The 72,089-nt window shown below is 35.9% G+C and overlaps 1 protein-coding gene across 3 annotated transcripts; it reads right to left on the bottom strand.

Moving 5' to 3' along the window:
- Window positions 1-13,865: 13,865 nt before the first annotated feature.
- On the bottom strand, window positions 13,866-71,786 carry MMRN1 (multimerin 1). 3 transcript variants are annotated; one of them, XM_044388081.3, is made up of 8 exons: window positions 70,978-71,786; window positions 50,346-50,465; window positions 46,894-47,000; window positions 36,229-36,351; window positions 34,685-34,858; window positions 27,497-29,485; window positions 16,203-16,379; window positions 13,866-14,731 (listed from the first exon to the last, which is right to left on the bottom strand). In XM_044388081.3, the coding sequence occupies exons 1-8, from the start codon at window positions 71,550-71,552 to the stop codon at window positions 14,310-14,312; spliced, it is 3,687 nt and encodes a 1,228-aa protein (XP_044244016.2). In that variant the 5' UTR covers window positions 71,553-71,786; the 3' UTR covers window positions 13,866-14,309. The 3 variants fall into 3 exon arrangements, with proteins under 3 accessions (XP_044244016.2, XP_026365506.2, XP_057165705.1); XM_026509721.4 differs by having other exon boundaries at window positions 16,203-16,355; XM_057309722.1 differs by lacking the exon at window positions 70,978-71,786 and adding an exon at window positions 56,191-56,304.
- Window positions 71,787-72,089: the final 303 nt, after the last annotated feature.

Genomic DNA, 72,089 nt, shown 5'->3' with positions numbered 1-72,089 from the left:
ATTCCATATTCTCTGTGGACAACAACTAGGTAGCCTACAACTTAATTCAATTCTGCCACTGGCTACTCAGGGTTAGTGCAGACCTGCAGGTTAAGGGCTGAGTCCCACAAGACTGCCTCCCCACCTTTAGATGTCAATCACAAGTAATAGGTCCCTAGATTACCCACGTTTCTGTCCAACTTGGCTACAAACTGGGGGCCCCCATGACCTCTTCCTCAGGCTTGATAATTTTGTATTGTGGCTCACAGAACTCAGGAGAAAAACTCTACTTACGATTACCAGTTTATTATAAAGGATCTAGAAACAGTCAGATTCTGGTACATAGGGTGAGGACTGGAAGGGTCCCAAATGCAAGAGCTTCTGTTTCCATCAAGTTTGGGGTATACCACACTCCCACATTCAGATGTGTTCATCACCCCAGAAGCTCTTTGAACCCCTTTGTTTAAGGTTTTAATGGAGGTTTCCATTATTGAGACACGATTGATTTAATCATTGATCTTTAATGAATAACTCAAACCGCAGCCCCTCTTCCTTCCTGCAGGTCCAGCAGGTGGAGGTGAAAATTTCAACTCTTTAATCACATGGTTGGTTCTTCTGGCAACCAGCCCTCATCCTGAAGCTTTGTAGGTTCCAGCCATCAGTCATCTAATTAATATAAACTCAGGTGTGGTTGAATGGGGCTTATGAATAACAAAAGACACTCCTCTCAACCATATCACTCCAGAAATGACAAGGGTTTTAGGAACTCTGTGCCAGGAACCTGGGATAAAGACCAAATATACATTTCTTATTATATCACCCACATCACAAGTGGATTGAACCACTCTGTGAAATAGCTAATCAGAACATTTCTGACCCTCTGCTTGAGTGACAGACAACTAAATCCATGCAGGAAGCCATGTGGATTAAGTTTGAAATCTGTGATTTACCTCTGCGGTAGGAGAGGAACTTCATCATGTAAAAAAGCTTTAGCAGGGCCACAGAGATAGAAGGAAATCATGAGTGGGAAATTCATTTTCATATCTGAATGTTTCTGTTCTACACTGGCTTACTCAAGAGATTCCTTATAAAATATTTTCTATAGCTTTGTCCTTATATTTGTTTCAGGCAAGATTTGGAGAATCTCAAAATATTTGCTTCAAGTGAAATCTCTTGAAATTAGGGACAAATATTTTGTTGGGTAATAAATTGAGATAGACAACCCCGAGCAACACGATACTGACACCCAAAACGTTCGTATCACGTTTTCTGGACTTCGAGGTTGTTAATTGTTGCCATCATTTCCTAAGTGAAGAATTCCAGAAACACTACTAGTGAATGAATACTCCAAGAGTACTGCTTATGTACCAATTACCATTCTAAATGTTGCATATTCATTAATTCAATCCCTGCACTAACCCTCTGAGTTACCTATTATGATTACTAATTATTTTACAGAAGATAAAACTGAGACTCAGAGAGACTAAGTTACTAACTAAAGGTCACACCGCGAGTAAGTGGCAGAGCCAGGTTTTGAGCTAAGCAACCTTGAGTGACCATTAGGCAGTCTGCCTCTTAATTAAAACCTTTTAGTTAATCTGCTTTCCTTTTTTTGCCTTTTCCAGTGTGCTAGAGAGGGGGATGAATATTTTTATCCAATTTGAAAATTCTTACTTTAGATAGTTCAATCAAGAAAGTTCAGTGAAGCACTTTACTAATACTGAACCAAACCATTTTTAGCAATATAAAATGATTTCCTTAATTTTCATACAATTTTGATGCATTAGAACAGCTTGTGAAGTTCCATAGCTTTAACTTCTACCTGTTCTGTGTGATTTGTTATTTTGACATTTATGATTCATATAATACCTAAAATAAAATTTACTTATGTGGAAAATTCTTTATCTTGGCAATGATTTTTTTTTCATATTCTTTTGTAACTAACCATTTTGGGGTTTTTTGGGGGTTTTTTGTTTTTTTTTTTTTTACATCCCTGCAAGGTTAAAACATGTCACTAAATGTAAAGAAAAATGATGAATTAGCATAGCACCTGGAGTCCAATGAATAATTTTCTTCTTCATATGCCTTCATTTCCGATGTCTTTTCCCTAAACACTGATGTGTTAGTTCAAGCTGAGGTAATAGGCTATTTCATTTCGGAATTATAACTGGGGCCCAAGAGTGCAGGAACACCTGGCTCCGGGGGTCCCAAACAGATCACGTTCACTACTCACTGCTGACAAAACCCAAAGGCAAAGAGAGCAGCGGTGGTAAAACAAGAAAGGAATTTAGTTCCGTGAGACAAACACTGGAAGACAGCAGACTAACGTCTCAGACGGTCAAGTGCTGAAAGTACTTCTAGGTTTATATAAAGAAAACATGGGACAAAGGTTGGTGGGTGTGTGCAGGTGGGCAGTGAAGGTCAAATCGATCCTTGTCTTGGGGTCAATTGCGTGGGGGCTTGCTGATGTCAGGGAAGTCCCTGTTGCTTGAGGGGGTAATTTCAGTTTCGGTCACAGGATGCTTTGCCTGCCGGGTCTTTTGCCTGAGTTAAGAGATAAGCTGGAAAGAAGAACTTAATCAGAAAGTACAGACTAATGTCAACATGGAGGGAATGTCCACTTTCAGATGTATGCAATCCAGGGTGTGCGACTATCTTTTCATCCATTTTTCCCCTTCAGTTTTTTTTTAATCTGTCGCACGATGCTTGTGCAAGATTTTTTCTGGTGACATGGTATCTTTTGCCCTATTCATTTTCATGAGCTTTCTCACTCTACTAATTCTGTTCATTTTGTTGCTTTTCTTTTTCTTTGTTAAAATTCGAATCCAACAAGAAGCAGTTATTGAGAGCTTGCTAATCATCTCTTCTGGGCATCCCTCTTTCCCCTTCACAATCTTCTTTCTAACATGACAGTGCTAGCCGGCCATAGATCTGCTAAGTGCTAGTCATTGTGTTTAATGCTTTACATGCATTGTCATCCACAAAAGAATCCTAATAATAAGTAGGAACTAATTTTTATGTCTATTTACAGATGAAGAAAATGAGGCACAGGAATGCCAAAGTCAAATGGCCTAAGACCGGAGTTTGAATACAGTCAATCCTTGCCCATCAGATCCCCCATCCTTTATAGACTGCCTCTCACATAAACTATGTGTGACCTTTGGGTTTGACCAACTGACAGCTGATTTTGATGCAGGCAGCCAGCTCCAGGAACCCAGAGGGGGCCCTGCACGACCAGCCAAGAGGGTCCATGGCTTTGCACAGGATGGAAGTCAAACACAAGCTGAGAGGAAGTGGGTGCAGAGTTCATTAAAGATGTAGAGAGAGTGTAGATACAAACAGAGTGTCTGGGAGACTCAGAAAGGAAAGAAGAGTGAGTCTCTTCTTTGTTTGGGACCTGGGGTTTTTATTGAGGACGGTGACCTGGTGCAACTGTCATTTCAGGCATCCAGGAACAAAGACAAGTGTTTAGGTGTTCTCCTTAAGTCACTTATGCCCTGGAGCCAGGGGTCCTGGTGAGTCAGTGGTCTTGGAAACCGTTCAGGCTGACTCTGCCCAGTCACTCCTTAGATGTTATCTATTGTTCTGGAAGACTCCAAAGAAATTATTAAATCTTTGACCTTTACAAGGAGAACATACATTATTTATTGTATAAGGTGTGTATGAGGCAGGCGTGTAGGACCTAGCAAGAATAGAAGCAGGAAAAGGAGGGGGAAAAAAGTGGATTTTCAGGGGGTCCCTTTAGTTTCCCTGTTCCAATTTCTGGCCTTGGTAAGAAAGGAACACCTGATTTTCTTGGCACCTAAATCTGTGATGAATTCTGGTCAGAAAATTATGAAATAATTATGAAAAATAATGAAATAAAAACTTTTAGCAACATGCAAATAGTCAAACTGTAGTTTATAAATGATCCTTATAGCCTTCTATTTGGATTTGATCCAGTTCCACAGATTTAATTTAATGGTTATACTGAACAGACAGATTACAGGCAACTGCAGTTATAGGGGAAAGATAGTTTTTATAAACATTTGCTATGACTTTTACTATTTCATACACCTGCACATATAAATTAAGCAATTTTTATGGCATCCTTCTGTCGAAGTTACTTTCTAAGGAAACATGATATACTTGTGCACAACAAAAACATATGTCCTATGAACACTTACTCATACATTTATTTCTCAAGTCAAGCATTCAGTAAACAAACACTAACTAAATGCCTGCTATACGTTGGCCATTGGGCTGGACCTTGTGGATATTGCAAACATCAACAAAAACAATATTAAAGCCTTATGAAATGGCTTTAATAAAAATAACAAATAAGTATGTATTGCAGATTTGGGATTCTTTTTCTTCCCTCACTCCCTTTTTTAAAAAATTTCTCCAATAGCTATGCCAAATATAAATACTAAATACGAGTGTTTCTTTGTCATGAAAAGCAATATGTATAGGGTTTCAGAAATCTTTTCTTTTTTAAAATTTCAATCATTTGCAAAGTAGGTTTGATTATTTAGAGAGGTCTATAAATTATCCTTTATTCAAAATGTCTATAATTTTAATCATGTTATTTTAATTGCAATAGGTTGTAAATTTGCAATAAAATAACAAGAAGGGAGGCTGTAACAGATGTTCTGTCAGCACATGTGATTTCATCGGAGACAATCAAGCATTCATCACGCTTAATCTTCATCAATTGAAATGTACTGATTTTCAATAATGTGAGCGCTGTACACTCAAAAGGCTTCTGATACTTAGGAGCAAATTTTTTGACTGAGACCTTTTTTTTGTATGGTGGCTAATTTACCCCAAGGACTTCTTCATCCACTATTCTAAATAATTTTATTTAGGGGCACCTGGGTGTCTCAGTTAGTTAAGTGTCAGGCACTTGGTTTCTGGCTCAGATCATGATCTCAGGGTCCTGAGATCTAGCCCCAAGTCAAGTGGGGCTCCCAGCTCAGTGGGGAGTTGTTTTTCCCCTTTCTCTCCTCTGCCCCTCCCCCCCACTTGGGCACTCTCTCTCTCTTTCTCTAAAATGAATAAATAAATCTTTAAAAATAAATAAATAAATAATCTTATTTAGTTGTGTATTTTGTTCATATTACTTGACTATAAAGGTAGCTATTGTTTTTTACAGATACGGTCTTTTTTTCTTTTATCATCTATGCTTAAATTGGATGCAATTTGTAAATAATGATGTTAAATTATTTCTTTGAAATATACTGCTCAGATGGCAGTTTAATTTATTTAGATAGCCATAGAAGCCTATGCACATTAGCAGTAATAGTTTCATAAAGAAAATACAGTTAGGGCCTGCTTCAGTACTGTACACAATGAAAATAAATTTCATTGAAAACATAATACTTCCTAGGGAGTATTTTGAATTATTATTGGACCTTAGAAAATATGGAGTAAAAATAAACATGACAAAATGATCATCAGGGTTTTATGATCTGACCGCTCTTTAGATGATGCTTTATGGGAAATTGTGTAAGAAATTCAGAGTGGGAAGGAGAAAGGACAGGAGGGAGCAGAAGAGGAATAGGGGATAAGCAGAGAGAACACAGACAGTTAGATCAACAAGAAAAACAAGGAAAAAGAGGAGGAAGATGGGTGGGGGAAGGACAAGGGGGGAGGAGAAAGAGGAGACAGGAGTTACAAAAGAAGCAGGATCATGAAAGTTAAAGACCAAAGCTTTCCCTTCCGCTAGCAAGGCCAGACATTCTCTGCGGCCTTTCAGGGGCTCACGTAGAGAATCAAGCTGTTGGGTAATGGGAAGGTGATCTCCTGCCTTGAGGCTTGCTTTCATAGAAAAGGAGTGGATATGGGGGGAGAAATGAATAAAATTCCTGCCAATGGGACCTGGAGAGAGGCAATTGGGTCTTGGCTAGTTCTCAGGTACTGCAAATGCCATTCGTCTGCACCTGGAAGCTTCCTGATCACTGGGTAAATGACAGTGGTTTGAGAGGCTCCTGAGGAAACCTGGGGACGGAGAGTGAATCTAGAGGTCAAAGTAATATGTAAAGTGGGCAGAAAAGGAACAGAATTACTCATATTTCTTTGCCTTTTCCAACCAAAGCCTTGGAAAACAAAATAGGGTCACTTCCAGAGTATCTTTCCATTCATTCTGAAAAGCTGTCGTTTTAATCTTGGATGGCGTTCTCTCAGGAAGGGAAAATCAGAAGAATGTGCCTCTGATATCTGTCCTGAGATTTTACAAAAATCTCCTCTCCCAAGCTCCACCCCCACAGTTATTTACTTATATGTTTATTTACCAGTATTCTCTCCTTTTCCAAAAGAGATGCAGGTGAAATCAATGAAATTTTATTTCAGATGGAAATTGTCTCTTCTCTTTTAAGAGCTGTTTTGGAGAGAGAGAAGTACATGTTATTACAATCATTTTCTGCTCAATTTTTATGCAGAACCTGCTTTATATTAAGGGCAGCCTGAATTCAGAGCAGATTCATTTTAAAGCCACTATTCTGGGGCACCTGGGTGGCACAGCGGTTAAGCGCCTGCCTTCGGCTCAGGGCGTGATCCCGCCGTTATGGGATCGAGCCCCACATCAGGCTCCTCCGCTATGAGCCTGCTTCTTCCTCTCCCACTCCCCCTGCTTGTGTTCCCTCTCTCGCTGGCTGTTTCTATCTCTGTCAAATAAATAAATAAAATCTTTAAAAAATAAATAAATAAAATAAAGCCACTATTCTAAGAAATTTTTTAAAAAATCTATAGCATTTTTTTCACTTTCAGAGCTCAGAAAACAGAGAAAGTCTAAATTTGCTAACTTCCTACATTAATTCAGCGGCAATACCTGTGTAGAAACTTAGCAATTCCATTACCGGAGCTTAAGCTCCATTTAGTAAAAAAAAAAGTGCCCACTTTCCCCATCCATGACTTGTATTTTAATTTACAGAGCTGCTTCATAGGACTTCAAGAAGTACGCTGAACACACTGGTGATCGTGTTATTAGGAAACTATTTTGGGATTCTACTAAAAGATGTGTGGAGTGTTACGTTTCTCTCTTGTTAGACAATTTGTCTGACAGCTTGCTGTGTTTTAAGAAACAAGAGAAGAAAAAATAAGAACACATTAACCACAAAGAATTTTGGGAGATAGGGAGTAATTTGTGTTCCTTTCCTTCCGAGTTTGTGAGGCTAGTGTTACAATTACTCAAAGAATAGCATTCCACAAAGTCCAAAGGGCAATATATATCTTAAAAATTTTTTAAGACAAATTCACGGGTTTTCAAAATGGCGGCTGGGGATAAATAGAGACAGTAATTTCCCTATCATAAATTTCCTCTGGGGGAGCCTGGTGGCTCAGTCAGTTGAGCACCAGACTCTTGGTTTCAGCTCATGGGTTGTGGGATGGAGCCCCATTTCAGGCGCCGAGCTCTGTGGGAAGTCTGCTTGAGATTCTCTCTCTCTGCTCCTCTCCCCACTCATTTGCTCACTCTCTCTCTCTTTCTCAAATAAATAAATAAATAACTTAAAAAAAATAAAAATAAATTTCCTCTGCTAGTTTTTATATTATCTGGGCTAGAGAGAAGTTGATGAAGTGGTATCAGTATCTTACAACTCAGTTGGTTTTCACTCATCCTCTCTCTCTCATTCTGTGTCTGTTCATACTCTCACCACTGACCAACTGGGCTCTCGTTTTTTCTCCTTCTCCTTCTTCCTGCCTTCCTCCTCTCATTGACACCCACCTCCTCCCACCCTTCTTCCTCTTCTTCCTCCTTATTTCTGATTTGCTCTTTTTTCTTGTTCTTCTTCCTCACGTCTCTGCTATTTTCTGACACATAGCCACCAGAAGCAATAGGGAAAGAAAATATACAGGAGTTTTCTCCCTCAAGTTTGTGTTGCTTTTGACTTTCTAATTGTAGGGGGAAATGATGTTATAACTTTTAAACTATAGTGATATAAGGGAGATTAGTACCTTGGGGTCCTGCGTACTTCAGAAAAAGAATGGCAGACCAAATTCTGCCTAATTCTTTACTCTTGAAAGTGATCATTTTCCCTGAGGTGGTAACTGGCCCCACTGCAAATAGTTTTCTCACAAGGTCACTTGCCAAAATAATGTCTCCACTGGTGTGAAAAAGATGTATCTTGTTGACAAAACTGCATGAATATATTAAGGTTATATCTAGGGCATGTAGTAGCTATTTGTTACAGCCCAGAATGAGAGCATTTTAAGACAATTTGAAGTCTTCATCATAGACCTAAGACCTCTGTCTAACAAAGATAACATTAGCCAAATACAGATGTCACCTTTTAATTTCCTAGATTAAAAAAAGAAGAAAAATTGGAATAGTTTTGCGATTGATGATTACAAATTCAAGTACCTCTCCATTAGTCTGAGTAAAATGAATTTTCCTAGAAAATTTTCTGAATTTCTAAAATTTAATTAATGAATTTAAGACATTTAATTCTTTCCACACTCCCAGCATGTTCTGTGCATTTACTAATATCAATGACCTTCTACCAGCTGTAGTGCCAAGAACATTATCAAGAGGCCTCATGGAATTCTCAGACGCCATAGAGGCATCTTAGCGTCTGTCCATTTTTCAGAACAGACTGCAGAATCAGTTTTCATATACCAGTATTGCTCCATGATATCTACAATGTATTTCTTAATTTTTTTGTGGTACTCAAGAGTGCCTTTAGGGTATATAGGTGTTGTTGTTTTCTCAAACATGTTCTACTTTGAGTATATACATGGAAAAAGAGAAGCCAAAATGATACAGAAATACCATGATAGTCTGATTATTGCTTCCATTCATTGCCGGGGGTTGAGTTCAGTGTTTGCTGTTAAAGTAGAGGAAGCTGTGTGAGAGACTAAAACTCACTGATGACCTCTTAGTGTGCTGACCATTTAAAGGTAATAGAATTAGAGTGTACGAAACAGAATTCTGATTCAAAAGATTTAACGACAAAATTTGGAAAGGGCAATGAAAGTCACATTAAGAAGACATGAGATCTCTGGAGGGTCTTTTAAATTTCATCTACAGAATAATTTCCACACTATTTAGCTGGCTCCTCAGCAGGATTAAAGAGATCTAAATATGTACGTTAAATAGCAAATCTACAATGATGGGAGAGGGAGTGAGGGACAGTAGGGAATTGAAAGAGGATTTGAGACTGTGGGAGGCATCTCTGTGGGATATTCTCTGCTAACAGCAAGATAACTCTGTGATACATCACGAAAATCAGTGCCTGTGAATATATCTAAGAAATTCGAATTAAAAAGTATGTGTTCTTGACATACATTTGTTTATAAGTGGCCACTATCTTTGTCAAAATTTAATATTTCTCTTATCATATATTATCCATCTAGCAACCTCAAATCTGGCTAGGTAATATAAATAAATGAATTTTTCCTACAAGTTTTCTGACAAATTACTGTCATCCTGATCTACAGATTTCATAGAGATAAAGGAATACACATGTGGTCTTCTTTATACAAATTATGCACAATCACATGCTTTAGTGGTAATGATGGTGGTGGCAAAGATAAGTGAGGGGAAGTAAATTACAAAAAAAAACGTTTAGAAACTATCTGTAATCATATCCTAGTAAGAAGAATATAGTGAGTCATTGTTTTCATTAGTAAGCAAAGTAGGGTATTTATAAAAACACCCACCCTTTGGTTGTGTGATGTAGCATTCTCGCTCTTAACTTGAATGAATTTGATACAGTGTTTATTTTAATCTAAAAAATAGGAAATTCAAATAAGTGTTTGAATCCAAATTTTTGGATTTAGATTCAGATACACTGAAAAGACACTGAAAATTAAAAAAAAAAAAACAACAACCCACTAATTCCTAGATTATGTCATGGAGCATTTTCACTATGATCTTCAGTGGGCGCGATATAAGTATTTATTTGAATCTAATAGGAAATCACATTTCAACCAGGATCTGCTATAGACTGATATTTTTGAAGCTAAGAAGATAACATTTTAAAATATTCTAAATATTACTACATTCAACACTTGGTAACTCTAAAATGTTTTGACTAAAGCTTTTAACAATTCATGAACCAATCCATGAAAAAAAAGTAATGAAAACTCCAAAATTTGGACTTTTTCCAGAGTTTGGGATTGTTTAATTAGGATGTCAGCCCAGAGAAATGAACACTACTTTGTTGTTGTTTTCTCTAAGCACAAACACAGTATAGCTCATTGAAGATTCTCACTGAGCTGTGGTAAAAGCTCTCAAGGGAAGGGGCTTTATAACACTCCTCGGCTTGTTGATGAAACCCTGGATTTGAAACCCCGGGGGCAGCAAACGTCTTTGCCTCTGACAGGGGAGATCCACCCAACTAAATGTACAGTCTAAGAAGGCCAGGCTTATCATTCCTGCTTGAACGGGTCCTGCATGTGCCTTGCAAGGATAGAGGAATGGGTTTAAACAATAAGAAAAATTTTGTTACATTAAAGACTGCTTTTGAGGAAGATGAAGAATATTACTCAACTAGGTTCTAATATGAAAAAGTTGACTGTAACAGCAATTTTTTTTAAAAAAAGGTGCAAGTTTGTGTATACATTTTCTTTAGACTTGAATGAAAATATGTGATCAAAATCTTAAGTTTTATAAATATGTATTATAAATTATATATTAGAAAATGATATATATTTATATTATATATTAGATCAATGAAAATTTTAAGTTACATAGCTGCATGCATATATAATATTAACATAAATATATAATATACAACTAACATATTTATATATAATGTAACTGAATTTCTACAAATTAGAAATTCATTTGGTTCAGTAAATTTAAATTTTGAAACAGATGAACAATGACAAAAGATCCCCTCTAAGGAGATTAACTAGGCTAGTCAACTGAAAATCAACATGGCTTATTTTAATACATTTAAATTGTCATTTCTTAATGCTCAAATGATATTACTCATTCTTCCAAAATAAGAGTTTTGACTGATGGAAGAGAGTCAGGAAGAACAATTTAGGCACACCTGGCTTTAAATATGAACTTCTTCAATTCCTGCAGTGATCCCAAGGAGGTAATGGAAGCTTGGTCAGAGGTGCAGAAAAAGGAGGGGATGGTTAGTAAGCACACATTTCCCATCCTTACAGAGCTACTCGGGATTTCTGTGGTAACAAATGTCAGCATGAGTCTGGATAATGTATTTCAAATGCAGCATCCGTCTGTACTGATTTATTTGATATTTATTTTTATATTATTTAAAATATGATTTATCCTGCCTGTCACAAAGTAGGTATTTATTCAATAATTGATGAATGAATGGATATGAGATTGTCATCAGTAACTAGGGTCCTTCTCTACTTCGGGAGCTTGCTGGGCAGGAAGGTCTGGCAACAGAGAAGGGTTCTGGAATTCAACTACAAAATAATATCCATGAAAGTCACTGTCTCACTAGGAGAAATCGAGAAAACCCCAGTGCTGGAGTTTTTACACCTGGGTATGTTTGGTCATGACAAATAGAAAAATATGACTAAATTAATTGTCTTACATTATTTTGGGTGGATTTAAAAAAAAATAGCCAAACAAATCACAGCAACTTAAGAGTTGCTACAATGCCTCTTTGCTATTCATAGTAATTTGTCATTTATGTATTTCTAAAATATGTACAACGATAAAGAATTATATTAATAATTAAAATTCCAAACAACAAAGCACCATTTAATGCTAAATGTTCTTAATTATCTAATTACAAAATCGATTAACTAAATTGTGCATGGCAATGACAAATAATGTCAAATGGTTTACTTCCTTCTGTTCTAATATTTTAAGATTTTATTTATTTATTTGAGAGAGAAAGAGAGCGCACGAGAGCAGCGAGGGGCAGGGAGAGAATTTTCAAGCCGACTCCCCACTGAGTGCAGAGCCCAAAGCAGGGTTTGATCCCACGACCCTGAGATCATGACTGACGTGAGCTGAAACCAAGAGTCAGATGTTGAACCAACTGAGCCACCCAGGCGTCCCTGTTCTGCTAATATTTAAGTACAGTGAAGTCATTGGAATCTATGTATGTTTGTAAGACAGAAATTCTGTTTAATCTATGAGTACTTGAAATAATAAAATGAAAAACATTATAAATTGTGATGCAATTTTAGGCAGAGACTAAAGAAACTATCAAAACTTTCCAAATATTTTCAAAAATGACACATTTACACAGAATAGAAGTTGTGAGTCACCAAGCCTCCACTTGTCAGTATCTAGCTCACACAATTCCCTGGTAGCCTGAGTCTATGACTGCGTGAGGCTCTGTGAGCTATTTGGGCTCAACATGTGACATTCTGATGGGCAATACTAACGTTAATGATACTAAATTGTATACTTGGAAGTTGCTGGGAGAGTAATTCTTAAAAGTTCTCATCACTAAAAAACAATGTATTATAGCTATGTGAGGTGATAAATGTTAACTAAACATTCAACTATATCTCAATTAAAAAAATTCACTCCATACTTTTCTGCAGGGTTGGTCAAGTTTTATCAGGCTATAGTTTGAAATCTTCTCTTACCTGATTATTATGAGTTTCCTACATGTTCTTGCATGTTAATTCCTTTTTACAACTTGGCAGTCTACTGAATGTGTATACTAGAGTTTGCTTAACCATTCATCTCTTGCTGGACGTTTAGGTGATACCCAGTTTTTGGCTATCGCAAATAAAGCTCCCAGGAGCATTCATGTATGAGTCTTTGTATGGACATAAGGTATCAAGTTTTGGCAAATCTGAAATCTTTCCAAGCTTCTGCTGTAAGAAAATACCATTTTCACCTTCTAGACTGGCAATATTTAAAAAACTGTGAATTTTGATGAGCGTGTATAGGGGATAAAGAATACTCTTTCGCATGAGCGAAATGGGACTCTGGATAGGCACAAACTTTTCAGGCGTAATTTGACAGTACTTATAGAAATGAAAAAAAGAATATGCTTATCCTTTATTCCAGAAACTCCCCAGAATTTGCTGTAATTGCTTCTGTGTGCCTCAGTTTCTCAGCAGTGGAAAGAGGATGATAATACGTAATGTGTATCTCATAGGTTTAATATGTATTTCATAGGATTATAGTGAACATTCAATAAATTAATTCATGAAAAATGCTTGGCATGCCAAAATTCTTTTTCATTATTATTTTCACTATGACTTACAGGAACCTATTCTCCAGAAATGCTTTATCAAATATGTAAAAAATGTACATTTAAGGGTGTTCATTACCATAATATTATTACAATAAACTCTATAATCTAAAGAGATTATTACATAAATTGTGGTAGACCTGTTGGGGGCAGTACAGACAAGTTGTGACAGGCGGGCCAGACAGGAGGAGACCTGTGATAGAAGGAGACCTGACCTGGGTCTAAATCCTGCCTCAGTCCTTGCTAAGTTGTGGAGCTTGGTCCATTCCTTAATCTCTCAGTGTCTCCGTTTCTTTGGCTGTAAAAATGATAACACTAATACCCACTTTATAGTTTTTATGCAGAATCAGTGAGATGTTACAGGTAAGTTCCTTAGAAGAGAATCAGGACACGTTCACTATGTAAATCATAGTATTACTTTGGAAGGTTATGTGCGCTTTATAAGAATATGAGCAGGCCCGCATGTGCTACTCTGGAAGGATGCTCATTAGACGAAGCCTTTATTTTTTTCCCTGTAGATATCGTATAATGGGTGCAGGTAAAAGATCCACTTATATACGCTTAGACGTAGATGTAAATGTTCAACCATTTGTCAATTATTACTTTAGCCTCTTATTACAGGCAGATAGCAATAGTTAAGCATATTTCAAGTTTCAAATACAACTTTCTTAATTTTGATTAAAAATGAAAATTTTAACATATACAATTGATCAACCCAATAGTGTAGAGTAAAAATCAAAGTTAAAACAACAACAACAACACTTTGTGGTCTTTGAGCAATTTATTGGAATTGTGATTTTAGGAAATAGATGTTATATATTTATATACATACTGATAACAAGAGGTAAGCATTTTATTGGAAAGACTACTGTGACTGACAAAACTGCATGATTGCCATCTAGTCAGATTACATTACATTAAAATGACTTAACATGAGAGAATAAGAATTGTTTTGTTCACAAATGCACTTTGTTTTCTCTGCCACTAAATCTCTTCAGGAGCAAGAACTTCTCTGCATACAGGTTATCCAAAAGTTATTCAAATAATCTTATGACATAAACAACCTTACAGCCTTACTCAGATTAAAAAACAAGCTGATTTTTGTTTCATGTAGAAAAGCCAAAAACAGAGCAGATGTGCAGGCAAAGATAAATAAAAACACTGGCTCCTTCTCAGGAAAGGTGATAGTCTGTCTTTCATCCTAATTTATGTACGGTATAACAAGTAACCACTAAATGTCGTAGCAGGGGGAAATTTGGCGGGAATTGTTCCTTTTACAAGTCGCAACCACACTTCCTGCCCATAATTTAATTCTAATAAAGCGTCCCCAGTTAAAACCCTGTCACAGCGTATTTCACCGTTAATATTCTCAGATTCAAACGCAAGCTTGTCTCTTCCATCAACCACTAAAAATCCAGAGATATGGGCACTAAAGGACTCAATGGTATATTTAAACACATACACCCCAAGATAAGGAATCCTGAATTTTCCAGTTCTTGGAGTATACGAAGCTCCATAATTAACGTCCAAATTATTAAATAGGATAGGACCAGGCGCCGTCATTCCATACGTGTGAGATGCAAAAAATGCCACCATCGGTGCGTATCTGTAAGACCCTTTGGAAAAATCTGTTAGAGGAAAAAAATGGAGTCAGTTTTCATGTTTTTTTTTTTTATCAGGTTTTGTTTTTCCTCATTTCTTTTTTTTTTAAAGATTTTTTAATTTTATTTATTTATTCGACAGAGAGAGAGACAGCCAGCGAGAGAGGGAACACAGCAGGGGGAGTGGGAGAGGAAGAAGCAGGCTCATAGCGGAGGAACCCGATGTGGGACTCGATCCCATAACGCCGGGATCACGCCCTGAGCCGAAGGCAGACGCTTAACCTCTGTGGCGCCCCATGTCTTTCCTCATTTCTTTATCATTTTATCGAGTTATAAAAAGAGGTAGCAGAAGGAACAAAGGTCATTCATCAGATTTTTTTTTAACGAGGAAATAGATGTTTGCATGCTTGCCTCTTCTCTTGGTTGAATTACCTGAAATCATTTGCTCTCTGTGAGCCTCAGTTTCTTCATTCAGACCAAGATAGAATGATAATAGCACTTGATATATTCCTCATAGACATGTCTCAAAGATTAATTTGCATGTTGCTTTGATCTCTCCAGAGATAAAGGAATTCAAAGCACTCTATGATTATTATGGTATGCCAGAATGTTTTAAAGCCCCTTGCAGGAATTGAAGCTGACATGATGTAGAAACAATTTTTCCAGCACCTTGTCAAACAGTTTCTAGAGGCTAAAACGGAAACCAAACGAAGTCACATGCACTATAGAGAAGTAGACAAAAGCAATTTTCTATGTAATTAATGCCAAACGTACTTACAAAGTACGTTTGAGATTCAAATAATAGACTAAAAAATTTACTCTTCGCTATGCAGCATATTATTAAGACAAGCCTGATTTGAAATATGTTTTTGTGGTCATTAAAGAAAAAATATTTTAAATGCTGCACACATTTTTTATATAAAAATCGGAAATGATACACTCTTGAAGTTAATTTATAATGAACAATACCTATGAAGGTAAATGGACAAAAAAAAATGTGTTTTGTTCTACTCAATACATTTGAGCAGGTTCTAAAGTCCTCACCCAGTCAAAATGACACTATTAGCTTACTATTGTAAGCTATTGTCTTCATGGAAGACACGCTGCTAATTACTTTTTAAAGTTTCATTTAAATGATCATATGTGATATTAATCAAAGGTATATTTCTTTACCAACTTGTTTGAGGAGAAAGAGTTTATACTAATTAGATATATGCATCTTTATTTTTCTTTTAAGATGTCCGGGGTGGGGGGGGGGGGAAGACTGCCTCTCATATCAACACTGAAAATGTCAACGAATGTACATCAATAGGGATTTACCTGGCCGACATTTCCACTCATAAATCATGTATGTTACTCAGGAAGTTTCAGAAGTAAAAGGAAGTAATCCTCACATGAGTCCAGATTAATCCGGTTTAAATATTCATTGGTAAATTTTTTCAACAAGTATTTTTGTTTACGATAGCGAGCAAATCCAAGGACGCATGCCCTTTCGTACCTGGAGCTAACGCGTTTTCTTGCACCAGCTTGACCGTGCAGTTGTCGCCCGTGAAAGGATGTCGGCAAGCGCAGACAGAGCTCGCTCTTCCATTTATACACGTGCCCCCGTTCTGGCATGGGGACCTGCTACAGTCTGAATACTCCTCTGTTACTGAAAAAGAATCAAGATAGTGACCTATTTTCTCGTAGATCTTATAGTTTGCAGCAGAATGGGAAAAAAGCTGGAAGAGAAGTAAGAAAAATGGGTCCCTAGGCCCAGGCTGGCCGCCAGTGTAGTCACAGGACTTAATACAAACCTCTTAAGCCTCTGAGCTCTTTCTGCGGCTTCTTTGAAGTGGGGATCATTCTATGATAGTCAAAGTGAGGATAATCCGTTGTATTTCTTTGTGTGAAAATGTTAAGATTTTGGTCAAGTGTAGAACAGAATAGGGTATCTGGACACAGTTTATATATATTTGGAACTGATACGTGATAAAGGTAATATTTCAAATCGTTGGAGAGGAAAAATGTCTATTCATTACAGGTTGCTAATATAATTGAATATTCATAAAAACATACTTTCCACATGTACAAAAATACTAAAGGTAAAAAAAAAAAACCCAACAATCCATATGATTGTATTACAATGAAATAAAAGTAATATCTTTGTAGAGCTTTAAAATTTTGGAGAACTCAAAGCAAAACAAAACAAAAAATCCAAAAGCCATAAGAGAAAAATCCTGACATTTGACCACCTAAGAATTAAAACACATTTGCAATGAATGTCACCATTATTAAGTTCAAAGATAAGTGACAGATTAAGAGAACAATGTCTTGACAGACACAAAGATCTAATGGATAATATCCATAACATGAAAAGTTCTGACCAATCTTAAATTTTGTGGAAAAAAAAGTGAAACATGGGCAATTGATATGAACTGGCCAATTACTGAATGAAAACCGCAAAAGTTCATTAAAATTTTTAAAGCTTATTCAACTTCACTACTAATTAAGGAATAATACATTTTCACCACCAACATTTTTATATCAGGTGCCAACATTCAAAACGATAGAAAATATTCAGTTATGAAGAAAATGGGCATTCTCATGCAATGTTAGTTAGAGCTTAAATTGCTAGAACCTCTGAATGAACAATTTAATCATATTTATCAGAATTAAAAAGGTTCATTTGCTCAAAGCCAGAAATTTTTCCCGGCCCAATATATACTCCAGACACACTTGCTTAAGTATACAAAGAGAATTGTTAAAAAATGTTCTCTATGGCATAATTTGCATTAGTGAAAAATTGTAAGACACCTAAATGACCACTTCATAGTTAAATAAATTATAGGTATCTTTTCCCTAAGGAATATTAGACAGCAGTTAAAGAATGAGATAGATCTCCCGACACATTTGATTTACTGAAAGCAGCAAGCTCCAGTTCACACATTAACTATAGAATAATTTTAATTAGCTAGAAAACTTAAAATTATGAATATGCTTATAAACATAATACATAATTATGTAAACACAGACAAAGGTTGGGGAAGGATACATTACAGGCCACAGTTACCACTATGGCGCCATCTTGTGACAAAAGTGTAAACAGTTTACAATTCACTCATTTCCAATCCCGTTAATGATTTTTATAGGGTTGTTTGGTTTAACAGTCTTCTCAAGAAGTGAGATCTGTAAATGTTTTATATACATTATGTTTCATATTTAAATAATTCAAATTCACATAGATTGTGACTAAACTACTTGCCTGTATTAGAATTTTTTTGCAAAGAAAATATATGCAATTCGAAATCAGTTTACCTTATTTTGATATATTCTCTGCAATATTTCATAGACTATTTTGCTTACTAAGATACATATGGAAAATATTACATACATGCAATATCTTTTCGAAAATGTTTCAAACTGGCCTGCATTTCTTTAACATCTTTTCTCGACTAGGTGAACAGGTTCTTAAACCCTTCTATTTACTGTCATGTACCATTCTAAAACCTAGCCCACTAGTTCCTAGCTTTAAAAACCTCAGTGATTCTTTATTACCTTAGAAATGTGAATTCTTGATGTCAAAGCACTGGCTTCATTTGTTTTCACATTTTCTGAATCTAACACAGTGATCGACTCACAGGGTGGTGGTCAATTACCGTGTTTCACTAGGAATAAATCAACTGTGCAGTGGAGCTGGGGGGACATTGAATTATTTATGCAATCTGATTAGCTCTATAATTCTCATTTTCCCAGATGGGAGAATGTACTCTTACCTGGAGACTCTGCCCCTTGCATGAATCAGGGATCAAACGAATGTACTTTTTTTGTATTGTTATTGGCACTACTGTGATTCTATATGACCAAGGCCTTTGCCTTCTATTTAATGTCTAGGATGCACCTTTCATATTCCATTACCTCTAGTGTTTCCTTGTTCTCTTTGAGTCGTTTCAGAGGATGCCATTTTGCCCTTTATTCCGATCTCTTTGCAGGGTCATTCATCTGGAGGAAAGGTTCACTTGAGTTTGCTTGGGGCCTGCTATCTCCTATCGTTGTAGTAGCCGGAACTTGCGGAGAATACACATGGTTTGCCTGTTGGGACATCTCTCATGCTCCCATTGAGTTCCTGTTCAGGGTCCTTGGCACACTGGTCTGCACCTGCTTCCATCACTTGTGTTTTAAGTTCCTTTCTTGCCTTCTTTGATATTTTAGCTATCTCTGGTCTCCAAGTCCCTTACTAAATAATTCACATTATGATACATAAAATTATGCCCATGGCTTTCAGAACTGGATATATTAGCATAGACTCTAATCAGAGCAGGCTACAGTAACAATTGCCAGTTATGATCTTATACTGAAATGAAATGACCTGATACTTCTGTTAACATTATATTAGCATGAAGTAGTCATTGTCTATTTTTGCATCTGTATTACATTGTGTCATAACAGGTCTTCTATGCCCTGATGTCACTGACATTATCTAAAATCTTATATTTATTTAATTCATGTTGGCATGAATTTGCAATTATTATCAAGAATTACATTTATCTTATTGGACTTATCATCTGTCCATAGAAGCTGTTCTTTGTTCTAATTCTGCATACAATGTCTTAATGAACTCTCCCAGCTTCATCATTTCCAATTTTATGTGTTCATCCCAGTCACTGATAAAAATACTTAATGGTTCAGTGTCGAGCACAGAGCTTTATAACAACTGAGACTGACTGGCATTGATTTATCAAATTGAAACTATTTACATTTTAATATACAATCAGCTAAAACCTACATCATCCAACTTACATTTTTTACTTTATTACTAAAATACTTAGAAAATGGTTCGGTACCTTTATAAGTTCCTGCACATATTTGTGCTCAAAAGGCGTGTTTTTGTTGAATTAACAACAAAAATCAGACCCCCCAGAAAGCATCATTTTCTTTTTGAAATCTTCTCTCACCCCCATCAATAGAATTAATTACGTTAATTCTCTTAATTATTGTCAGGTGCTCAGAAGTTCTCGGGTTGAACGTATCACACTCCACTGTAATTGCTCCCATGTCCTGACTTCCAGTTAGACTGTGAGCTCTTGCGAAGTCAGGGCTCGGGTCCTCCACGACACTTCGTGTCACTAATAACTAGCACAGTGCCTGACATACCAAGTGTGAAAATGTCTTTTTGAAGATGAATAAACAAGCACAGGGTGATGCAGAAGTGCTGAATCACTACATTGTACATCTGAAACTAATATAATACTGTACGTTAACTACCTGGAATGAAAATAAAAACTTAAAAAAAAAATAAAGGCGAATAAACAAATTAATGAAAGATTGAGTAGAAGACAACATTCTTAATCCAACACTCTATCCCTTCTCCACAGTTCTCAAAGACCAGGTAGAGTTTGATGCTATGATGTCATTGGCATGTTTTGCTAGAGACATGGAATCTTCTCAAGCAAACTCCCCACAGCTTCTCTCCTACCTGGGGCTTCAGTAACTCTTAAATTCTTTCCAGCCCATTTATTTTCTTTGGTAGAGGTCAGTGCAATTTGTTGAACAGTTCTGCCAACTCAACATTCTACTGTCTTGTGCAAATGGCATAACTAATCTTTCAATATTCGTTTCCCTGCTCTGAACATGACTAAAATTCCTGTGCCATTGTCTTGGAATGTTTCATAAGCTTCAATTTGTTCTGGTCTGTTCTTTCTGGACCCTAATATGTGCTCAAGTTACACTTTCCTATTAATCCTACTTCTATATTTCATAAATGTTCACGTTAAATTTGAACTGATTGGAGAGCTCCTTACATTTTCAAAAGCACTCTGCCTTTGCTAATATTTGCCATTCCTTGTTATAATTATTTGCGTAATGTATGAGGCCCATCAGAAGAGGGAGTGTGTTGAATTTACCGCTCTGTCCACTCAATCTTTCTCAGGACTCATTCAACACATACTCAATAGGTATTAAATGGATAAAATGAAGTGGCATATTATAGAGACTGCCTTCTCCTTCATTCGTATTTTTATGTATGTTTTATATAATGCTTTATATATTTTATTTTTATTTTATTTAGTATTTTCATTGCTTAGTCCTGTTTCATCATCAAGATCTTATTTTTTCTTTCTTTATTTTAACAATAACATTGCAGAGGGCAGATAACCCTGATCTCTGCTTGGAGCAGAAAGGAGTTTCCAACAGATTAGTGAGGAAACCTAGCATTGCCTCTGGGCCAGTTTGTCATACACATTGTCAAACTCTTTATATACAAGTCCACTACACAACTTTGCTCAAGGTAACATGTCCACACAACATTAGGACTTTATTTTTCATCCCAATTCCAATGCTCTCTAAAATGATTCCTTCCACTTATGGATACATTAACTCTCAGCACTATACTGTGTCCTCTTATCAAAATTGTTCCTATCAAATAAGGTTTATCCTCCCATTGTTCTAAACTCCATATGTTCCTTTCCAACAATTTTAAGAAATGTGAATATTTGTTTATATGAAATTTCCAAATTCATTGTTCTAACTACTCATATTTTGTCCATTGGTGTATAGATGGATGGAAATATTGTTTTCAACCATCTTTACAACTTTTCCTTCAAATTATGTTTCTATTTTTGTTCTTTATAAATCACATCTGTTGTTCCTGATACTGTTTCTGGGATCTTTTTTCTCAGCCCTTCAAATATAATTTTAAAGCTCATTTAATCATATCAGCAATCTTTACCAAATGTATTAGTCCTGTACCAGATTTACTCTAACCTTTGTCATTAAATCATCATTCATTTATCTTAAGTCATGACCTAGGAAATGAAATGTTTTTATGTTATATTACCAACTCTTTTTACCTTTTTCTTAAAAGTCATAACCTTTAATCAAAAGCACTATTTAAAAAATGACAAATACATTAAAATATGTTCAAATCATTAGTCATTAGGAAAATGCAAAAGAAAACACAGTTAGATACAACTAACACCTATGAAAACGGTAAAATAAACAATATTGACAATGCCAAGTATTGGTAAGGTTGTGGAGCAATTCTCGTACATTACTAGTGGAAATGGCAAGTGCTTGGCCATTACTTATAAAATTAAAACTCTGCTTATTTATAAGCAAGCTATGCTATTGCTATATATTTATTCAAGGGAAATGAGAACTTGTGTGCTCACAAGAACCGGTGTGTGAATGTTTACAGCAGATTTATTCATAATCACCCCGCACTGGAGACAACCCAAATACCCTTCAACTGGTAAATGGATGGACAAACTGTGGTACGTCCATGCAGTGGAATGTTACTTGCTAATAAAAAGGAATACATGCAACAACATGGATGAATCTCATAGTATACTATGAAAGAAGGCAGACTGAGAAGCTGAAGTACTCGCCTTTCATTTATAAAAAATTCTGGAAAAGATAAAACTGTGAGGGATGACAACAGACCACACTTATTGCGAGGGACTGGGAGTGGGGGTAGGGTCTAACTATGAAGGTACATACGGAAATTTCAGGGAGTGGTGGAAATGTTCTCTGTCTTGACTGTTGTGGTGATTACATGACTGCATTTGTCAAAACTCACAGACTGCACATCCCTCCACATCCCTGGGTCTTATCACTCTTCTTTTCTCCTTCAGTGATCTCTCTCTCTCTTTCCCTCTTCTCTCTCTCTCCTGCTTTCATCAAATATAGGAAATCTCCACGTTTTTATCTTCTGGTCTTTTCTTTTTCTTTTCTATCTAGTTTGCTTTTGTGTCCTCAAATATCACCTTTGTGCAACTAAATTCCAACTTTTATCTGCAAAGCATCTTCTGGTTCCAAGCCTACATTACTAACTAACTTATGGACTTTCCCATAGACACAATAGATCTTTAAACTAATGTGTCACAGACTAAACTTCTCTTCCTGTAAACATTTGTACTTTCTCCTTAACATCCCTATTTCCATCCAATCATCTTTCTATCAGGGATGCTTTATTCAAACTTTGGTATTTTCTTCAGTCTAAGGATTCGTATTTTCAATTAGCTGTTTTCTACTAAATAAATATTCACATTTAACAGGCACGCCCAGCCTCCATTTTAGTCCTGTCTCTATCACCTAGTTGAGATCTTCATTTATTCATGCCAGAGTTGTTATAATGATTTTCTAACTGGTCTGTCTGAAGAACTCAAACTTAATAATGCACATACATAATTAGCCATATTCCTGCTTAAAAATTTTTGTTACCAACAGAATGAATCTGAACATAGTACACTCAACACAGGATGTAAATGGCTGATCGAATGAATATTCAGTCCAAATCTACCTCTTACATGATATTTGCCCAAACATCCAGTTCTTGATAAGAAACTCAAATCTTATAATAATGAAGACACAGAACACTTATTTAGTGCTTAGTACACATTTGGTATGTTTCTTTCGCATTCAAGATAGTTTTATAACAATGCAATGTTCCTAAGCACATGAAAAATCAAAAACATTAAAAATACATAAAACAACAACCACCAAATATCCCATTGTTCTATAGGTACATCCTCCACTATCAACGTTTGTTAAAGTAAAATTACAGTTTCTGAGCCAGAGCCTCGCTTTCTTTTCCTTTATATTCCCAGTTTCTTGTCCAGCTCATGATTTTTCCAACAACTGACACCTTTATTGATATCCAGACTCTTATTTTTTTTCTCTTTTAAATTCCTTATATCCTCAGCAATGATAATTTTAAAAAGTTGTATTTGTTACACGACCAAGTCTTATGTGGAATGTAATCTTTCTTAAAAGGAGTAGTTAAAGGGGCAATTATGAATAAAAGAGGTTTATTATGAGAGTTAAGTATATCTGGTAAATATTGGGATTATTGGTCGCAATAAGAAGTCGGTGGTCTCACGAGCAGCAGGTGCTCGTCCTCAGTCCTGCCGCCGATATGGATGCGTTACGGCAGGACTGAGCTCCTCGTAGAAGGCAAGCAGCCAAACGCTCTCTGCAGGGACGAGTCTGCCAATTGTTGTACAAACAAATCTTCAAAGATGAAATAAAACCCTCCTAGTGTCTATGGGAATATTGTTTAGACACAAATCAAATATTTAGTGATTCAACCGGAACAGTTGATCTGCACTGGCCTAGGAGGAATCATAATTAACATCACTGAATGTGGGGGTGCCTCACAAGAAGTGCTAGGGATGAGGACTCTGAATTTTGCCCTTCTACCGCATCAGTCAAAAAAAAAGATCGTGTGAATAATTGATGGTCACTCCCCATGACAACTGCCTATCAGCCATATTGCAGAAAAATCCAAACGGAGAAGTAGCACCTTTACTTCCTGGTAAGTACAGAAATGAACGGCAGTATTCGGATCCTCAAGAAGGGAAACTCCTTCGGAGTATCGATTCTGGCCACCTGGAATATCCATATATGGCCAGGCTCTGAGATAGATCTGATGCACTGAACAGAAGCAGAAGGAAGAGAAAGGCAGGTGAACATACTCCACAATCTCGTTGCGTAGACTGGTTAAGGACTGAGCCTGAGTCCAACAGACAAGAAGCCAGGCTCTATCACTAACTAGTTGCATGACCTTAAGCAGAATAGATCAGTTCATGTCTCTGAGGGTTAGTTTGTCTTCAAAATAACAATAATGATAGCTACTTCCTAAGTATCGTTAAATGAGCTAACATATATAGTATAATTTGTACAGAACCTATGATATAGTGTTAATAAGTAGTATCCAATATTATGTTATTATAATATTACTATTATTAGGCTTCAAAGGAAGTTACCAGTATTAAAATTAAGTTTTAAAAACGAAATTCATAGGATTTTTCATTCTATTAACTGCACTTATTATTCTGCAAGTGATAGTGGCTCTAATCTAATATTACTGTGAGATTCACAAAATGATGATAAATTATCTTCTGATGTTAGTTATGTAGGGGAGCAATCTGGCTACATGGTATTTATAATATAATAGCAAAGGTCAAAGGAAATATAGTCTAATTTAGCCAGTATGCCAGTGTGTCTCACCCCTGGTATGAAACAGGGTATCAGGTGAAGTAGTTAATTGCAATTGGTTTATTTATTCCTTTTTTTTTAGAGAGAGAGAGCATGAGCAGGGAGGGGGAAGGGCAGAGGGAGAAGGAGAGAGAGAGACGCGTAAGCAGGATCCATACCCAGCACAGAGCCTGAAGGGGCTTGATCTCACCACCCTGAGATTATGACCTGAGCCAAAACCAAGAGTCAGGCGCTTAACCAACTGAGCCATCCAAGCACCCCACAGCTGGTTTATTCTTACAGGAGAACTTAGCCTGAGTCTACTGGTTTTACCACCACGCACAGACTTTACCAGCTCAGCTGTCAACGAATGCCATCAGTTTCATGGCCCCTAGAAGCCGGCTTAGTGAGCGTGCATATCCACACGCCTACTAAAAGGGTCCTACACATCATGCTGCTGGTCCTACGTATAGTGACTATCCACCCAGTTCACGAAATTAGGCCAATATATCTTTATTGCCCTGACATCGTTGGCTATCTTTCCTGAAGTAAAGAACTTTAAATTAATTATTAATTTTGGTAGAGAGGTCTAGAAAAAATTCTACTTCCAGTAAATAAAGGAACAGGAAACAATTTTATCAAGGCATCATTGGAAAAAAAGAGAATCAGAACTAAGTTAATTATTAGCCCATTAAGTTTAATATTGAGTCAGTTGCTATACAAATATCTAACCACAATTTTTATAAGCTCCTAACATGTATTCTTTATACCACAAAAATTTATAAGTTCTTGTGTTCTTTTAAAGCTTTTACCTCAATTAATTCTGAAGCTATTTAAATTTTATATTTACTATATAGATCCAGGTATTTTTTGGTTTAAGAAAAAAGTATGACATGATTTGCCTGGTGTATGATCACGTGTGCTGGAGTAGAGCTTAACAGAAACTCATTTGCAATGTCCACAGGGAGACCAAGGATTGAAATAAAATGGCAAGAGAACAACTTATTGTTTTTCCAAAATTATTATAAGAACATCTTGTATTGAACTACTACACCTTTCTCTAGGAAACACGAACGTCTAAATCATTTGTTCTGTGATTCCACATGACAAGATTAGTCTTCCTGGGTCAGACGAATTGCAAGCAAGTCATGAATAAATACAATAATTTAAGTGGTCAAGAAACAATTCAGCTTTGTATTATTCTGTGAGTTTTAATATTATCAAAACATTCAGAGATTAAAGATGGAGTCATATTAGGTCAGGACAATGATCACTCTTTCGTAATTAGAAAGCAATAAAATAGAAGAATTCATCGAGTTGGGCATATAATTAAATAGCAGACTCATATGAGAGGAACACTGTCATTTCTTTTAGTAAGAATCAGTAGCTATTCTTCCGCCTTCCTCCCAAATTTATGCTTCTCTTCTGGTGTTTACATCTGTGAATGATCCTGCTACCCTCTCATTTCCCAAATTCAAAACTTCAGAGTATTCTAGGTCTTCTCCCTCCCCAAGTGCCATGCATTCAGGCCGTGAACAGCTCATGTTTTTGACAATAATGCGCTCTGCAAAGTATTCCTACTAATGAGCTCAGCAAAACGCCCACCACAATCCCATCACTTAAAAGGAAGAAACAGAGACCCAGAGAGGTGGATTTGCTTAAGGTTACAGAGAAATCACTGAACACCTGGGACCAGAATCCTGATTTTTTGTTCCTTGGATCATTGATTTCCCCATTCTCCTGCTGTTCCATTAATTTTGCTTCCACAACAAGTTTCACATATGTGCTCTGTTTCAGCTTCCTCTTCCTTAGATCTGGCTCTTACTGCCCTGCTAATGCTGCCCTGACTGGTATCTCTAATTTCATTCTTTGCGGATGTGCTCTATACTCCTGCTAGCTTCATGCCTCTGAGATATAGTTCTTACCATACCCAACCCTCTGCTCCAAATTTGCAAAGACCATCTTACAAAACCGTATCAAAATGCCTTAGTGTTAAATAAATAAATAAATGCCTAGTGTTACGATCTGAATGCGTCCACACACAATTTATATGTTGAAATTCTAAACCCCAAAGTTGGTGATATTAGGAGGCGGGGCCTTTGGGAGGTGGAGTCCTCATGAACAGGAACAGCGTTCTTTTAAAAGAGACCCCAGAGAGGTCTCTCACACTTTCCATCTTGGGAGAACACAGCAAGAAGTCACCAGCTGTGGCCCTGGAAGAGGGCCCTCACCAGAATTTGACCATGCTGACACTCTGATCTTGGACTGTCTAGCCTTCAAAACTGCGAGAAATACATTTCTGTTATTTGAAAGCTACCCCAGTCATTGGTATTTTGTTACAGCCGCCCAAATGCACTGAGACACTTAGTTTGGCATTCGTGGCTTGCTGTGATATCCCCAAATTGGATTCATTCATTCTGTCACTCAACAGACATTTACTGAGTTCCAGTTGCCTACCAGACATTTTGTTAGATAATGCCAAAATGAATGAGACTCATTCATTCATCCAGAAGCTCATTATCTAATAGCTTTCCTTAATTACATATGAAAGCGAAAATGTTCTACAGGGGCAAATTTGGTCATATTATAGGGTCATGTCAGAAAAAAAGTTAAGAAACATGTAGACATATATTTACACTATAAGCACTTGAGGCCTAATTTACATAGGATGGGATCAGATTCAAGTGGTCCATCAGTGATCTTTGAATTTCTTAACTATTTACCCAAGTTTAAGAAAGTGCCTTTTATGTCTTATGGTCTTATTAAACCCCACACATCTACTAAATACCCTTTAAATAGAAAGAGAGATTAAAAGTTATTATTTCAGCAATTGCTTACCAGGAACTAGAACGTTGTCTGTGTTTCTTTGGGTCCGGCCTATCAGGACAGTGGTAAGATTCACTGTTGGTTTTTTAAGTGAATTGGGTTTCTTCAGTATTGGTTTTATTTGCTTCTGAGACTTGACAACATTGGCAAGGCTATCAGACAGTGTTCGATTTACATACCAAGTTAAATTAGATACGGCAATCTGAGTTTTTATCTCAATTATTGATTCCACAAATTCTGTCAGACGTTTCTGAAGAAGCGGAAGATCAGGTAGGGAACTTTCTATCTGCTTAGGTATGGTTGCATTCAGTTCTGAGATACGTGTAGAAGCATTATGACACATGAGTAAAACTTCAGATAGAGTTTTGTTAAGTGAAGTGAGGTGAACTGAGAGGTGGATGGATTTTGCTTCCAGAGCCTTAAATCTGGAAGTTAGTACCTGCAGTTGAAGAGCCTGGTCTCTTTCATTTGTAGTCACACTGCCTTTTTTTAGTGAAACATAATAAGGTATGATTGTCTTGGTCACTTTAGTCTCAATATCTTGCAACCTAGTTTCAAAATTTTTGGAACTCTTTGTGGTTGAGAGTATTTTTTCCTCCAAATAACTCATATTTTGCTGGTACTTTATGACTTGGGAAATGGTTTCATTGAACATTTGATAAATCCTTTGAAAGCTGGACTGACTTACTTTTTCATCCTTAGGAATATCTGCAAGGACCTTGGCAACTTGCAAAACAAAGTTGTATCTCTGATTGTCATTGATCAACATCTGAATGGAATCATTCAAGTGTTGGAATTGAGGAATAAATGTCAAAATAGTTTCCATATTTTGGGTACATTTGTGATGGACTTCGGGATTATACTTTATTGTATTTAAAGTCTCTTTCAGCATGTAGTTATCTTGAATGAAATCAACAGCATTATTTATAATAGTCATTGTCTTATTTAGGCCATCTTCCATTTCTAAGGCATATTCATTGATACGTCTGTCCAAGGCATCACTACGACTCTGTACTTCATTCCTCAGTGAGTTGTGTCTTTTTGAAAGTTCTTTGATAAGAATATTTAGACTGTTGACAGCACTAATCAGGTTTTCCACTTTTTTCTTTATAGCTATTGCTTCTTTTGGTGGTTCTTGTATCACTGTCTCTCTAAACGGTGCTGCCTGTTCAAGCAAGGGTTGAAGGATCTCCATATCGTAAGTCAAATCATTTAGCTGCTCATTCATTTTATCCATCTTATTGTCCATTGGAAAGAGAACGTCAGCCAATGTTTGGTTTAAAACTTGTAAATTCTCTTCTGTGCCCTTAATTTGAAATTTAAAATCATTTCTGCACTTGGATAACATGTCTTCACATTCACCCCTGATAGATTCTTTCTCCATCTCCAAAGCAACTGTGAGATTGTTAATCTTGCTGTCTTGGATGTGCAAATCATCAAACATTTGCAGCATCATCAAACCGTGCTTCTTTATAGTCTCATGTAGAGCGGACACGTACTCAGTGACATTACCGCTGACTGATTCAACGGTTGGAACGCCCCTCTGATCTGATACTCGTTCAGTTGATAAAAGCTGCTCATGTACTTCCTTCATTTTGGAAAGAGTCTTGTTGAGGGATTCATAATACAAAATGCTCCGTGAATGTTCCTGTTCTAAAGCACCTTCTAAATGAGTCTGCTTTGCTTCTAGTTCTTTAATAGGCTTTTCACATGTGAAAGTCATTTCTTGCCTTATATTCACAATGTGATTTTTTAGATCCAGTACGTCAGTCAAAGTGGGCCTGTTTTCTGGCATTAAAACAGACTTTTGCTGGACTGTTATTGAAACCACAGATTCATTAACCTGTCGAATTATTTGTCTGGTGTTTTCAAGGTCCTCTGATAAGCTGGATACAGTCTTGAAGAGCTGTGCTATAGTCTCTTGCATGTCATTTTGAAAAATTTTAAATTGCTCTCTTACTATGTTCTTTACCAGATCATTAATGCTTTTGGATTTTAGACCTAGAGAAAGAAATATTAAACAATAAATGATATATGATTTTAACTATGTAAACTTTAGATATCTCTAAAAAGATAAAAAGTTTGAGACTAAGCACTAATAACACACGATAATAAAAATACTTCTTCACTACACTTACGAAATTTTAAAAATTACTATAGTTCATAGAAGGTGATACCTTCTTAACTGATAAGTCTGAGGGGAGAGATCAATTGTGGTGTAGAACATACCAGAACCATAAACAAAAGACGTGAAGGAATTGCTACTGACTTCAGTTAATAGATCCTCGTATCTTAAGAGTCTAAGTCTAGTCGTATTCTGGTACGAAAATAAATGGCTTTGGGCCTTCTGGCTCAATAAATAATACTTGGTGTTATCTCATGACTATGTTATTAGGTTGCTGGTAATTAGGTGTCAGGGCTTGTGTTTTGAGCTCATAAAAACTAATAAATTGACTGCAGAGAAGAAATTTAATGAAATTCCCAAATGAGGAGCAATATGAAGTAATAGTCACAAGATTCAACAATAGTTTATATCAACAATAAAATAACAATGAGAGGTTTGGGGATCACAAAACAAAGTCAAATGAAAATAGGGGTTCAAGATGTACCTCGATTATCATAATATGACATTAATTCTTAACAAAAATAAGAAGAAACTCGCCTCTAATGAAACACATATTAGTATTTCCAGTTTTAGAAAGCATAGACTGATCATAAATCAGAATTACGGACAGCTCTAAAAGTAGCATTAAAAAAAGAAAGGAAAAGGGTCTTGAAGTACTCAAAACTCAGAACTATTCAGAAGAGGAAATTAATATTTAAAAATGGAAAAAAACCAACCCTGCTACATATAAAAACAGAAAATGGGAAAAAATAAAACATATGGTTGAGGTGTATTTATAGTACATAGCTATGAAGCACATACAAATGGAAGCTATCTCCACTCAAATCCAAACAGTAGCTAATGACTGTCATGTGAAATACCAGCAACACACTACAAAGTATTTGAACAGGAAGGTCTGCACAACTGTGAAATGAATTATGGCTGTCATGAAGCCTATTTAAGAAAGATAATTGTACAATAAAAATATTTAGTCTCTACATGTCTCTATTTTGTAAGCAAGTTTTAAAAAGTATCTGAGATGCAGGAGAAATTTACATAAAAAGTATGTGAAAGATCAATTATAGCAAATAGAATGATGTATTGTTTGAGCATCTAGATATTAATCTGATAGAAAGACAAAGCTGTAAATGCTGTTTACATGAATAAATATTTCCCTGGAGGGGCGCCTGGGTGGCACAGCGGTTAAGCGTCTGCCTTCGGCTCAGGGCGTGATCCTGGCGTTGTGGGATCGAGCCCCACATCAGGCTCCTCCACTATGAGCCTGCTTCTTCCTCTCCCACTCCCCCTGATTGTGTTCCCTCTCTCGCTGGCTGTCTCTATCTCTGTCGAATAAATAAATTAAAAAAATCTTAAAAAAAAATATTTCCCTGGAAATCCTATAGCCTACAGGTCAATATTGCTAATTGATCTTTAGGGAATAGTACTTCCAGAGTAAAAAAATATATATATTTTTTCCATTTCCAAACATAGTGAAAACTGAAATACATTTTAAAGTCCAAAAAATATAAATAACTGAAAATCAATCTGTATATAATGGAAAAAAATAGTAGAAATGTAAAGTATGGGAACACTAGATAATGACACAGCACCAAAGTACTAAAGAAAGGCTAAATTAATTAGAAAAGTTAAAGCAGTCACAATTAGGATAAATTATACTGAAACAGTCCTAGCTTTTAGCATGAATAATCACACCACAGGCTTTTAAAGTATTTTTATTTTCTAAATTTTACTTAGCATTTAACCGGTTATTCATTTGCACAACAAATCTTCATTGAGTGTATTTTATATTCTACACATAAAGTAAACTTTGGAAAATGAGATTTCTGATACTAAAAGTAGAGTATGTTAGCTTCACTGGGTGTAAGGTGCTACTCGATAGCAAAGTTATTTTTATTGCACCTCCCACAAGATCATTTAGTTATTTCCTGTCAGTTAAAATTGTCTTAAATTTTCATGACAATTTGATGAAATACAATAAAATACTTAAGGTTAGGCATCAGACCTTCTTGGAATTTATATCATTTTGACCTTAAAGTGTTTTTCAAGATTGAAAAGGTAAAATTAAACAAGTGTAATTGAATTAATTAATTGTGAACAATAAAAATAGCTATTTAAATTCAGCTAACAAAAAACTATGTGATCTGGGACTCCTGGGTGGATCAGGGGGTTAAGTGTCTGACCCTTAGTTTTGTCTGGGGTTGGGATCTCGGGCTGTGAGATCCGCCCAGTGTTGGGCTCCGTGGTCAGCACAGAGTGCTTGAAATTCTCTCCCCCCTTCCCTCTACTCCTTGCCCCCACTTTTGCACAAGCAAGCATGCTCTAAATGAATAAATAAATAAATAAAATTTTTAAAGGCAAAAAAACCTATGTGATCAGAAACTCAGAATAAGAATGATAGGTAAAAGAACTGTAAATAGGTAAAGTGTATTTCCGCCTTTGATCAAAGTAACTAGGAAAAAAGGAACAATGAAAATGGAAATTAGGAGGTTCTTCAGCTACTATATATATTTTTTAAGATTTTATTTATTTCTTTGAGAGAGAAAGAGAGACAGCGCATGAGCAGGTGGGAGGGGCGGAGGGAGGGAAAAGCAGACTGCCTGTGAAGCAGGGAGCCGGATGTAGGACTCGATTCCAGGACCCCAGGATCGTGACCTGAGCCAAAGGCAGATGCTCAACCTGACTGAGCCACCCAGTGCCCCTCTATTTTAAATCTTTATTGGAAAAATATACTGGGTAAAGGGTAAAATCACAGCAGTGTCTGAAAAGAAATCAAACAGACTATTAGCTTTAAAAACAGATAATGTTTCTGGAAAAGGAGCTTTTCAGATAACATTTCTATAATTTGTTGCTAAAAAATTGTCTGCACGAGAATCTGATTTTGCAAATACATATCAAAGTGCTTTATGTCAATACCTGTGTGGGAATATAATTTTAACTCTATTTGATTCTGCTTCATGTGACTCACGTGCTTCTACTTCCTAAAAAAAGATGACATTGTGTTTGGTGGCTTGATACGTATGATATCAGACATGTTGACGTGCCCCTCTGTGTTTGTGACTGTAGCCTATTCATAACATTCAGGTACCTCTTAAGGAATTGGGACATTTGATGTCGAATGGTCTCTGTGGCTACTAGTAGATAAGCCGTGTTCCTCATCCCGGATGTAAAGTAAGCAAGAGAAGAGGTTGTGGTTTTGTTAGGCAAGTACAGTGCCATGGGGTGAGTTTGGTTTTTTTACCTGAACGGACATTCATTAACTACAAGCTCTCTGGTTTTCATAACTGATTATGCTTAGCATACAACTAACGCCTCCAATTGAGGGGAGAATTTTGTTGTTGTTGTTATGAGTGTATGCTTTTTTCCTGTGTCACTACTAGAATCTTTGTTAGTAGTTTCACAAAAAGCTGTTGACAGGCCTAATTCTCTCTAATTCTCTTTGGTAATGATAACCAAATTTTTCTAAACAAATTTCATTATGGCGGTTATAGTCAATTATATACTGTTTCTATTTGACTTCTTTCACATGTTATTACTTCAGGGAAAATATATTCCTTTCTCATGCTTGCCAGTGGTAAGTTCGGCCATGGGAGACATGACAGAAATGTAGGGCAGGGCTTTCCTTCAGGAGCTTAACAGCATCAATTATTTACATAATTTAAAAAAAATCATGGTTGCTGCCACACTGGTAGATGATACAGAAACCTCTACCTTGTCTTTTACCTGTGAATCACAGGTGAAAAAGAAAGAAGAAATAACGTGATAGATATGGGGTTATACAATGAGTATACTTTAATGTATAAAACGAAGTGGAAGGGATCACTAATCCTGAAATTTGGAAACATACAATAGACCCAGAGAATTGAGATATTCCTAGTGACCAAATTACTTGCTAGAAAATCCATGTCCTCCTTGCAACCCCTTTGCCTAATTAATTCCTCCTGATCCATAGCCTATTAGCTGAGATGGTTTCTTTTTGTAGAGGTCTTCCCTGGCGCCCCTAGATTGGATTTGTTGAAACTATCAAATGGTCCCATTGCACCCTGTGCATAGCACTACCACGGCGATGGCTCACTACCCACAGATCCCTGTGGTCGGCAGACTGATGCCGCTCCACTCAACGTGTCCACACCCTAATTTTCTGAACCTGTGAATATGTTACCTCACATGGCGAAAGGGCCTTGGCAGATGTGATTAAGGTTAAAGACCTTGAGGTGAGGAGATTATCCTGGATTATTCAGGTCTGTCTAGTGAAATCCCTGAGCCCTTAAAAGAGGAAAAGGAAGGTAGAAGAGTGGGCTTGAGACATGCCATGAGGACTCAACAGTGTTGCTGGTTTTCGAAGATGGAGGAATAAGACCATGAGCCAAGAAGTGTAGTGGGCTCCAGAAGCTGGGACCACGCCTCAGTTTACAGCTATCAAGAAAACAGGACCTCAGTCCCACAACTGCACAAAAATGAATTTTGACAACTGGAATTAACAGGAAATGGATTATCCTGTAAAACCTCCAGAAAGGAATACAGCCTGCTGTTTAAAGAGCACAAAAGTTGGGCGAAGCTGATTTACATTTATAAAGAAATTATAATTTCTATTACCTGAGATGTCTTAGGATATATTTTATTGATTATACTCCATAAGCTAGATAATTTTCTGGGGTAACAACACACTTTAGGTTTAACCTCAATATCTTCATCAATATTATTAAGACAACCATATATTTGTGCCTTGATAATCCTTTCTTAACCTCATCTTTATCTTGAACTGGAAACCACAACGGAAGTAAATTAAGTACGGCTCATTTTAACTATAAAGAAATACAAGTGAAGCTGTAACTAGTATTTAATGAAAATAAATCAGATGAGATATTGGGTAAAAGATGTGACTCTACAGTACAAAAAAATATTTAGATGTTTCAAATTCTTCCAGAGATTGAGTTACAAATAGCTTATTCCAAAAATATAGTCTTAGACTCTTATACCACCCAACCTAAAGCAAAGATTCCAAAATGATATGAGAGAAGATAAATGAGTCATTCACCTCTTGTCTTAACTGAATGAATATTTTACTTTACTTTTACCTTTTAGAAAAGATTGAAATTCTCTGTCTTTATCTTCATGGATTTTCCCTTCTAGGGAGGAGTACGTGTTCCTTACATCACTCAGAGCCAAAGAAATATTGTCAATCTTCTTCTGGAGAAGGGTCAGTTTCATTGCCTGGTGGTTCATCTGCTCAGTCATCTTTTGTGTCACTGCTGCATGTAGAAGAAAAGAATACGTATATATGTACACACACACATATATATACACACACACATATATATACACACACACATATATATAATACCATTCAAACATCATTATTCAAATATCATGATAGGTTTAAAGGTAATTCAAATAAATCATGTTTGTACTATATATTTGAAAATATAGACTAAATGGCAGCCTGAATTTTACACTAAGGGTGAAAATTTATAATATATAAATATATAATATATAAATAAAAAATACATATACATATAAGCATTTATAATATATTAGATTTCTAAAATATTTTAATTTTCCCAGAATCTTCAGTCTTTTTTTTTTTTTTTTTTACTTCAAAGAGTTATTGTTACATTCTTAAGAGATGAAAACACTGAGGGACAGAAAACCTAAGTAACCGGTTTGAGGTTGCAGAGCTAATATCTCACCTTCTGCTTTCGAATCCAATGTTACAGAATTAAATATGTGTGGCTCTATATATGTGTGTGGTCGTAGCTGTAGTCTGAGGATTTTAATCTTTACTGAGGTGTTCTTTAATGAGTGATAAAGATTCAGATTTAGTCTGATCGCTTCATATAGCAATGATACTTCCCATGCTTTTTTGCACGCACTTTAATAATTCAAGGAGGATTTTATAGTATCTTATGAAGATACTGAATTCCAATCCCTTTATAAAAAAATGTACAGTTTCTGTGGTATATTCACCTTCATGCCCCCCAAGTCCCATTTCTCAATTTGAGTGCCCTATTTAGTATGACTAGATCTGTGGCAAACACAGAGACGTTTTCAGCAGTAACCAACCTTATGTTTCTAAGAGATCAAGTCAGGCCTAAAAGAAATGGTAAAATACTTATGACTGGAAAGATGAGAAGATATGTGGCTTGCCAACTTCGGATCAACATGAAGTTCCTGTTGATTCTTAGAATTCTTTTCTCTAGTCAATGATCCATATCCTTGGTGATCTCTTACCCCTCCGTGCAAGGGAGCCTTTTAGCTCCTTCAAATGATCACATCATTCCTTCCCCCTCAAGATGCTTCCATGACTGCCCTCTTTGGAGGACAAAGGTTTGACCTTACTTTGGAAAAAACTGTGATTTCCTTGCAACTAGGATAACAGCATTTTTAATCGTCTTTTGTGTTTGCACGCAGAGCTTCAAAAGTATACGTAGCCCCTTCAGGCTGGGAAGCTACAGCCTTCCACGGTTTCTCCCAACGTGGGCCACCAACAGAAAAGGATTGAGGGCTCTGCTAATGTGTCACCCCCAAACATTTGACAGCCGAGTGATTTCTCGTTTGGAAGTTGTTATAAATAGTGTTGACAATAATTGGGTTAGGGATGTTAGTAATTACAGTCTGCGACCTGGGTCACCACAGTCTTGCTGCTGCGGCTGGGGCTGCTGCTGCTGCGGCTCGGCTGTCCCCCTGCCCACAGCGCCGTGACTCTCAGCCTGGCTGCTCTGTATCAAGTGCTGCTGTTCCTGGGCTAGAAGGACACAAAAAGAGAAGAGGGCGAGTTAAGCATTGGGACTGCCTCATTTTTTCCAGCCCTTCGGTGATGTGGCTGCGGTTCATTTTCCCGTGCTCCGAGGCGTGATGGTCTGCGAGCACTGCCGAGGGAGCTGCCCCGCCCCCATCCGGAGGGCAACGTGCCAGCACGTTGGAAGCGCAGGACTCTAATTCCGTTTGGAAAAAACAAAATTATTCAGGTCTCCTTTTAGGCGAGAATGGATGGTAGTTTGTGGCTACTGTGCAAACTGGAGGACGTACGCTGCCTGCATAATCGAGGGGACTTTAAAACCAGCTGTGTTAAGAGCGACCGTGGCTTTCTAAGCGGACTGCCACAAAGGCTTGTTTAACAACGTAATTTCCAACTGGTGTCTCCTCGGAAATAAGGGAGAGCTACAGGTTCCTCACTGAAAGAGTATCGTTTAAATAAATGGGTTGTTCCCAGGTTTTTAGGAAATACCCAGACTCAAAACATAAGGACTACCAGTAAAAGTAAACTATTACATGCATGGCAAATCTTAAGGGGATCAACTGGTAAAATCAGGGAAATTTCAGACAAATAGAAATTCTTATAAAATAAGTCTGCTCTCTTAAAGAATTGATTCCCCTTTCCCATGAATCAAGTAATATTTTCGATGGAAATAGAGTTTTTCATTGGAGAAAACAATTTAGAGTGAAAATTTATTAAAAATATTGAACACATCACGTAGGGTAGGCCTAATGGGTAGATTTTTAATAAACAAATGTATTCATTGAAGTCTGCATATCAGACATGAGAAAACAAGTGTTTGGTGTCTAACTCTGCTTCTTCCCATGTGAAATTACGTACCAATAAAACTGTCTCTCTGGCCCTTGTTAATTATGCTCCCTAAGGCATATGTGCCTGTGACAGTAATTCTAAAGGATCTCTACTCCATGGAAAGAATAATGTATTTGGTATTAATGTGAGTTAGTCTCTATTGTTAGATTGAATTTTGCATGGCTTTTCTTCAGGGCATTGAGCTAAACTAACGAATTTCCATTCATGTTCAAGGTTTTTGTTCTGATATTGCTTTTTTTTCCTCTCCACTGTATTATAGAAAGTTCTGTGTAATTGTTGATTTATTTGGAGGAAAACAATCTGCAGCTTGGGGAAATTATACTTATTTCAGGGCTGCATACATGGCAAAAAGTGTTACTTTTCTCTTAGGTCCTAGCAAGAAGGTTCCTTTAGCCTAAGTTCAAACTAATTCATATAAATATATCTATTAAATAATTGCATAGGTTTTAATCAATTTCCTGTTTAGATGATGTAGAAAGCATTTTTCTACCAGCTAAAATCTAAGCCTACCTAAGAGGGTAACTAGAAAGTGAAGTGATGGTTCTCAAACCGGGGTTCCTAGATCAGCAATATCAGCATCACCTGGAAACTTTCTTTTATGGGTACTATTCTTTTTTTTTTCCCCACCTGCAAACTTTTGAAAATACAACTTCTAGGCCCCATCCCAGACCCACTAATTTTAAGAAGTCTGGAGTGGGGCAGTAATTTGTGTTTTAACAAACTCTGCTGATGTTTCCAATGCACACTGAAGTTTGAGAACCACTGGAATAAAGCATCAAGATACATCTTCCTTAGAAGCTGCCTACCTAACTGCCTTCCCTATTTCTCTTAGCAGTGGAAGAGGGTTCAGGATACCTGCGAGTATTTATAGCAAAAGGAACATGTGGCTTCAGCAGGATGAACAAATGATCTTTACATTTTCTTACTGCTTCCCTTTTTGATCAAATCACAGGAAAACAAAACCAAAAAATCATAGGAAAATTAAAAGAGCTGGTGCATTTAAAGGCACTTCCGTAACACAGTAGGGAGGGGGTACTTTGTTAGGAGGCAATGCATGATAAGAGAAAAAAAAATATATTGTTTTGTGGCATACAAACAAGTAACAATTTCAATTTCCTTTTCTATCTGTTATTCACTTATAACACGGTATCTTTTTTCTACCTCTTTAGAATAGTGATTTTTCATCATGGATGGAAAACAGAAGCACCTGTAACTTCTGAAACACTAAAAGTGTCATTGTCCTTTCCATTATCCCACTCGGAGATTCTGATTCAGTGGATCTGTTCTGGGAATTAAGCATGTGTGTGTGTGTGTGTGTGTGTGTGTGTGTGTGTGTGTTTACATATTTTATTATATAAATTTTATATACATATAAAATAAATATATGCGTGTGTATATTTACACATTTTATTATATAAATTTTATATTGTATACATATAATTTTAAACTCTACAAGTGACTTTTGATGTATGACCCTGGTTAAGAAGTACTGATCTAGAAAAAATTGCAAAAAAATTCTAATTCCAATGTTTCATTGTTACAAGGCAGAAAATTCCAGATATTTTCATGTTAAAATTTTAATCCAGAAATTGATCTTCATAAACTTTTAAACAACCACACCTGCCTGTTGATAATGAGAACATATGTTAAAGACATGATCTATTAGACTTTAATAAATGACAACCTTGAGTCTCCTATCATTCCATAGAGAAGTGGGCCTTTATAAGGAGGAGGTAATTTTGATAAACATAATTAAAAAATTCATAATAAAATACTAAAAACACTGGCAAAAAGACAAAAGTTTAAATTTTAGGAGCACTTCTTATGAGTGTGATTTTTTTGAAAAAAGGAAAACCACAGAAATGTTATCAATGATAGGAATGTCTGGATGGCTCAGTAGGGTAAGCACCCAACTCTTGATTTCAGTTCAGGTCAAGATCTCAGGGTCGTGAGATGGAGCCCTGTGTCCAGCTTTGTGCTGAGTTTGGAACCTGCTGACGATTCTCTCTCTCCTTCTCCCTCTGCCCCTCCCCCAACTCTCTCTCTCTAAAAAAAAAAAATCATTCTGGAATATCTTTTGATATGAAAACATCAAATTGATATAAAGTCAATTAAACGTAAAACAATGGGTATTTCTGGAATGAAAATCAATTTTATTTTATTTTCAATAAAAATTAGTGGATTTTTACGTGCTATATAAACTTTTGACTCAAGTAATATTCTAAATTTTTGTCATTTAAAATTTAAATTACTAGATTTATTTTTCATAATGATAATCAATTTCTGTTAAAGTTCATTGGCAATCAAGAGGAAAATATTAAAGAACTTTATGAAATTAGTCTCATGAAGTAAGCTTTATAATAAAAATTTTCAAGTAAAGCAAAATTTTTGAAATAATAAAAAAATTCCACAAACACTTTATCAGTGTTAATAAAAAAATCAAAAGAAAGGAAAATATTTAGGAAATAAAATTAGAATTTTAACATTATATAATTTAAATAATAGATCACTTTTAGAAAAGAAAATATTATAGAATTACCTAATATAATTCCTACATAGGCATAGCATTATGAATGTTTTATGTTTCATATTTGTAAAACAAGCCTTGTTTTAAAAAAGTGGAGAACTGCTTTTCAGAAATGACATTCTTTTTTTTTTTTTTAGATTTTATTTATTTATTTGAGAGAGAGAGAGTACAAGCGGGGGTGGAGGAGGAGTGGAGGGAGAGGGAGAAAGAGAATCTCAAGCAGACTCCATGCTGAGCAGACTCACAACCCCGAGATCATGACCTGAGCCAAAATCAAGAGTCAGATGCTTAGCTGACTGAGCCACACAGGCACCCCCAGAAATGACATTCTAATAGAGATGTCAATTCTCCTTAAACTCTATAGGGGAAAAAATATTCACCTTGTTAAACTGTAGATAATCTGAAAACTGAAAGACATTTCAGATATGAAAAAGTATATATAGTATTTGAAACAAAATTAATAAGCAATCAATTATATGAGAAAACATCAATTTTTCTAATTATATGAAAATAGTATTTAATGACAAAAGTAAAAAATATAATAAATGTTTACATTCCTTGATTTATGGTGCCATGAATTTGGCCAAATGATGTTTGCAAAGCTCTATGAATTAATTAAGTATACATTCCTACGATGTTCATGATTTAGTTAGTAATAAATATATTGAATATTAAAAAATGCACATAGTATCTAAGGGCTGGAAAAAATTTAAATGCAGTCATTGTTAATTCAGTAAAGACTAATAGATAATTCAGCAGGATGACATTATCATTTATGTTACTAGGAATGATCAACTTGCTGAGTCTTGGTATCACCCAGTGACTCTAAATCTGACAGAGAATTCTTTAAAGGAGGTTGAGACAGTACCTTACATTAAATCATCTATCTGACAGAGACATCATTTAGCTGGCATCACCCTTGTCAAAAAAAGTTTTAGAAATTAATAAATTATTTAGAAATACTAGAATAATACGATGAATGGTTTGTGTTATGGTTTCTATTACTTGATATGTTTTATAATATATTTTTTATTTATAAATACATATTTATAAGTATTCAAGTAAATTATTAAATATAATAATTAAGCATTTATTTAAAAAATCACAATATTTATATCTATGAAATATATTTATACATAGAAAATATATGCATTAACTTAAAAGTAATACATTTTTAACCTTTGATTTTTATACTGATTTATATATTAATTGATGCTATTAAATTAGCTGTTATATGTTTGACTAGGACCCCTGCTCCTTCTCACCCCATCCTCATAATCAGCTTGGGTGCTGATGATCCTGGTGTGGAGTAACCACAATAAAAATCACAACAGCATTTTATACAGGGTTTATTTCCAGACGTTCAAAATACTTAGCCTAAGCTTCATTATGAATAGTAAAGCATTGTTTTAAATTGTTTTATTATATTCTAATGAAATCAGGTCCTTCATCTCTCTCTTCATAAGTATTATATGTTGCATGTTTAATGTAGAGATTATAACATTACTTCACTTAGTGACCTTTCTCATTTGATAAGGACTGACAATCACACACACACACACACACACACACACACACACACACACACACACACGAGAAGGTAGAGGGTATTTTAAGTCTTCTAGGATTGTATCTGACCGGGTTAGTTACTTCCTTAAGTCACAGTTCTCTCTGTGCCATGTAGTCTGGGCAAGATCCTAAAGGTACAAAAAGTAAAAACAAATCTGGACAAAAAGTAAAGGGGCAAGAAAGGAGGTAAACGAAGAGCATTCAAGTCTGATTTTCTATTGCCCTTAGGGTCAAAAGTATTTCAGATAAATATCATTCATGCAATCTGGAAAAATGCTATTTATTGCATTGTAAGCAAGGGAATAGAAAGCGACATACTAAAGAAAGTCAGCAGATTAGACATAAAAACTAAAAAGACCCCTCCCCAAAAAACCCTTTGAATCAGTGACAAATGGAAGAGAAAGCAAATAAAGAAAACTGTCAGAGAAAAAAAGAAAGCTATTGAAAGAGACAATAATACATAGCAGTGTCAAGTGAAAGTCTTTAGTTTTCTTGCATACTAATCTTCAGTAATTCACTCCTCATTTTATGAAAACATAATGTATGGTAAAAAAGAAAAATGAAAATTTCTCCATATTTTTGTGAAGTTTAAGAAGACTGGTTTGAAAGAAAATGTAATGGGAAAAATAAATATTAAGTGACAAAAACTGATGTGATTGTGTGTGTGTGTACACATGTAAAACTTTCCACTTGCTCTTAGCTGTAATTATTTTTAAATTAATTGTTTAAAGAGGAACTAGGTGAGGAAATTGTACTCCTAAGTGAAAGAAACAACTATTAACCACCATAAAAAGATCCTTGAGATCCAATTGTCATATGAATCTCTCTTCTCAGGAATTCATCGGATCGGGACCCTGCCAAGGCTGTTAAAAACTTGAAATGCCTGTTAAACAAATTCACTAGTTTATGTTATCTTTTCCTAGCTCTGTTTGTTGACTGGAGTTCAATACTTGCATTCATCCCAGTTTACTGCATGGGATTTAGCCAGTGGAGCAGTGCTGATAGCATCTCTGACACTGGAATCAGTTACTCTCCTGTGATAAAGTTCCTGAAAGATCGATGCTCTTTTATTTTTTCATTGAGCAATGTTTCTGTCTTCCCAAATGGATTCGCTACCACAAGAACTGCTACAAATTCTAGGTTTCCCAGGCAATCTTATCTTGCACTTCAGCACAGACCTTTGCTTTGTTCTATAGAGCGGATTTCTTGGTTCTTTCTGAGACATACGTGCTGGGACAGAAGGACATTTATTTAAGTCAAATAACTTTTAAAGATCTTTATGCACTTCAGATTTTTAAAAAATGTAATGTATTTTTAAACATCAGATTCCTTTTTTTTCTATTCGCTCAATAAAATTCCTCTTTTTTCCCTGTATGGAAACACTGACCTTGATGCATCAAGGACTTAGAGAAGCAAGGTCAGCAAGTGTCAAGAGCAACAACTTCCCTAGTAGGTGCTTTTCCTTCCTTCTTTCCTTCCTTCCTTCCTTCCTTCCTTCCTTACTCCCTCCTTCCTTTCCGTCCTTCCTTCCTTTCTTCTCTTTCCTTCCGCCGCCTCCTTTTATTAGACAGGTGTTATCTATAAGTGTTTTGTTTTTTTTTTCTTCCAGACCTTTTAGGCATATAGAGGAAGTCATTGATGGCAACTCAGTAATGAGGAAGATTGCTCTTAGAACTAAAACCTTCCTGTGTGACAAGACCAGTTTCCCGCTGATCCTGCAATACCAGGCGAATACTTACTTGGTGATGGTCAGTACATACATAAAGATTTCCTGAGATTTGGTAGTCAAACCAAAGAAAGCAATTTGGTGCTACAAAGACCTAAGATACATGGTGACTTTTGACTAAATGTATCATAATTGAGCAAGATGCTTATAGATGGTAATGTTCTTTCTTAAAAGGAGAAAGCATTAAATGCCACTAGGATGAATTAGATATGCAAATATATAAGAAATACAGGGCCTTTTTTTTCTGGTTTAAATATTTATAGTAATTGAAGTCATATCTTAAAATAATTTTACTGGAGAAGTCCCATATTTAAAATGCTAGTTACAATTGCTTATAAAATTTCTTGAATTATTTCACAGCATTTGTGAAATGATTTTTATATATTCATAACCCATGGCAGGGGGTCAGTTTATTTCAATAACTGCATGATTGTATTTTTCAGCATTCATGCTATCTGTGATACATTTCATAAAACATAATTTTCCTATAGAGAGGATCTGACTAAAGCTGACTGGAGTTTTTTGTTTTGTTTTGTTTTGTTTTTAACAGATTTACAAAGAAGCTTTTCTTTCCTCCTCTCTAATCAAATATTATTTGAACTTAAACTCCTGTCTTTTGTGGCATTAGAGCAAGCCAGAGTTTCCTTGTTTTACTTCAGAACATTTTAGAGACATCTACTGGAAAAGCACATTATTGCAAATTTTATAAAATTGGTTTAAAAAGGATATTGTTGCTGACATTCCAAAAAAAAAAAATGTCTTGGAGCCCACATCACAAAATTAGGTCCCTTTCTGAAGATAAACTCTTTGATCCTCAAAAAGGTATACCAAATGTGAAAAACACCAAAACTGTTACTTTGCTGTTGGACTTAATACTTCTTCCTTTTTTTACCCAACAAAATTCTATTCACCTAGACTTTTAAAAAATTGGTTTCCTCTTGATAGTATGACTAATATTTTTAATTAGCTAAACCAGAACGTTTTACCAGAATTTTGATTATCTAAATGGTAGCAAAATGACCACGTGTGGAGGTTCAGTAATATTACAAACAGCATACTGTGGAGTAAGACACCAAGATGAATTGCCTCCTGGATTTTGAATCACAATATCCCTTTCTAACAGGTTGGAGATGGAGCTATAGAGGGGTTGGGGGTTGAAAGAAAAGGAGAAAAAGGTAGAGAAGTGGAGAAGGAGAAATAAAAGTACAGTTGTTAGCTGTTCCATTTTATTCCTGTTCTACGGATCTTCCCTGTATATTTACAAAAATCTCCCTACCGTAATCGAAATGAAAAAGAAATTGTTACTTTTGTATTATGACATTTATTTTATTTGTGGGGATGAAACTTTTGGGGGAAGTAGGGATTTGTAAAATGTATGTAGTATTTTACAAATTTTCTGTGGATAAAATGATCTCCCGATGTGAAGGACTAGCACTGAAGTAACTATCACAGCAGCTACATGACCAAACCCTTGAGGGCTCTGAAGAAGTTTAAAGAATGGATGAGCCACACTGATTATTCTTGTCATATTTTGGGCTGCTTGACATATGAGACAGTGAAGAGAGTTTTGTCAAAGGAAACCTGACAATTTTCCCTTCCGTTTAAGAACGAGACTGTTGGCACATAGATAAAGTGTGGTGGTGGTGGTGGGGGGGACTTGGAATGTGGTGGGGGAGGAATCAGAAGGGAAAAACGTGGAAAGAAAGAAAAGAAAGAAAGAAACAAACAAACAAACCCAGGATAGATGAAATAATGAAGACTGATTCAAGGAACAAAGGGACACACTAGTTCTTGGAGCCACCAGTGCATCAACTGCACTAATAAAAAATTCAACAGCTTTTATGCACTGCAATCAAAATGGAGGAGGATGGTCACAGGATCGTTAGGGGCGACAGTAGGGTTTTTTTTAGGAATCACCGTGATACCGAATTGATTGAATGACATGACACAACGGGCATAGCTGCCATCAGAAAGTTATTCCCACCACAGATTTCAGTAGAAAGATGACCTTTCCACTACAGCGTAATCAGCAGACGCCTGCATTATGAGTAATTCTATTGATAGTATTGTGACAGAAGGTCATTGTCAGATCAGTGCTGGAATATTTGTGTTAATGGGATTCAAGGTAACGATTTGCAAGTCGGGTATTAAAAATATCCACAAGTTGCTTCCAAATAGAACATGAGACGTCAGTAAATCATCAAAGCTAAGCTATTTGAATTCAACGTAAATATTTCATGTGATGCTTTGAAAAAAAGGAGGTGACAATGCATAGCAGGTATTGAAAACTGCCAACCAGCCAACTTGTTTCTTGCGCATACATTTATAATGATAGAATTCTACGATTTTTCCTCACAGATGGATACAGTCCACCTTAGTGATTAATAATCGATTAGTAGGTATAAAAGGACAAAGTCTGAAGTAACGGCTGTCTTAATCAGCTGCAGCCCATGACATTCTTCGACATAAAGATTTTGTTTCCTGCCACACATCAGCATTTAGTTCTGTAGGTGCCATAGGGTGTGTAATGACCTTCTTAATTTCTAGAAAGGTATGCTGTGAACAAACGCTTGAATCTTTAAGAATAATAATGGAATTAATACTCCTAAGATATCCTTCATGGAATTAATACTCCTAAGATCTTCTGCATGCAAGAGGAAAAATGCAAAAACTAGTCTTAGACTTTAGGAATATAATTCTAAATACCGTTCAGAAACTTGTAACCATCTGCTATGTACAGATTATATATGTTTTACCACTGGGAATATGCCTGTGCACGTCACGTAAATTAGGAATCCTGTGAAAGCAGGATCCTATTTGGACTTGTTTAGAATATGCTAAATTACCTCGTTTCTAAATACTTTTGGCACAGATGATATTTTATTTAAAAGTTTATTCTACCTGATTATAAATGAAGTACCTATTCATACTATATCCTGAAAATGTATTAAATTTTTATAACAGCTCTGCAATTCAGGCCAGACCCAGAACAAATAGCCTTACAGTTGAATTTACCTACAGATTCTCATTGAATGGGCTAGAAAAACCATATATAACATCCCTAACGAAGCTGCAAGTTTCCTAGAGCTTTTGTATTACAACTTTCTTTTTTTAAATGTGAATCATAATGGCTTCTCCACACTTACATTAATTTTTAATCACAGTCTCTCACGCTGCTGATTGAATTCCTCACCACTACTAATGGTCTTTCTTGTAATATTCATTCATTTAAAATTGATGCCATATCCTATTTTTCAAAGGAAACCTGTTTAAATTCAAAAGCAACATAATAGCCACACGGATGTTAGGCCACAGCAGGTTACCGGGTGTTTGATTAGCCTTGCCACCAGAAAATCCTTAAAATCACAGTTGATAAAATGGCTCTATTAGGATTTAAGAAGAAAAGCACAATTATTCATGCCACATTTGTATATTTTTTAAAACTGAATTTCATTCATATACATAATATTATTTCAAATAATTGAACTGGAACAAAACTAGAAGGTAGTTTTATTTTCATATAGGGGCACTTCTAATGATTATCTAAATATAAAATTAGGATTTCTGATATTTTAATAAGGCATGCCTCCATAGCATATAGTTAAGAAACAGTAGATAGTCAGATCTCCACTTATTCGTCCTCTAAAACTAACATACAATATAGGAATATATAAGATATCTCATTAGAAGACTTAGGGTGCTAAACTACTAAGTTAGGAAGCTCTAGAGAGGTAACAGTTTTAATGATTTGGCTATGTGTTCATTAACTTTGGTTCAAAAGGGAAAATACAACTCTTTTCTTCACTAAAATCAGTTGCTTATTCCTCAGAAGTTTTATGCTTTTCATTCTTATTATAAAAGTACTATTAGAATATACCTTTTAGCTGGCATTTTGCTCCACTGAATCCAGGACAGCACTTCCATTCCAATGAGGTAACGATTTTGTGCTGCATCCTGTAGACAGGATTTGATATCTTCTGAGATCTGGACAGAAGAGCAATTATTTGTGTTACATTAAATTATCAGTTGGGATAATTAAAGTTTTGGAGACAATACCTAAAATGTAAGAAACATTCAGTAAACATTATCTGTTATTATTATTATTATAATCTTCATCATCGATATTATTATTATTATTATTATTATTACTATTATTATTGAGAGGAGAGCCAGCACATGAGAGAGCGGGGCAGGGCGGGGTGGGGAAGGGGGAGAGGGAGAGAGAAAATCTTAAGCTGGCTTCACGCTCAGCACAGAGCTGATGTAGGGCTCCATCTCACAACCCCGAGATCATGACCTGAGCTGAAATCAAGAGTCGGACGCTTAACTAACTGAGTCACCCTGGTGCCCCTCATCAATATTATTGTTAAACTTACATTTCTTTAAAGAAATTACAAAAAACATTAAGAGTTATGCTATTTGGTATTTTAAGTTTATACCTATCATTACATTTTCTAAACGTAGTATAACTTTTCCCTTGATAATACTTTTACTAAACCAATGTTAAAACTTATTTTAATTCTATTTTTTTAAATAGCTTATGAGGACAATTTCTTTCATTTCAATTCTTAATATTCCTTATATCGTTATAGTTAAAAGGATCTGTTTTCCCCCAGATCAACATCAAACAACTGAAACTGTGTATGAGTGATCGAATTGAATTATGATAACCACTATGCTTTTTTTTTTTTTTTTTTTTTTAAAGATTTTATTTATTTATGTGACAGAGAGACAGCCAGAGAGAGAGGGAACACAGCAGGGTGAGTGGGAGAGGAAGAAGCAGGCTCACAGCGGAGGAGCCCGATGTGGGACTCGATCCCGGCACGCCGGGATCACGCCCTGAGCCGAAGGCAGACGCTTTAACGACTGTGCCACCCAGGCGCCCACCACTATGCTTTTTAACCTGCACTTTGTCCTTTCTCAAGTTTTAGATTTAAAATTTTTTTTTATTTTATGATTTTTTTATTATATTATGTTAGTCACCATACACTACATCCCCGGTTTCTGATGTAAAGCTCGATGTAGATTTTAAATTTTTAATATTATTTCTCTCATATGGTATTTATCTCTGATAGAGAGAGATGGAAAGAGAGAAGGAAAGAGAATGAGAGGGAGAGAGGAAGGGATCTAACATGAGAAAATATTTCTGAGAAGAAACCGTGAAAGGGAAATGAAGAAACTATAACATTTTAGCATAGCAATCCATATACATGGTGAATGGTACTAAATTGTAGGCCCTATATATGTAAATGTAAATCATAAATACAATTTGTCCATGTTATTCTTACCCTTATGACTTCAAAATTTAGCTAATATGTATCAAGTGGGCCTATGAAATGGGTATATATTACCTTGTTTAATTTACTTATTAGTTCTATGTAGAAAATATCGTTACTATCCTGATATGCTGATGAGGAACCTGAGGAACACAGAGCTGAAACAACATGCTCAAAGGCTCGAAACTAAAAGTGATCAAGGGGCTGCCTGGGTGGCTCAGTTGTTAAGCGTCTGCCGTAGGCTCAGGTCACGATCCCAGGGTCCTGGGATCGAGTCCCATGCAGGTTGGGCTCCCTGGACTGCGGGGGGCCTGCTTCTTCCTCTCCCACTCCCTCTGCTTGTGTTCCCTCTCTTGCTGTCTCTCTCTCTCTCTGTCAAATAAATTATAAATAAAATATTTAAAAAATAAAATAAAAATGATCGAGGTGGGATTTTCATCCACGCTGCGTGGGCTAGCCTCCCTTTTACTATCTAGAGTTTGTCCCCTACAACTCTGTGGGGACAGTAGTCAATTTCCTGGATAAACCCCGATCACGTGGAGGGAATGTAGCTTAACCAACTGGGCTTTAAGAGACTTGGGTTTTAGTTTCTGCTGTGACTTGAAGGGTAATTCAATCTGTGTGAGGTTATTCCTCAGCTTTAAAAGGAGCTATAAGTTCTCTCCATCTCTAAAAGTAGGCTAGTCATTTACCTGTGTTTATGTCAGTTAATTATATTCAGTAAGTAACTCAGTCTAGTGAAATAGCTCCAGTCCAGTAGATAAAGCTAAATAGAAAGTAAGGCTGTTTGGAAAAGGACTCTTTAGAGTTTATTAGGATGAACTCAAGCAGTTAGTTGCATTATTACTAGAGTCAATGTCCGTGCTTTAGCAAACTGGATCCCTGCTATATGCGGCTCCGACATAATAAAGGAGAAAGTGACAAAAACTGCATGTGTCCTGAAATAATGAAGGAAGAGACCCATTCGAAGGTGGAGAGATGAGAATAAATATACATATTCTGGTTTGTTTAAAGAGAGAAAGAGAAAAAAAACTCACCTTGAACTCAGAAGGGCAGTATAATGGGGTTACTGTGGCAATATTTTCATTACTGAAGAATTAACAATGCATTCTTTGTATCTCATGCCGACAAGGAAATTGCCACAAAGGGAATAAATGCTGAAAGCGGAACTGGAGCTCAGCTCTTCCAAATCCCTAAGATGTGCTTAGCTCTCTGGACCATGAACCTTAGCTATTCCTCCAGGGAGTAAGAAACACCTTGATTTTACATATCCTTCCTGTGCACTGTTCCAGATTGCCAATGTGTCAGATTCATTGCCTGAGTTATTTGTATGACAATTTGCATAACATGAGCCATCATGGCCTGAATAATAATTTTAGTTTTTATTTCAGGGTCTTCTGAAACACCCTCAGATAAGCTAATGTGACTGTATGAATTCAGAGAATTTACCAATTACTCAGCCCCACATCTGAACAACTTTCAAATGTTCTCAATAGGTTTTTTAAGAAATAAAAATTAAGTAACATGAATAAATGAAAATTAAATAACATGAATCATTAAAATAGGCATATAAAGAAAGGCCCCACTTAGCTGTTTTATCATGCACAATTGCCAATTAAGGTGGCTTGCCAAGTTATGGACTTCTCTCTGACCTAGTATGAAGCAGAAAGTATCAATACAATTTTAAAACTGTGTATGAATTTCATAAGAATTAAAGGACAGGATTATTGATCAGGTCATAGAATAAAGGTAATAGTAACAGTAAAAATGGAAATAAGCATGAAAGTTAGCATTTATTGAAGACTCACAAAGTACGTGTCCCTAGGCTAAGCATATTACTGCATTCTCATATATTCTAAAAATTCCCATATGAGGCATGTATTATTGGTATCTTCATTTTCACTTACCCCAAATCCTGCACCTAATTTACTGTGATGACCGTACTTTAACCCTACTATACATTTGCACCTGGGATGATTAACTTTCTCTATATATTCCACGACATACATAACTACAGTATAAGCAGTGGCTATTTTCAAAAAATTTCACATACCTCTGAGGACAGGATCCACTGGCCCAGCCACAGGGCCCTCTCCCACTTGGAACATAAGTGACTTGGTTGTCTAGTATCACTGTGGGAGATAATCTCGTATGTACATAAGCGCACCAATTCCTAAGGAAGAGATAATTTTGGTTAAAAAGAAATCATTGTCAAAAAGAATCCTTTCCATTAAAATCATTTTCATAGGTCTGTATCTATTGCTATCGGAGTTGTGGATTAGATACTTTGAAAAATTGGTATCTAGCTTTAAAATATCTGATGAGAGAAAACATACTTGTTATTGCATTGCTGTATGCACGAAAAGGAAAGGAAAGCTACAAAATCACAGTAAGTTAAGAATAAATAAGACTTAAAACCAGAACTTGTATTGTTCAGCTGTAAGTTAAGTAAAAATCCAAGACCTCCCTTATGGCAAATGTCAGTGTTAGTGCTTAATTGGAGACTCAGACCTCGGTCCAGTCCTTCTATTGAACAATGTGCAGTAAGACAAAAGAAAACGAGTCAATGCTGTAAGAATCAAAAAAGAGGAAAAATAACTATTATTAGCAGCAGAGGATATGATATAAATAAAAAATATGAAATAGCCCAGATGCAAATGATTATAAGAGTTCAGCAATGTAGTTAAGGTCAATATAAATTTTTTATAATTAATAAAATATATGGCCACAAAGTTAAGATCAGTTACAGTTCAATGTACCAACAATAAATTTTAAAAAGGTACTACTTACAATAGCAAAAATCACATTATTCTTCTTAAATCCAACAAAAGAAGTGTAAGATATAACAGATAATTGCTAAGCTTTATTGAAAGGCCCCCCAAAAAATCCAATAAATCCTGTTAATGGATGGGAGCAGACAATGTAAATATATCAATTCTCCTCAAATTAATCCACAGATTTAGAGCCTTTTTAAGGCAAACCTTAATTTGATACAAGTTTAATAAGCTTATTCTATTTTTTATGTAATAAACTAATAAGCCAAATTTCAGAATTTCTGGCTCTGACCAATACAGAGCATCAGATTTACTTTCCCTTGGCAAAATCTATAAAGCTGGACAAGATATATAAAGCAATAATTTTCAGATGTTGAACAACAAACAATGCAGTGAAATGATTTTTTGAGAGAAGGGAGCAATATGATGTGAATTCCACATTGAATCTAGTTTTCTGCCTGCAAACAATTTTCAAACGACATCGCAAAGGAGTGGGTCGCAAAGAGAGAGAGCACTGGATGAAGGAAATAGAGATCTGAGTTTGGGGCTGCTGACGTGGTCAGAATATGTAGATGAAGTTCATAAAATGAGGGGGAGTGACAGAGGTGTCATCTTAAAAGTCAACGTAGGGGTTCTTTTAAATCTTGGGTTGAATACCACACAGTGCTTGCAAGTAGTAGTCTTTGCAAGGCCACCTGAGAACAAATATCATGAAGCTGTGTGAGCTGAACAAAGATTCCAGATTTTACCCCATTGTGGAGAATTCTGACCAATCAAAGAGGAGAGTTCTCATTAAACATCTGAGTGCCCGACCCTAGCAATGACTGCATCCCGTAGGGTAAGGCTAATCTACACACACGCCAACAAAGCCTTAAAAAAAATTCCCATCCTTGATATAACTAACTCCATGCCAGAACAGAAGTCAAAGCTCTTTAAGGGAAGACAACAAAACCTGTTCATAACATAGCAGCTCAACATAAACAAACAACAATAAGAACTAGATATGTGAAGAAGGTGGAATATAGGGCCAATACATGAGTAAAAATCCAATAAACAGAGCCAAAACAAAACAGAGATGACATAGATGTTGAATTGGCAACCGATGACTAAAATAGTTATTGTAAACCTGTTCACGATATCGAGGAAAAAATATTTGCTCATGGCAAATATCAAAAAAAAAAAAAAAAAAGAACCATCAAATAGAACCAAAACATACAAAATATGAATAAAGATTGTCTGGATTGGGTTTAACAGAAGTTTGGACTCTGGACATTAAGATCAATGAACTTGGAGGCAGGGCAAAAGAAACTATCCACACTGAAGGACAGAGGGAAAAATATTAAAATATAAATGAGCAGAAACTCAAGTGGTCCAAAATATATTAGAGTTCCAGAAGAGTAGCAGAAAAAGATCAAGGAAGAGTAAGTAGTTGAAGAAATAAGGGCTGAAATTTTTCTAAATTTGGTAGAAGACTATCAGTCTTCAGATCTAAGAAGCTCAATAAATCCAGAAAGATAAACACAAAGTAAAACTTCACTTAAGTATGTTATAGATAAATTCCAGATAAAAAATATAAAGAGAAAAAAAAAAGCAGACGGACATTAATTCGGAAGAGAAGGGAACTACCTCGACTTGATAAAGGGCGTCTATGAAAAACCTGCAACTAATATCATACTAAATGGTGAAAGAATGAAAGCTTTCCCTTGAGATCGGGAGTAAAACAAGAATGTCTGCTCTTGTAACTTCTATTTAACATTTTGCTATAAGCTCTAGTCAGGCAATTATATATATAAATATATATATATATATATATAGAGAGAGAGAGAGAGAGAGGGAGACATATTTCTCCTATGTAGAAAATTATTAAAAATCCACTAAAATGCTACTAGAACTTATAAGCAAGTGCAACAAGGTTACAATATACAAAAAACAATTGTATTTGTGCACAGCAGCAATGAATGACTCAAAGATGAAATTAAGAAAACAATTCCATTTACAATAGCACCAAAATTAAGCACATGCTCAGGAATCGATTCAACAAAGGAAGTACAAAAATGACAAAATATCATTGAAAGAAAGACAACCTAAATAAATGGAAAGGGTTCATGGACCAGAAGATTTGCTGTTGTTCGAAGGGCATTACTCCCTAAGTTGATCTACAGCTTCAACACAATCCCAGTCAAAATCCCACCTGCCTTTTTTTTGCAGAAATTTGAAGCTTTTTTTAAAAATTCATATGGAAATACAAGAAACTCAGAACAGCCAAAACAATATTGAAAAATAAATGGAAGGCTCAGTACTCACGCTATCCACTATCAAAGCTTATTACAAACTGCAGTAAGTGAGACTGTATTTGACCAGCATAAGAATAGTGCTACAGATCAATGGAATAGAATTTAGAGTTTAGAAATAAACCTGTACATTTATGGTTAACTAATTTTTGACAAGGGTGCCACGCAATTCAATGGGGAAAGAACATTCTTTTCAACAAATGATGGTAAGATAAATGGAGGCAAACAGGTAAAGTTGGATACCTATCTCATATCAGATATAAAAATCAACTCAAAAATGGATCAAAGACAAAAGTAAGAGCTAAAACTGTTAGAAAAAAGCAAAGGCATATATCCACATGTCCTGGGATTATCTTGCCAGTGTAATAGGCAAGAAAGAGAAGTGAAGTCACCCGGACTGAATGTTAATAAGTTAAAATTATGTTTACTTGCAGAACAGGTTTTATGTAGATCATGATGAATCTACAAAAAATTAAGTAATTAGTGAACTTAGCAAGATCTAAGGCAAATATACAGAAAAATCAACTGTTTTTCTAGGTACTAACTAAAATACTTAACTACATAAAGTTTAAGAACTTTTGTTCATGTCAAGACACCAAAGTGATTTAAAAAGAGGCTGGGGGCACCTGGATGGTGCAGTTAGTTCGGTGTCCGACTCGGTTTCAGCTCAGTTCATGATCCCAGTGTTGTGAGCAGCCAGCTCTGCGCTCAGCAACGGGTCTAAGATTTTCTCCCTGTCCCTCCGCCTCTGCCCCCCTTGCTCTCTCTCTCTTTCATTCTCTGTCTAAAAAGAGAGAGAGAGAGAGAGGCTGTGAATCAAAAGATTAGCATTCATAATATATAACAAATTCCCACTAATAAGTAAGACAAGGATAAGGAAAAAATAGAACGATAGAAAAATGGACAAACTGCTTGAACAAACATTTTATTCAAGGAAATACCAATGGCTATTAAACATATAAAAAGAAGGTTCATTTTGTTGGTATCAAGAAAATGCAAATTAAGATCACAATGGAATAATATTTGATACTCCAGAATAAGCAAACATTGAGAATTCGACAATCTCACATATTCAGAGGATATAGAGAATAGAAGGACTCTCTCTTTTTTTTTTTTAAGGTTTTTATTTATTTATTCGACAGAGATAGAGACAGCCAGCGAGAGAGGGAACACAAGCAGGGGGAGTGGGAGAGGTAGAAGCAGGCTCATAGTGGAGGAGCCCGATGTGGGGCTCGATCCCATAACGCCAGGATCACGCCCTGAGCCGAAGGCAGACGCTTAACCGCTCTGCCACCCAGGCGCCCCTAGAAGGACTCTCTTAAATTCTGTTGATAGAAGTACACATTGGTACAACTACTTTGAAAAACGATTTGTTACTATTGTAAAGATGAACATGCAAATACTCTCTGACCCAGTGGTTATACTTTTTGATATATATTTAGGAGAAACGATTCCAAATATATATATATTTAGAGAAACTAAACTGCTTTATAACTACATCCTATCAATTTAATTATATTAAAATATAATTTTATACCAGTAATCATATACCTGAATTTTTATAGCAGCAGGCATTATTCATAATTATCAAAACCTGAAAGTAGCTCAAATGTCCATTTAACATGTAATGGAGCAATACGTGCTGAAATATTTACACAGCGGACATTATTCACCCTTAAAAAATGAACTATAATGTTATCCAATAGCCCAAATTGAACTTATATAACAAACCTGTGTGTTACAAGTAAGTTACAGGAGAAACAGTATGATGCATTTTTCTTATATAAAGCTAAAACAAAAGATGGATAATGTATTGTTTAGGGATACCTGTATATATGGTAAAATTATATTTAGTAATACCTCTTTTGTATGGATCAAATATGGCATAATTCAAAATATTATAATTAAAAATAAAATAAATAAATCCTGTCTTATTGAAAGACTTCGCTGACTTGCTGTTCTGATACTCATGTCTTAACAATGAGACCATATTGAATCCATAACTTTTCTCAAACCAGTTTCTAAAAAACTTTCTTTAAATCCATCCATGTATGCTTATTCCCTTCAACATATAAAATCGTACAGAAATAGTTGAGAAGCTTTCATGGCATCAAAGTCATTTGCCACAAAAATGTCATGATCAGACAAAAACAGCCTTTATTAAAGTACATATTTTTAGATGACATTCTAACATTAGAAGCCACCCAAAAGATAAAGATTTTTAAAGATGTTCCCTACCTCAAGGAATTTGAAGTTGTAAATATACATTAATGCTACAAATGGAGTCCTAGGGGACGGAGAGAGAAGTAAATGTTCACTATTAAATAAGTGCAGATACAAAACATTAATTACTTGCAGTTGCATAAAAATAAGCTATTAAACAAATTACATGAGAAAGTAAGTTATCTAACACACATGCGTGAGACGTAGGTGCTGTAGGTAGAAGTCTGGAAAGTGTTTTTATTGTGCTTGTAATGTGTTATATAAATTACTTCTCTAAAATTTTTAAAGGTAGGCAGCAGAATCTTTATATAAACACTGTTTAGGAAAACCAGCTTCACTTCTGGTTGCAATCAATACCAGTTATTGTATCATAAAAGACCCCACACCAAACTATGGGAAATTCTTAATAACTGTAGGTTAATTGAATTAGATTATATCGTGATTTCTTTTTCTTCTTACTTTTTTTCCTATTGTAAATATGCATCTTATTACATTTAATTTATATTCTTCCCTCTTACTTATGATGAGATTTTTTTGGGGGGGGTCAGGGATGATTTACAAAATATGGTATTAAAAGAAATGTTATATAACTGTATAATCTGTGGGGTACCTGGGTGGCTCTGTCGTTAAGCGTCTGCCTTCGGCTCAGGGTGTGGTCCCGGGGTCCTGGGATCGAGCTCCACATTGGGCTCCCTGCTCCACTAGGAGCCTGCTTCTTCCTCTCCCACTCCCCCTGCTTGTGTTCCCTCTCTCGCTGGCTGTCTCTCTCTGTCAAATAAACAAATAAAATCTTAAAAAAAAAAATAACTGTATAATCTAATCACTGCAAGTTCAAATCAATCTGAGATATATGCCTCTAAATCAGTAGAACGTTTGAAATCTATTTTGCCAAAAAATACAAATAATAATTAAAATGATACAAAAATCAATCTAGGGGCATCTGAGCCACTCAGTCAGTTAAGCGGCTGCCTTGGGCTCAGGTCATGATCCCAAGGTCCCAGGATCAAGCCCTGCATTGAGGGAGCCCGCTTCTCCCTCTGCCTTTCCCCTTGGCTTGTGCTATCTCACTCTCTCTGTCTCTTTCTCAAATAAATAAATAAAATCCTAAAAAAAAAAATCAATCTAAATGTTAAAGACCAAAGGGGGAACACAGTTTTTCCCCAGGGTAGAACCACTGAAGTTAGTAAACATCTGCTTTGGAATATTTAGGCTTCTTGGGACTGAATGTTTTTCTACAAATGAAACGGATTCTGTCATTCATCCAACTATAGCAGATACATTGAGCACCATACAGCTTATTATCGTATTGGATAAGAAGTTTGAATGGTTAGTTCCATACAGAAATAAAAAGACCTTTTGGCACATTTTATAAAATCATGGTGAGACTTGCAAAAATACTGTGAAACAAAGAACTGGCAAAAGCAAGAAATAGAAATACGAAAGATTTCAAATTGAGAGGACCACACAAAAGGGATATTTTAAGATATGAATGGGATTTCTTAAGCAAATCCACTGATTATCCTGATTATAGAGAATGACCAGCTTCAACAGAAGCAGTTATATAGTCTGTCGCCTCACTTGGCTACATGAGTGTTGAGGGAGGTGTACAACGCAGGACAGAGAGAAGTACCACCCTCCCTACATGCTCTGGGCTTTAGAATAAGAGGTGATAACTAGGTGGATAGATGGATACATAGGTAGATAGATAGATAGATATAGGTATTGTTTGTGAGACTAAATCACAGTGTCACCTGCAGAGATCTTTTAAATTCCTAAATACTAAAACAATCTCATGACTGAAAGAGTTGAGTAGGCAAAAATCAGACCAGCAGATTGCTCATGGCCCAGCAATCTTTGATCCAGTGTAAATTAGAAGTCTCCACAGCCAAAGAGCCCTGGTGTGACTTGTAATTAGGCTTATGCTACTGATGAAATAAGCTCATTAAGGCATGTTAAAAATGTAAATAGAAAATTTAAAACCAAATTGTGGGAAAATATAAGTTTAAAAATAGAAAATTAAGCATGGCAAAATGGTGACAGGCAGTATAAAGGCAAATGTAATGATCCCAGACAAGCATTTTGCTGAAATCTAAAAATGCTTTGTACCTTTCCAGACTGATTATGGCGGATGGAGAGCAGTTACTTTGAAGTGTTTAGCTTTCCATGGGGTCGTAACCCTCCAAACAGCAGACTGCATTTGGGATTCTCTTTAAGGGTAATAACACGGTTTCTTTTGTGCAGCAGCATGTACTGAAAAAACTTGTATTGATTCTTTGGATTTTCCAAGTTAATAGGTAAAAGGTTTGTTCTAGGGAAAACCAGGCAGCTTTGGTTATTTACGAACACTAGCCTAGCTTGCAGACCATGCAAAAGAGAAGGTAGAAAAAGGATTCTAGTTTGACTTACGCAACTTGAAGTGTTGTGGATAATGAACTAAGAGAAGCATTGTAAATAGACAATCTACTGTACTTCTGATTGAAACATTTTAGAAACCCAGTTTTCCAGGGACCTAGTAAAAAGACTAAATTAAAAAAAAAATCTTCCATTAATCACTGATTTGTCATTTGAAGCATACCCTGACCAAAGCATGACCCAATCATATCCATTCTTATCCTGAACCAAGAGTAGACTGAGCAAAAAGGATTCATTTAAACAACGACCACAATAAATATTTTCCTTAAGAAATAAAAGACAACAATCAACCAATTAACATTGTCTATTCTAGTCCTTAAAACTCATATTAATATTGCTTGCCAGCCTATTCATAAAAGGCTGAATGTTAAACTTGTATACTGATAATCTGTGGCTTGAATTGACACAATGGCATGAAAAGAATAGGAACTGTGGATATTCAGTAGACATCAAGGTAAACCAGCAAACCCCCCACCATAAACTAGCCAACGGTATGTCATTTTTTTCTAGGAAGTTGGAGAAAATTTTGTGTCTGGGGGGAATGTATGAAGTGAAGGACCTCTATAATTTTGTTACCTGTCATCTCTTTTTTGAGATGAATTTAGGGATTCAAAGAAGAACAAGAGGAAAATGAAACACAGTCATGGCTACTGAAAAATTACAACATTCTCAAAGAAAGAGGATCATTTTGAAGCTCTCCTAACAACCTCACCTAACAACCACCTATGCCTCCCTGACTTGAGAATCGTTCTTTACCTTGTACCTAAAGGTGACAACAAACTACAAATGATAAAAATATATACATGTATTAATGAATTCATAATTGCCTCAAGGAAAGGACTAAGTTTCCAATGGGATTTAATTTATAGATAAGAATATTAATTAATCCTCCCCCAAAAAGTAGTTCATTCCTGTTGCCACTCATTCATCTCATGAGGAACACTTTTGTTTTAATTACAAAATGATGATTGCATGGAAATACATTCCAACAAAACCCACCTGAGCTAAGTCTGACCAGCACTAATAGAGAAATTATGAAATTATGGTATCGTACATCATTGTACACTAAAACCCTCAAATACATAGCAATTAAATCCCCACCAAGTTCAACGATAATAAGTGAGGTAAACATATTCTAAACGCATCAAAAGTAGTCATGTGTTTTTAATGACAAGTGTTTACTACTTTTGTAAATCCAACCTGCTCGTTCCTCAACTCAATAACATATGTGTTCAATTTCTCCTCTCTCTTTGTGCCTCTCTCTCTCCTATAAATCAGTAAAAAGTAATTCATTTTAAAAGGAAAATAAATGATAAAGGCAAGAATATATCCTAACAAGCCCAATTTTGTTGATGTCAATAATAAGAGAGAAAAACAATCAAATAAAGCCTTATTTGGTTTAACAGTTCCATTACTAAGTTCCTAAGGATAAATGTGTGCCGTAAGTTTGTAAAAAAAAGAACAGTTTTCAGATAACACTACCAGTCAGGGTAAATGTTCTCCCTAGCACACTATCCTAATTTCAGAACATCATTCAAATTTCATGGATAACAATAGCCAAAAGGTGGAAGCAATCAAAGTGCCTATGGACAGATGACTGGATAAACAAAGTGTGATCTATAGTATTTATCTGTCCTCTATCTATCCACGATGGAGTATTATTCAGCCTTCAAAAGGAAAGGAATTCTGCCACATGCTACAGTATGAATAGATGAAAAGGGAAAGAGAAGGAAAGGGAAGAGAAGGGAAAGGAGGGTTTCTCTCCACTTCACAGATGTCATAAACACTGTTTTTCCCACCTCTCTAATCAGACTTCGAAGGTCATTACTGATGAGCAAGAGCTGACTCCCGCACAAGGTTTTCATTCTCTTCTTTTACTCCACACATGCGGGCAAATGAAGAAGAGATTGCATCTCTGTGTCTGGAGTTTTTGCTTCTGGTTTTTGCCTGAACGAAGCAGAAGGGGAGGAGCAGAGACCGGGATACCTACATAAACCAAACAAAACAACAAGGAAAAGTTTCCCTGACTAGAGAAGCAGGTAACATAGTTGTTGACTTACGCTCCAGGCAGACTGCCTCCTTTGAGATTTTGACTCCACAACTATTAGCCATCAGCTTGTTCATTAACTGTGGCTTCCTCTTCTACACAGTAAGTATAATCATATAACCTATCTCACAGGGTTGTGTGAGACCAAATGAATTAATATGATATATATAAAACACTTGCTGCTGATTACATGGTTCAGAGAGTTAGTAGGATTTTTTATGAAGGGAATAGAAATCTGTATATCTACCTATATATTTACATATCTCCCAATTTTTGCCATATATGCAAATAGAGACATGGCTCCTTTTATGCTTCTTTAATGATCTGATACATTTATCTCAACCATAATTGGTTTTATATAATTTTTTTCTCCCTTTCCCTATGCCTCCCCCACTGCTCCCCCCCCCCACTCACACTCTCTCTCAAATAAATAAATACAATCTTTAAAAATAATAAAAATAATTTCCAGGAAACCATTACAGAATATTATCATCCTTTATGTTCAGATCGCATGATGAAGCTTAGCTCTTAGAATATATATATATATAATGTTTCTATAGTCTTTTTAAAAAAGATTTATTTATTTATTTGAGAGACAGAGAGAGATAGCACGAGCAGAAAGAGGGGCCGAGGGAGAGAATCTTCAAGCAGACTCCCTGCTGAGAGCAGAGCCCACCATGGGGCTTGATCTCAGGATCCTGAGATCCTGAACTGAGCTGAAACCAAGAGTGGGACGCTTAACAACTGTGCCACCCAGATGCCCCAAAATGTTTCTGTAGTCTTAAAAAATTATCAACATAAACACTTCCCAAATGTTTTGAAATCTTTATTTTATACAAGTCTTTATTTTTAATCAAAGTATAACAAGAGCGCCTATATCAAATTATTAATTTGAGAGACTAGAATGTACCTGAGTTCACCAGTCATAAATGAGAAAGTACTTCAAAGGAAATATGCACATACACAATATGAAAGAAGAAATAATAGAAATTGAAAGCAAGTACTTAGATTTAGTAAAAAGATTCTTGATACATAAATCACACATGAATAAAACATTGGACTTGTTATATTTAGTTTGGCTAATAGTCCAAAGGTGAGTTCATCTAGATACTAATCTCCTTAAGAAAACAACTTATTTTCAAACAAAATTTATGTTTGTAATTCATTAATATTTTAGTGTAAGTACCTTTATATAGTCCATGTTTTTCAAAATTCTACATCATATTTAAACTTGACTAGAAATATTAGTTTTATAAAAGAATCATGTAGAAAGTATTTAAAACAAAGTTTGAAAGGCAATCATGCAAAGCTCAGATCATAGGGAATTTCTGATATTCTGACACTTTAATTTTCTGGTTAATTTAGGTTTTATGAAGAAACTCTTCTTTTATATACCAACTTTTGCAATTAAAGTCTTTTGTCAGGCATCATTAATTTGTCTTCCATCATGGGCACTGTATGGTAAATAATTGAGTTTTTGATGATAGATGGCTATACAGTGCCTCAGAGTCACAAATTATTGTGTATATACAATATTTTCAGTGTAAAATTTTAGGAGAATGAGCTGAATGTGTCCCCATTCTAGGGGATATGTATGGAGTTTGCTTTTTGATCCAACATATTTTTTAAATTTTAAAGCTAATGACAGTATATTTTTAAGAGACACATTGAATTAGAAATGTATAACATATTATATATGTAATTTATTTACATATTTATAGGTAATAATTCTTAAAGCTACTTAAATATACTTCTTCATAAATTTGTTTCATTTTACCTAATTTTATTTTATTTTTTGCTTCCTCCCCCCATGCTGTGACTTCAGCCTATTCAGGGACATTGTAAACTGTTTCTATTCCAGTAGGTGTCAGGCTTTCCCAGAGTGCAGACCAGAAAGCTTCAGAAAAGGCAGGCTAACAGGTGCTATGATGCTTAGTTCTATACTTACTCCAGTTATTCCTGTAAACTGACTCTTTCAGCATTTTGTCTTAAATAATAAATGTTTAAAATACTATTTTCATATTGAAAAAGCCAAAAGCTGTGGAAATACAAAAATTTCTCATTTAATCATCTAGGATTATATAAGCACTCATTAAATTCTAGCATATATAATATAGTATGTATTTATATATTCAGGAGCAATTTAGGGAGGAGAAATATCAAAGGAATGAAATAAAAGGAAATGATTAATGAGAAAAAAATTAAGACACAGAATATACTCCACTGAGTGTTGGTTTTCAATGGCAATAATCTAGTAGATGCATTTATTTCCCAAGGAAATTAAAAAAAAATACTCTTTAACATAATGGTGTGTTTCTCTTGACAATTTTACAGCTTGTGAGAGTAATCCCCTTTGGAGGCTATTAGGTCTGATAATAACTTTGCAAAATACACATGACAAAGATCGAGTGTTTGTGTCCCCCCGAAATTTATACATTGAAATCCAAATGCCCAATATAATAATATTGGAACTAGGGCCATTGGGAGATAGCAGTGCCCTCTTGATGGGATTAGTGCCCTTATTAAAGAGGCCCTAGAGAGATCCCTCATACTTTCTGTCATGTTTGAAATCTGGAAACTCAGAAGAGGGCTCTCTCCTGCCCATGCTACTCTCAGATGTCCAGCTTTCCAAACTGTGAGAAGTTCTGCTGTTTATAACCCAGTCTGTGTTATTTTGGTATATATCAGCCTCAAGGAACTGAGACAACGTATACATTTAACTGATCAGATTTTTCACACTCAAAACCTACTCATAATTCACAGAAATAAGCAGAAAAATGAATATTACAATAGTAGAATTAATTTAATGGTTAGTTTTTAAATTTTAAACAGTATCTTTTAAAATGTGGTGTTCAAAATTTTTACTTGCAAATGGTCTAGTGGAAAATTTGGAGAACTTACCATTTTAGACATTATATTAGAAGTCATAATTCATTAAAGTAAGCTACCTATTTGTGCATACAGCAAGTTATGTAGCTTATAGAAAATCAATAAATAAACGAAGTTCTAAAAGAAAGGTCATTGAACTTAGCAAATTAAATGCTCATCTCGTTTGGTATTCAACTTTTATTTTGCTTCTGGCATCTTTCATTAATATTTTACCATATTTATAACCATTGTGTATACAAAATAAAATAAAAAACAAAGAAGTAGATAACTCTGACAGCCCTGATTTCTGCTCTATTCTCTCCTCCCTTTCATTAAAACAAACAAACAAACCACAGAAGCAAACAAACAAATAAAAACAAGCAAAAAACTCTCCTTAGTCAAGTGTCCATATTTTCATATTTTCCAAATTTATATCTCTAGTCTTGATCTCTGCTCTGAACTCCAAATTCATCCAATAATTAGTTATCGCACAGAGTTTTGTTGAGCTTTCTTTCTATGGGCCTGGCACTGTTGGGGGCAATAAATAGAATAATAAATAAGAAAGGCAAGGTTCCTAGGTGGTTCAATATTCACAAATCAATAAATATGACATACCACATTAATAAAAGAGAAGATAGGAACCATACGATCCTGTTGATAGATGCAGATAAAACATTTGACAAAATACAGCATCCATTCTTGATAAAAGCCCTCAACAAAGTAGGGATAGAGGGAACATAACATCACAAAGGCCATGCATGAAAAACCTACAGCTAATATCATCCTCAATGGGGAAAAACTGAGAGCTTTTCCTCTACAGTCAGGAACAACAAAAAGGTGTCCACTCACCATTGTTACTTAACATGCTATTAGAAGTCCTAGCCTCAGCAATCAGACAACAAAAAAATAAAAGGCATCCAAGTCAGCAAGGAAGAAGTCAAACTTTCACGATTTGCAGACAACATGATAACTCTATGTAGAAAACCCAAAAACTCCATCAAAAAAAAAAAAATTGCTAGAACTCATACATGAATTCAGCAAAGTTGCAGGATATAAAATCAACATACAGAAATCTGCTGCATTTCTATACATCAATATTGAAGCACCAGAAAAAGAAATCAAGGAATCAATTCCACTTGTAATTGCACCCAAAACAGTAAGATACCTAGGAATAAACCTAACTAAAGAGGTAAAAGATTTGTACTCTGAAAACTATAGAACATTTATGAAAGAAATCAAAGAGGACACAAAGAAATGGAAAAGCCTTCCATGCTCATGGACTGGAAGAACAAGCATTGTTAAAATGTCTATACTACCCAAAACAATCTACACATTTAATGCAATCCCTATCAAAATACCACCAGTACTGGGGAACCTGGGTGGCTCAGTCAGTTAAGCGTCTGCCTTCAGCTCAGGTCATGATCCCAGGGTCCTGGGATCAAGTTCCACATTGGGCTCCCAGCTCAGTGGGGAGTCTGCTTCTCCCTCTCCCTCTGCCTCTCCCCCTGCTCATGCTCTCTCTGTCTCCCCCTCTCAAATTAATATTTAAAAAAATACCACCAGTATTTTTCACAGAGCTAGAACAACCAATCCTAAAATTTGTATGGAACCACAAAAGACCCTGAATAGCCAAAACAATCTTGAAAAAGAAAAGCAAAGCTGGAGGTACCACAAGTCCAGACTTTAAGCTATACTACACAGCTATAGTCATCAAGACAGTATGATGTTAGCGCAAAACGGACACATAGATCAATGGAACAGAATAGGGAACCCAGAAATGGACCCACAACTGTATGGTCAATTAATCTTTGACAAAGCAGGAAAGAGTATCCAGTGGAAAGAAGACAAGCTCTTCAAGAAGTGGTGCTGGGAAAACTGGACAGCAACATGCAGAAGAATGAAACTGGACCTCTTCATTACCCCATACACAAAAATAAATTCAAAATGGATAATATCCTAAATGTGAGACAGGAAACCATCAAAATCCTTGAGGAGAACACTGGCAGTAACCTCTGACCTCAGCCATAGCTATTTCTTACTACACATGTCACTGGAGGCAAAGGAAACAAAAGCAAAAATGAACTATTGGGACCTCATCAAGTACAAAGCTTCTGCACAGTGGAGGAAACAATCAACAAAACTAAAAGGCAATCTACAGAATGGGAGAAGATATTTGCAAATGACATATCTGATAAAGGGTTAATATCTAAAATCTATAAAGAATTTATCAAATTCAACACCCCAAAAATAAATAATCCAGTTAAGAAAGAAGCAGAAGACATGAACAGACATTTTTCCAAAGAAGACATAAGAATGGCTAACAGACACATGAAAAGATGCTCAACATCACTCATCATCAGGGAAATGCAAATCAAAACTACAACGAGATACTATCTCACACCTGTCAGAATGGCTAAAACTAACAACACAGGAAACAACAGATGTTGGCAAGGATGTGGAGAAAGGGGGACCCTCTTACACTGTTAATGGGAATGCAAGCTGGTGCAGCCACTGTGGAAAACAGTATGAAGATTCCTCAAAAAGTTAAAAATGAAACTTTCCTATGACCCAGCAATTGCAGTACTAGGTATTTACCCAAAGGAAACAAAAATACTGATTTGAAGGGATACATGCATCCCGATATTTATAGCAGCATTATCAACAATAGCCAAACTATGGAAAGAGCCCAAATGTCCACCAACTGATGAATGTACAAAAAAAGTGGTACATATATATATATATATATATATATATATAATGGAATATTACTTGGCCATCAAAAAGAATGAAAACTTGCCATTTGCAACAATGAGGATGGAGCTAGAATGTATTAGCCAAGTGAAATAAGTGAGTCAGAGGAAGACAAGCACCATATAATTTCACTCATATATGGAATGTAAGAAACAAAACAGATAAACATAGGGGGAAAAAAAAGAGAGAGAGAGTGAGAAAGAGAGAGAAGAAAACCATAAGAGACTCTTAACTATAGAGAAACCTGAGGGTTTCCGGAAAGGAGGTGGAGGGTGGATTGGCTACATTGGTGATGGGTATTAAGGAGGCCACTTGTGATGAGCACTGAGTGTTATATGTAAGTGATGGATCACTGAATTTTACTCTTGAAGCAACAACAAAAAAGAAAGGCAAGGTGCCTGTTTTCATGGGATGTATGATGTCTTGTGGAAAAACAGAAAAGACACAACTGTCAACATAAATAAACCCAATAATTTCATGTCAGTGCCATGAAGAAAAAAATAAGGGTGCTAGAATAAAAATGGCAAATTCATACTGGGTAATCAGAATTTTCATTGAGGAGGGACTTTAAGCTGAAGTTGCATGAGGAAAAGAATTCTCTTTTTCCATATACTGAAAGAAGAGCATTCTAGCAAGAGCAAACAGGAAGGTTCCTTGAGATGCATATAAACTTCACAAGTTCAGTACCCAGAGAAAAGGTCAGTGTGGCCAGAGGAAAAGAAGTTGAATGAACTTGGGAGTGTGATGAAGATGAGATCATAGAGATAGTCAGGAGTCCTATCAAGCAAGACCCTGTGGGCCACGGTGAGGATTTGGGATTTTATTCTAAATGGAATGGAAAGCTACTGAGTGACTTTTAGAATGTGAGCAAAATGTTAAATTCCACAGATTTTAAGACAACATCTTTGAAATCAAGAATATATTTTAAAATCAATGGTATCTTTCAGTCACTATTGTCAGACGGTAGTTATTGCCATTGCCTTAAAGACACCTTAGCCAGTTTCATTTACATTTTCATTTTAAGTATGCAAAAGAGTGACATGTATATGTATACACAAAATAATGTCTACAAGATAATTAAGTTTAAAAATTCTAAGAAATATTGATGTCATACTTTTCTTTCTTGTAGTGTGTAAAACAATGTGTCTCAAAAGATGAAGTCTTACATCCAATGAAACTCATTAATCTGATTTAAAAGTTTAAGCACCTTAGATTTACAGTGATATATGTCTATTTTTTTTTAAGTTAAAAGCATCTCTCACTTGTGTGGAACATGGATTACATGGGGCAAGAGTGGTAACATGTAGAAAAGCTGAGTCTAGTGGTAGATAATGGAGGCTAGGAAAGGACGGTATAGTGAAGATAGAGAGGGATTTAAGATACACTGGAAGAAGTACCAAGAAGACTTCTTGATAGATTAGATAAAAGTTAGGAGGGAAAGAAAAATGTCATGATTATATCAGGGGTTTCTAGTTATGGAGCTAGACATTTACTGAGATGGTGAAGATTCACGTACGTGTGTGCAGGGGTTGGGATTCTGGGAGAAGTTAAGTAGGCAATTGATGTCTATCAATACCTCATTTTACCTAGTGTCCTCTCAGGGAAGGCTTACCCACCTTCAAGGCAGGCCATTCACTCTGTTACATACTCTCGTAAGCTTCATTCAGCATGTTTACCACCATTCGGATTCAACATCAGCATTTGGGATTCACTGTTTTTCCTCCTCACGTCCTTCCCACTGGACTATAGACTCTACGAGGGCAGAAGAGGTGGCAGTTTTTGTTCACTATTTTACCCCCAGCACAAACACAATGCTGGGGACAGATTAGATCTTCAGCAAATAATTGTTCAATGCATAAAGAAGTTAATTCTAATTTCTTCTTTTCATCCTGCCTATTTCAGAGTACTTGGTCACTGACCAACAACCACTCTACCAGATAAGAAACCACAGCTCTGGGGTAGCCAGGAGTTTCTGCACTGCTAAGACCAGAGAAAGTACAAAATGAGACAAAAATTACGCCAGAAAAATCCTATAGACAGAGGTATTCCTTTTACCTAAAATCACTATAATATTCCAAAAGCAGTAAGGAAAAACAAAACAAGCACAACAACAATGGAAACCTAAAATTAATCATCTAGATTTCATCACAGAGGAAAAAAGGGATATTTCTTTGGAAAAGATTCCTCTTTATATTCAAATATTAATCTATAAATTTTACATTCAGCTTATTAAATATTTATTGTGTACCTATTATAACCCAGAGACTTTGCTAGCATTCAAATATGTCTCCATAAGAAAGGAGCTCACAAAGTTCACCATAATTATAATGCACTATTAATGTAAACACAGTGATAGAAGAATTCAAGGAGAGCTCTGTGAAAGTTAGAAGGGCCACCTCACAGCCTGAGGAGGCTTCCTGGAGCTATTATTATTGGGCGTAACGGAAGTAGTTGATGGGAAAAGACAATGTTAGCCAAAGAGATGAACAGGGCACAAAGACAGGTTTAATGAATAGCATATTATGGACGAGAGATTTTCAAATTTTACTGGCCAGGAAGTCCCAGAAAATGAGGCTGGGGAGGAGGCAGAAGCCAGATCAAGGATGGCATTGTATAGGGAACTGGGTAAGGATCTGGGCTTTATTCTGGAAGCAAAGAATAGCCTCTGAGGGCTCATACGCTGGGAAATAAACTGTTCACTCTCATTCACCCACTTGGGAGATCAGACTGCACTTGCTAAAGGAGTATAATGTAGGAGTTCGAAGCCTGTCTCCGAAGCCAGCCAACCCCGTTTGAATCTCTGCCCCAAGGTTTACTTTTTTGTTGTTGTTGTTATGTTATGTTAGTCAGTACATCATTAGTTTTTGATGTAGTGTTCCATGATTCATTGTTTGCGTGTAACACCCAATGCTCCATGCAATACGTGCCCTCCTTAATACCGAGATTTACTTTTAAGTGACCTTAGTTAAATTACTTAATCTCTCTGAAAGAAATAATAACAGAATCTTCTTCATGAAGTTATGGTAGTAATCAAATGATTGAAGAAAAAAAAATATATATATACACACACACATATATTCACTCAAAGCAATAGAGTGCTAGGAAGAGATGTCATAAAGGGTTTGCTATTGTTATAACTTGCTGATCAAATGAAAATATGGAAGACTTTATCAAGGCTTCCTTGTATCAGCATTGTGTCCATAAGGCACGGAACTGTTTTCTCTAGCACCATTATCTATCATTATCTATCCCATGGCATCATGAGTAAGAAGTCTTAGATTTGATGGAAAGGATCACCAAAAGAAAACCTCAGGCTTTCCAGGACCTCAGGCTACAGAATCTCTAAGTACAGTCAGTACTTTTCTCTAGAAATAATTTAAAATTATTTTCATTGGAAATTCCATGGGACGATGTTCTATTCGGCAGGTTACACTTTTAATATCGTGCTTCTTCCTAACACATTGAGTTTTTAGAAATCTGACAGATACGTTATTGCTTACTTTTTATAAGACATATCCCTGCAGGCAGAATCATTCTTATTTTAAAAATTCTATGTATCCTTAGAAACTAGAATAGTGTTAGGCACGTAATAAAACAACTAGCATTTATATAAAAACTAGTATTTCTCAAATGATCAATTACTAGTTCTAATTATGAAACAATGCAATATAAAATTTAAGTGACATTTTAATGTGCATTTTCCCCTTCCTGTTTTGATTATATTTCATATTCTACTGAAAAATCTTTTGATGTCAGCATCTTTAGAAAGTTCATAATCATTTTTAATGAGTGCCTAAGAGTTCTATATAATTGGTTTAAAAAATAAAATTATAGAGTCTAATAAAATATGACTAATAGAAGTGATTGTGTAAGTGACATGGCATTTGCTATCGCTATTTAATAGACCACATTCTGTGGTCATGAAACATGAAAAAGTTTAATGTGTATGTGAAAATGTCTATTATAGGCAAAGTTTACCCAACCTAAGTTGAACATTTTGTCATCTGTAGCATTTGTTTTACAGTAAATTGGGATTGTTCTAGATTCCACTAAGTAAAAAAGTATCTAGTTAGAGTTAGATTTACTTACATATTCTAAAAAATTCTATAACCTCTGAAATACAGGGAAATAATGAATTTAAATAATGAAGAATACATAAATATGAATCTATTGGCTTATATTCTTCCCAGTGTCTCCTCATCTTTATATCAACAACAGCTTTGACACGATGCCTATCACAGAGCAGGTGTAAGCTCCTATCATTAACTTAAACCATGTTACATAGTAAGATGTTTAACTCAACTAAGATCCCAAGGCATTATTTGATGTCTTGAAATTATTTTATTGTAGGTGAAAGGTATTTGAAAGTTTAATTTCATAACACTAAACTACTAGTATTTCAAACAGATCACTCTGAACATTAAACAAATAAAAACATTGACCTGCATTTTTCACAGCTATTTTGTTTGCTTGTTTCTTTGTTTTAGTATTTTTTTTTTTTGGCCCCTTTGAAAGTCTTCATTAACAATACTTAAAAGTTTTATTTTTTTACTTTAACAATTCACATAGGATTTGCTCAAATTTTGAATCGAAATCAATTCGAAAATTTGACTTTTCTATTCATCACATTCATGATAATGGCATTAACTCAATATAACAGGACTCGTAAAATATGTTTCATAGCACCTGTTCTGTGAGAAGCATGCATCTAAGTATATTTGATTAATATGAATCTTGCAGGATTCACCCTGTGAAGTTGGTATTTTTATCTGTATCCCCTATACCATATCTATATTTTACATATGAAAAAACTCAGTCTCGGGGAGCTCAATGAACTTGCTCAAAGTCCCCAAGACAGTACTGAAGCCAGGATTCCACCCCAGCTCTGCCTGGTTCGATCTTGAGAACTCTACCTTCCATAGCACCAGGCTCTGTCAATTTTTAAATCTGTTCACATCCCAACCGTATTGTCATTTTTTCTTTCATGTTGTGGGTGTCCTTCTGAGCACCATCAACATACCCTTGAGTTGAATAAGCAACTAACAATCACTGTGGTGTTACATTGTTTGTTAGTGAATATCTCCAATAAAAGCCCCTTCGTGACTTTGAGAGGTTCAATTAAAACAAAATTGCTGCATTTTTTTGGTTCATCTTTTCTCCATTAGATAAAGTAATGCTTAATTACCTATCTAACTGAAATGTGATCCAATTTCACCCTGAACATGAAAACATTTTCTGAGAGTGAGAAACTGTTAGCTTGCAATCTTAAAGACTTTATAGTTGGGGAGAGGGAAAAAAAAAGAAAAGAATGTTTCTTACTTTCCTCTCGTTGTTTCAAAACTTGATTTTTGATCGTTGGTTTTCTGGCTTCCACCGCTGTCACCTCTGCTGAGGTATGTTTCCCGTGGGGATCGATTTCCCGGGCCGCCTGCCACTGCGTTGGGAGAGATGGCTTGTTGACTTGTCTTTCTGGCAAAGCTCTGAAGAAATTTCATTGTAGAGTTGGAAAGGACCACTGACTCTGCTCTTGGGCTGAACTTGAGGCTAGGTTTGGTTGGGAGGGCGAGAGGCTGTAACTTCAGCACCCCTTCTGTCTTCCCTGGGGGTGTGAGAGTTGGGTTTCTCACATTCCCAGGAGGTGAGCCTGTCTCTGAGGGAGGCAGAGTTGATTTTAGCAGACTCTCTTCAGAGGTTCTTGCCTCAGGAACTGTGACAATCTCAGCTGACATGATCTGAGGGGTCGGCAGCATTTTATTTAGAGAAACCGTAGCAGAGGCCATGTTCTCCCGGGAGCCTGCATCCTCAGCAGTAGTCCAAGTATGCGTGGTGTTGATAAGCCCAAAGCCCCCATTCCATAAACTAGAAAGCAGGATAAATAGCCTTGCTCTCTTCATCTCAGTAGTTTGAAGCAAGAAAGCTCATGTGAAATTGGGAGATACAGTCCTTCAAGTGTTTTCAACAGCTGCTTCCACACTGGATCTGCTGAGACAGAGCTTTGCCAATTTGAGATGTGTAGAGGAAATAGGTTTCTGTGTTTTGTAGTGGACTCAGGAAGTTTGATTTCCTGTTTCTGTAGGTTTTGTGTGATCTGTGACCTCTGGTGGGATGGATCTGTGGAGGTGGTGAAGGGTGTCTGATGAAGTAAATGGCAAAATACAGGCAATTATTATCAGGAAAACCCATGAGAAAAACATGAAGTAACTTTCCTCTACTATGTCCACTCATGTTTCATTGGTTGCCAATTTTGAAGAGAAATTTCACATTGATGATAGGGAGTATGGAATTTTGTTTGGATGAACTGAATCAAGGAGTTTAACATTTTGTTCTACTACACAGGGAAACTGAGAGAAAAAAAAGTATGACATTTCTTTTCCACTGTGCCCCATCCAGAGAATCACATTTTGTTCAAATGCTTATACTCATGCACATAC

This window comes from Ursus arctos, unplaced genomic scaffold (assembly GCF_023065955.2).
Source record: "Ursus arctos isolate Adak ecotype North America unplaced genomic scaffold, UrsArc2.0 scaffold_9, whole genome shotgun sequence".
NCBI lineage: Eukaryota > Metazoa > Chordata > Mammalia > Carnivora > Ursidae > Ursus > Ursus arctos.
Note: the sequence above shows the minus strand (reverse complement) of the source record. Positions and strands in the feature narration are given on the sequence as shown.

Excerpts from the sequence above, each read along its gene's own strand:
- MMRN1 (XM_044388081.3), bottom strand. The coding sequence starts at position 71,552 with ATGAAGAGAGCAAGGCTATTTATCCTGCTTTCTAGTTTATGGAATGGG. Across the intron at positions 50,466-70,977 it reads TTTGAAACAACGAGAGGAAA|GAATTGGTGCGCTTATGTAC; the intron begins GTAAGAAACATT and ends TCTCTTCCTTAG. Across the intron at positions 29,486-34,684 it reads ATTTCAATCTTTTCTAAAAG|GTCTAAAATCCAAAAGCATT; the intron begins GTAAAAGTAAAG and ends TTCTTTCTCTAG.